At 41.5% G+C, this 72,089-nt stretch overlaps 3 protein-coding genes across 3 annotated transcripts; 1 reads left to right on the forward strand and 2 right to left on the reverse strand.

Moving 5' to 3' along the window:
- Nucleotides 1-6,763: 6,763 nt before the first annotated feature.
- Nucleotides 6,764-8,770, reverse strand: LOC147958327 (AT-hook motif nuclear-localized protein 2-like). The gene is made up of 5 exons (XM_087532089.1): nucleotides 8,231-8,770; nucleotides 7,758-7,810; nucleotides 7,483-7,611; nucleotides 7,118-7,279; nucleotides 6,764-6,793 (listed from the first exon to the last, which is right to left on the reverse strand). The coding sequence occupies exons 1-5, from the start codon at nucleotides 8,739-8,741 to the stop codon at nucleotides 6,764-6,766; spliced, it is 885 nt and encodes a 294-aa protein (XP_087388215.1). The 5' UTR covers nucleotides 8,742-8,770.
- Nucleotides 8,771-32,433: 23,663 nt separating this feature from the next.
- On the forward strand, nucleotides 32,434-34,415 carry LOC125519930 (uncharacterized). The gene is made up of 3 exons (XM_048684707.2): nucleotides 32,434-33,062; nucleotides 33,315-33,580; nucleotides 34,246-34,415. Exons 1-3 carry the CDS (start codon nucleotides 32,542-32,544, stop codon nucleotides 34,284-34,286), a joined length of 828 nt encoding a protein of 275 aa, XP_048540664.2. The 5' UTR covers nucleotides 32,434-32,541; the 3' UTR covers nucleotides 34,287-34,415.
- A 1,397-nt stretch (nucleotides 34,416-35,812) lies between these two features.
- Nucleotides 35,813-37,958, reverse strand: LOC147958328 (AT-hook motif nuclear-localized protein 2-like). The gene is made up of 5 exons (XM_087532090.1): nucleotides 37,362-37,958; nucleotides 36,886-36,938; nucleotides 36,611-36,739; nucleotides 36,166-36,327; nucleotides 35,813-35,842 (listed from the first exon to the last, which is right to left on the reverse strand). The coding sequence occupies exons 1-5, from the start codon at nucleotides 37,879-37,881 to the stop codon at nucleotides 35,813-35,815; spliced, it is 894 nt and encodes a 297-aa protein (XP_087388216.1). The 5' UTR covers nucleotides 37,882-37,958.
- Between the last annotated feature and the right edge of the window lie 34,131 nt (nucleotides 37,959-72,089).

Consider the following 72,089-nt stretch of genomic DNA (forward strand, 5'->3'; position numbering starts at 1 on the left):
TGGAAAGCATAAAGGAGTATTTTAAAGGAATTTTTTCAATAAAGACCTCGGTGAAGCTACTTACATATTGAGCATCAAGATCTATAGAGACAGATCAAGACGCTTGATATTTTTTTTCAATGAGTACATACCTTGACAAGATTTTGAAGTAGTTCAAAATCGAACAGTCAAAGAAAGAGTTCTTACCTGTGTTACAAGGTGTGAAATTGAGTAAGACTCAAAGCCCGACCACAACAGAAGATAGAAAGAGAATGAAAGTCATTCCCTATGCCTCATCCATAGTTTCTATAAAGTATGCCATGCTGTGTACCAGATCTATTATATACCCTACACTGAGTTTAGCAAGGGAGTACAATAGTGATCTAGGAGTAGATCACTGGGCAGCGGTCAAAATTATCCTTAGTGGAATAAGGATATGTTTCTAGATTATGGAGGTGACCAAAGGTTCGCCGTAAAGGGTTACGTCGATGCAAATTTTGACACTGATCTAGATGACTCTAAAGTCTTAATCAGGATACATTTGGAAAGTCGGAGCAATTAGCTAGAGTAGCTCCGTGTAGAGCATCGTTGACATAGAAATTTGCAAAATACATACGGATCTGAATGTGGCAGGCCCGTAGACTAAACTTCTCTCACAAGCAAAACATGATCACACCTTAGTACTCTTTGGGTGTTAATCACATAGCGATGTGAACTAGATTATTGACTCTAGTAAACCCTTTGGGTGTTGGTCACATGACGATGTGAACTATGGGTGTTAATCACATGGTGATGTGAACTATTGGTATTAAATCACATGGCGATGTGAACTAGATTATTGACTCTAGTGCAAGTGGGAGACCAAAGGAAATATGCCCTAGAGGCAATAATAAAGTTATTATTTATTTCCTTATATCATGATAAATGTTTATTATTCATGCTAGAATTGTATTAACCGGAAACATGATACATGTGTGAATACATAGACAAACATAGTGTCACTAGTATGCCTCTACTTGACTAGCTCGTTGATCAAAGATGGTTATGTTTCCTAACCATAGACATGAATTGTCATTTGCTTAACGGTATCACATCATTAGGAGAATGATGTGATTGACTTGACCCATTCCGTTAACTTAGCATTTGATAGTATGTTGCTATTGCTTTCTTCATGACTTATACATGTTCCTATGACTATGAGATTATGCAACTCCCATTTACCGGAGGAACACTTTGTGTGCTACCAAACGTCACAACTTAACTAGGTGATTATAAAGGTGCTCTACAGGTGTCTCCGAAGGTACTTGTTGGGTTGGCGTATTTCGAGATTAGGATTTGTCACTCCGATTGTCGGAGAGGTATCTATGGGCCCACTCGGTAATGCACATCACTATAAGCCTTGCAAGCATTGTAACTAATGAGTTAGTTGCGGGATGATGTATTACAGAACGAGTAAAGAGACTTGCCGGTAACAAGATTAAACTAGGTATTAAGATACCGACGATCGAATCTCAGGCAAGTAACATACCGATGACAAAGGGAACAACATATGTTGTTATGCGGTTCGACCGATAAAGATCTTCGTAGAATATGTAGGAGCCAATATGGGCATCTAGGTTCCGCTATTGGTTATTGACCAGAGAAGTGTCTCGGTCATGTCTACATAGTTCTCGAACCCGTAGGGTCCACACGCTTAACGTTCGTTGACGATATAGTATTTATGAGTTATGTATGTTGGTAACCGAATGTTGTTCGGAGTCCCGGATGAGATCACGGACATGACGAGGAGCTCCGGAATGGTCCAGAGGTAAAGATTCATATATTGGATGATATGGTTAGGCCAAGGGGTCAGGCCCACGGGGCTATAAGTCGGTACAAAAGGAGTTTTGCGGAGGCCAAGGGGCCAAACGCCGGAGACCCTGGCGTCTGGCCCTGGGCCAGACGCCGAGGCCCATGGCGTCTGGGCCAGACGCCAAGGATTGTGGCGTTTGGTCCTGGAGTCCTAGTGGGACTCTTGCCTTTCGGGCAAAATCGACTTTGAGGAGGCTTTTTCTCCAAGTTTCGACCCCAGGGCTCAACATATAAATAGAGGGACAGGGCTAGCACCAAAGACACATCAAGAAACACCAAGCCGTGTGCCGGCTACCCCGTCCCCTCTAGTTTATCCTCCATCATAGTTTTCGTAGTGCTTAGGCAAAGCCCTGCGGAGATTGTTATTCACCAACACCGTCACCACGCCGTCGTGCTGCCAGAACTCATCTACTACTTCGCCCCTCTTGCTGGATCGAGAAGGCGATGACGTCATCGAGCTAAACGTGTGCTGAACGCGGAGGTGCCGTACGTTCTGTACTTGACCGGGACGGATGATGAAGGTGTACGACTACATCAACCGCATTGATAAACGCTTCCGCTTACGGTCTATGAGGGTACGTAGACAACACTCTCCCCTCTCGTTGCTATGCATCACCATGATCCTGCGTGTGCGTAGGAATTTTTTTGAAATTACTATGTTCCCCAACAACACCCTCGTCGCATTATGGATATTTACCCATTCTAGATGAGTCTACATGCCTGACCATCGCTAGCCGCTGCATGCATGGCATCGAGCTCATCTCTCGACGCGGTTTTAATTGCTAGAGTGCTACGCGGGCCATTGGCATTACTACCACACTGCATGCGCGTGTACACACGGGTTGGCTTGGGTGACTCGATGCCACATTGCTCGTTTCCCATGCCATTGCGAGGGAGCGTAAAACAAAATGTTAAAACGGTGCACCTTGGCTATTTAAGCACACCCAAGCCTACATCTTCCTCTACACCCATCTTCCTCTCACTCTCCTTCATCTCCCTTCTTCCCCACAAGCCGTCCCAAGATCCACTCAGCAAGCAAGATGCAGTTCACCGGGGCTACCTACCGTGTGCTGCCCACCTTCCCCGAGAGGCTCTACCCTGCCGGAGTCCGGGTGGAGAACACCCAACATGTGTGGGCGTTCTCGAGGTGGAGGAGGGCAAGGGGGCTGACCGAGTTCTTCCTCTCAGCCGGCTACCGCCACCTAATGAGGGGCTCTCCGGTCATGTTCTGTGTGGAAGAGGTCAGTAACAATGGCCATCCTATCGGGCTCATCGTGAGGTTCACCAACCCCTTCGACACCTACTACCTCCTCAACCGTGTTTTTTGGTCTGGATGCGAGTTCATCGCATTCACTATGTACAACATCTTCACCGACTTCGACAGCGCCTTCCCCGTACCCCACCGACGACGACGGGTGAAGGAGTTGGCCATGGAGGAGAGGAGTTGGCCTTGGAGCATGCAAGCAAGCAAGCCGGTGGTGTTTTATACGTTTTATTATTGTCGTGTTGGGTTGAAGTATGAACTATCTATGTTGTAATGGTACTATATATGTTGTGCTACCCTTATCTATGCAATGCTACTACTTATGCTACTACGTTCTATCTGTTTTTTCTATCTAGTTGATATTGGTTAGTTGATACATATCTTGCTTGATGTTCTATGGGTACCCATGTTCTATCTAGTTGATCGGGCCCCTATTTGATCTATGTCTTACTAATAAAAGGTAGATTCCACTACGGACATGCAAGTGTATGGGTACCCAATTTTTTTTGCAATTTTTTTCATATCTTGGTGTGCTGCATGTGTTCATGCATGTATCTAGGCCCTGGCTAGTAGGTGTACGGTGCAAATTTTTATGGAACTATTGGACATGCAACCCCATGCAAATAGGGTCACCCTAACTAGTAGGTGTACGGTGCAATTTTTTTTGCAACCATGGACATGCAACTAATTTAGTTCATGCAAACAATTATTGGATTAACTCAAATGCACAAAAGAAATATTTATGTGTTCCTAAAAATATTGGTTTGAATTTTACCTCTGGTCAATATTTTGTGCAACCGTGGACAAGCAACAAATATGTAAAGAAGTATATGTTTGTTAAAGGTTTATTTGCCGAAGCAACATTTTATTTTGAGTTTTTAGTCGAACATTTTTTTTCTAAACATGGGTGCCTCTATGCTATAAAACTGGGCTGGTGCCCCTACGTGGGTGGGCTTGTCTCTATTTGGGCCTCGTTATTTTTTCACGGCCCAACATCTATTCGGCGGCAAGATTTTTTTACTAGAAACTGAATTTGGGGGGTGTGCATTCTATTAACTGAAGAACAAGAACAGAGCATGAACACTGAATATTTCTACTTCGATTCAGTTACATGAACTTGGCATGGCGCACAGATCGCATCCTCTGCCCTGACAGACCTAAATGCCCCCTCTAATGACGGATGAACAACAAGTAAAACAAAAACAGAGCAATGACACAACAATATAACACCCTGCCATGATATTTGCTTGCTTCTGCAAATCGATCATATCCATTTGATTTTTCTTGATGTTCTTCGGTTCCTCGATTAGTTCAGACTCCAAGTGCAGTTCAGCATTGTGCGCATACCTCGCCATTGGCACGACTCTGCCCGCCCCTCTGTCCGAGCTCGACCCCAAATTCTCCATCTGCGGCACCCCACCCCCCAAATTGAGCTCCCAGGTTGCGGCCCCGCTCGAATCAATGTAGCCCTCGAACTGAATCCTCTCAACATAATCATCCATCCACTCGAAATGCGTGCATTTCTTCAGGATCTGAAAACAAAAACATGAACCCTAAATTCCAAATTCGAGGGGAAAAAAACAAAATATGGAGAAATCAGAGCAAACGACAGTGAAAGAACGGGCTAAGAACTGAGATATAACCTTGCCATCCCTTCCTACCATTGTTTTGCTCAAGCACTTCACAAATTCCCGCCCAAGATTTCCATTCTCATCAGTCCTACTCACCCACAGTTTCAGAGGCTCTGGGCGTGGGCAGTCAGGGCACCTTGTGAGCGGCACTGGACTATACTGACGCCATTTTGAGTGCATGGAGGAGGAGGTGGACATCTGCACTAGCTCGCCGGAGAAGAGGAAGAATGGGGAAGAATGAGGTTTTGCACCTCTGCTTTCTTTTTTGATCATCTCATTTAGACTTGTTGCAGTACCTGTGACACACGATGCCTAACTGCTTAACTATTTTTCTGCTAATTCAGCCCACGCGGCGCTGCGGTACGCGGATGTCGATGCAGAGTAGAGAGATACTAGAGCCGGGACCCCTAGAAGTCGCCTTCAAAAGTGTCGCCACCCCAGACACGATGACATTAGAATTCAGTTCCTTCCGTTGACATACGGGTTTAGGAAGACCCAGTAGTTGTTGTGTTTCTGCTAGCCAAGCTAAACTTGGTTTGTTCTCCTGACAGTAAGAAACCTATTTGAGTTGGCCTCACGGTTATAAAATTCCAAAACTGTTTGAACAATGATGCAGTGACATTAGTCTGTAATGTGTTGATAATGGCCACTACTTCAATGTTGCTAGCTGCATTTTCTCTTAGATGACAGACATATGTGGCGGTTCTTGCAGTGAGTTGAGCACTTGAGTTTCCTTATTTTGCTGAAAGTTTCATTCCATCAGCAGAAAATGAATTTTTGTTCTTACCGAGACCAGAGTTCTGAGCATGGTGAGGTTAATGCGCCTGGACACGGCTTGCTGCATTTTCGATTTTTCATGCGCGTGTGGTATATTTGATTCCACCTATGGTAAATTTTTTTGAATAAAATTCAGGTTGTATCCCACAATGCTGTAAGAATACCAAAGTATATTACATTGTTCTTTTCCGTGTGCATGACAACTTCAGATAATTTTTGTTTATCTCTCTCTCTATCCCTCATGTTTCGCTTTATTTTCAGGTTGTGTCCCCCGGCGTCTGAAATGTATAGTTTGTTCAGAAGGCGAATTCAACTATTCTCGCAACTAATATATTGATCTGACGTGCATACAATTTTAGCAAGAATGGGAGAAAGACCGACGAATGAGATACCAAAGTAAAGAAGCTTTTGATTCAGGGTGTGTCGAATATTTCGATAGGACATCACTGTCATCGTCCTTGCCAACTTGTCACTGTCGTTTACAGTAGTAGTTATTGCTCTGCTCAACCAGTTGTGTGAGATACAGATTGGTCGACAGCTATATACATAGAGCAGATATTGCTCTGCTCAACCAGTTGTGTGAGATACATATTGATTTCCTTAAATGGAAAACTAATTCTACATGCAAACTGGATGTATCAAACAAGGCATAAGGCATATAAGCGATATGATAGCTGCGCATCGTTTGGAAGAAGAGGAATTAACTCAGTAGGAATTTAGAGTTCTGGCAATTGTTGCAAAATTCCTTTGTTCCAAATAAAGGGTAGCATAGTTTTGGGATACTGGTTACCCTGGAGAATGACATTTTTATGTTTTGACTGATCAGAAGTGTGCAATATGACCATGAAATTTCATAACTATATTATCACAAAGCATCACCCAGTTACAAAATCATCAGAGTAGCTAAGCTGGAGATAGGATAAAAAGCTGAGCATTTGGATCTAGTATTGAAAACCTAACACTTGGAGCAAGCTAAGACCGAAAAGTAAAACGTCCTGGAGCAGAAAGCATTGGGAGCGAGCTAAGAGCGGAAAGCTAAGCATTTGGAGCGAACTAGGAGTGAAAAGCTAAGCATTTGGAAATACTAGAAAAGAGTAACCATTTGAAGCTAGGAGCGAAAAGCTAGGAATTTAAGCTGGCTCTTATTTGGAAACAAGAATCTGGTGTTGAATCTTTGAGTGGCACTCTAGTTTGGTGGCCATCCTGGATCACTTGATGATCCATTCGGACCACCTCTTAGAGCCTATTTGTCCTCCTTTTTCTAGTCGGCTAGAAACGTTCCAATGACCACCTGCGAAAAAAATTCGAAGTATTTAGACAAAGCTCAAGGTTCTCACTAGCAATAGATCTGTATTTCGTAAAACAATGTCATTTTCCAAATAAGCTACTTATAAAGAGAAACACACAATGATTTTACATAGGACTATTAATATGTATAGAATGTAAATTACTATATGGCAGAACATTGGTTTCATAGTTTTCCAAATATAGGAAGCACATATATCCTTTAATTACTTCAAAAAACAGAGCAAGATGCAGTGAGAGCTATTAACATACTATGATATAAAGATCTTTGTCTTTTAGAAACATGTTACTCCCAGTGAAAGATGGTAACCTGAACAGGTGAAGCTGCAATCAGAGGTCCTGCTGACCCACCACCGAAGACACGGCCATCCGGACTGGAAAGCGAAATACCCAATCCACCCTTTTGAGTGCTCAGTCCATTAGTTTTCGATGGCACATACAAGCCAGACAAAGAGAGGATGTGAAAACAACCCTGCACATTGAGTGCACATAATTCGATATTGTTCAGATTTGGAAACATATCTAGAGGTCAAACAACAACATTTCCCTTACAGAAAACCAGAACTACAAAACGGTGTGTTTTGATTGTGATATGCTGGTAATGAAAATAATTGTTAAAAATTCTAGCTACTAGCCCACATTTCATTTTTCCTTATTGTTCTCTAGCTTGGGAACCTGATAAACGACTCTTTCATGAGGAGAATTTGCCTGCCGCAGTGTCACATTGCGCACAACACCATTGGCACAAAAGATATGAACTGCCAACCCATTCCCACAATAGGAGAGGACTTTTGTTGTTACATCCTGAAACCATGGATCCATTATTAGCATCTTTTTTAAAGGAACCATTTCAATTAGATATTTTGATAGCTAGTATCTAGATACTATGATAAATTGTTGTTAGAGCACTGCCATGTCTCTTGGAGCATCATCAGGGTGGGACAAGTTACCTCTCCACCTTGGACTGTGATAACCTTAGGAATTAATCCAGTCGCAGCAGGCCCTACAAAAAAATCCATTTCAGTTTAGAAACGTGAAATGTACTTAATGTTGGCAAACTGAATATAACATTGGTCTGAACTAAACTAACATGTAACGTCCTACAAATATAATTTCAAAGCTCCGGTTATACTTCTGGAGCGGATAAAAACACAATATGAATGATTGCAATGAAATAACACCTATGTGATATTTTAATACATCTACAAGAAAGCTCTGTTTTTATGACAAAGAGGTGGCAACCCTTACTGAATAGTCGACATGGATAATTCCATGCTTATCAGACTCTGGTCAGCCTGCGGTGGTCATTTGTATATACGAGTATTAGGACTAAGATACCACCATATCCATCTATGCACCTTTTGCTACTGATCTAGTTGCGATGATGGCATGAGCTCTAAGTGCAAGCAAGAACACTATATACCTGCTACTGCCATCTGTCGCTGCTTCTTGCTGGCCATGGAGCTCGGCGGCCATACCCTCGTCTGCTTGACTGGATGTGTTCCATGCTCTACAGGTGGTGGTGGTGGTGGTGGTAGCGGTGATGGCAGTGCTGGTAGCGCATGGGGGCTCCCCACGCCCAGGCGCAGTCCCAACGTGGAGCTCGACGGCAGAGCAGGTGCCAGCAAAGCAGCGGCGCCAGTAGGATATGGCGCCGGAAAGATAGTTGGCGGCAGGGTGCCATCCGGGGTGTACTTTCGCGGGCGGCCACGCTTCCTCTTGGGTGGCTTAGAGCTCACACCTATGGCGTGCGCGTGCTCAGTGCCGGCCACGGGCCCGGACGGGCGTGGTGCAGAGTAGTAGGAAGCTCCACCTTGGTGGGCAATAGTCAGGCGGGCGGCAACGATGGGTTGTGGCTGAGGCTGGAGTGGGCTCCTGCTCATGCCTGCGCCATACTTCGTCTCACCCGCTCCAGACGACATGCCTCCTTTCATTTCGCCTCACAAGAACAACACCAACAAATAACACAAATGCAAACAAATACAAAAGCTCCCCTCCAAGTGTCCGGGGAAACTACTCCATCCCTAAAACACGAGAAATACTAGCGATTAGCACAACGAATAGCCTCCAGATTCCGCATGTATTTCCATGAACTACTCAAAAATTGAACAAACCTATTCAAGAAGATTGACTTCAAAGATAATTTTTTTAAAACTGAAGTCTACAACAAAAAGAAGAGCCACAGGAGGATTCAGAATGGACAAAAGAATATGCATAATCCCATTGCTTATATAGGGCAGGGGGCGGGATGAATTTTCAAGGAGGACCCTACAAAGACACAGAATTCACATGAACTACTCACAATAATCTTTCGTCACTTTTGTGGTCTTGACATTAGAGTTTATGATTATCATGTAGTCCAGGGGGCCTAGTGCATTATTTCTAAGAAGATATTTTGTTTTCGATCTATTACGTGGTATTTTATTTTCCGGATGCCTACATATGTATCAACTACGTGTATCCTTAGAAAAATTTGGAAATTTCTTGAGTGTTCATCGTGGATGTGTTCAGATAATGTGCTTTTTTTCTGCCTAATTTTTTCCCATTTAATGTGTGCCATTTTTATCTTTATAACCATTTTATTTTCATTTTTGCCATGTTTGGATTTTATTTATTCTCACGCCATCTTTGGATTTTTTCTTTCTATTTTCGCATTTTGTTGTGTCATATTCGGATTTTTATTTATTCATATTTTATCTTTGGACCTCTCATTTAATGTTATTACATTCATGGAATTTCATGTATTGTTATGCCATTTTGGAATTCACCTAATGATATGCCATTTATAATTTTTCATTTAATGATATGCCATTTATAAATTTTATTTAATGTTATGCCATCTTTGGAATTCATTTAATGATATGCCATTTATAAATTTCATTTCATGCTTGGCTATCTTTGGAATTTCATTTAATATTATGATTTACTTGGATTTTAATTATTGCCGTGCCATCTTTGGAAAAAATTTAAGTTGTTTGCTATTTTAATTTATTGTTGTGCCATATTTGGATTTTATTTATTGATATGCCATATTTTGACTTTTTTCACTTAATGCTATGCCATCTATGGAATTGCATTTAATGTGATGCCATCTATGGAATTTCATTCAATGTTGTGCCATCTATGGATTTCATCTATTGTTATGCCATATTTGGAATTCATTTTATGGTATGCCATTTATAAATCTTAATTCAATGTTCTACCATCTTTGGAATTTCATTACTATTATGCCATGTTTGGTTTTTATCTATTATTATCTCATCTTTGAATTTTAATTTAATTTCAGACTGTCCTTTTTTGCGGGCGAATGTCATATTGTCTTTGGGTTTTCGTTTCTTACGATCCATCTTTGGATTTTCATTCATGATTGTGCCACCTTTGGGTTTCAATGTATCCATGCGTTTGAGTCTCTGGAGCTTTTCAAATGAATCATCTTTGGATATACAATGGGTAAGGATAGGTTGGAGGGGTTTGGTAAATGTGCACTCGCGCCAATGTTAGAGATGAGATGGTTTGGGTTCCAAATGATCATATTTTCTTCATAGTAGTTGCATCTTTGTTGACTAAAATACACGGTATTGGTAAGAACACACTAAAAATTGCAAAATAGGCTGGGAGAAGACAATTGTAGCAAAAAAATTGCAGGAAAAACTCCAAGGAAAAATATAGTTAGGGGCCTAGGGTCCTTTCACACACCAAATCCTACTACTACCACCAACCTTGGTCTTCGTTGAGGTGCTCACTGGAAGAGAAGCGAAGCCTCCACCATTCCCAAAATTAGGGAACTACCATCACCAATGAGGCCTTGAGAGACCAAGAATAGGCGCACCAAAAGAAATGATGCACATGTCACTATGACACACTTGTTGGGGAACAACCCATATTAACCTGGATCGGGATCTACCGTATTTCGTGGATGATATAGTGGAATATTACTAGATCCATCTTCTTTAAACCACCAACCCTATCCAAATCCATGATTGCTTTTCTCGCTAGTCTCTTAGAGGGAAAAATCCATTAACAAATGGATACAAATCTCGTTGCCCAGAGTAGATGACGAGCCAAGGTGGCAACCAGATCTTCAACATTATTATGATGAGAAAGAACCGAGGTAAAATTATCAGACACCCTAACTACTTTCATGCTACAACACAAAACCTAATGATTCCTCCCTATACTTGCAAGAAGAGATACATGGTTCCCCTCCCCCTTCAGTCGCCACAAGGTCGATGCTAGGGATAGAACCAGTATCTTGGTGGAATTCACCAAGGGTTCAACTACTTATCACATTTTCTCTAGGGAGCAAGAGAGTGAACCCGAGTTTTCGTGAATAGAAATGGATGAAGGAAGGAACGACGTGATCTCACCCAATGGATCATTGGTGCAATTGGTTGTATCGTCAACATCAACATTCCAAGTGTTAGAAGATTGAAAACAATTGATGGAAACCCATAAAATGCAAGAATTGGATCTGGTATGTTTTCAAGTGCTCTAGAAAACCCTCTATGACAGACCTATCTCACTTATTCATCATCCTCAAATTTACTCTTCAACACCTCTATGAAAGGCCATCACAATAAAGATTGTATGAACACAAAGATGGAAGAAATAGGAGAGAACTCACTGAGTCTGTGGTTGTCAAAGAGACTAGAGGCAGTGTCCCTTAACTCCATAATATGTTAATCATTGATCTGATCCGTCATGGGATTAGCCATCTTAGACTCAAATACCTAATCATAACCGAATTGATCCTCTCCATGAACTCATTAATCAGATCTCCGTGACTATCTGCCATGTGGTCGTCCACCTTGCGCTCGCAACCATGGTTGTAGGTTGACCTACTTAGCACTGACATAGTAAACTAAGAGAGTGGATCCTCTGAAAATTTGCTGAAGAAGTGAGTTCACTACAACTTTGATAGCAGTGAAGGTGATACTGTGGATTGGCATGAGACAGAGATATTGCATAGAGAAGGGAAAGTTTGTGATGAGGCTTGAGGGGAGAGGCTAGGTTTGAGGAAGTATCGAGGGGTAAGGGGCGAGGCTTTTTATAGTGCTTGGTATGCGGCGGTGTCAATTAATTTTTTTGAGAAACACTAAATATATGACATGGTACTATGGTAGTAAGGCGGAATCCAACACGAGTTTTGTGTCGACTCCCCAATGGGTAGTTGGATCTGACATTGCGTCATGTGCGTGATAAGTTTCACGGCTATTGGTGATATGCCAATTTGGGCCCCTCCTCACAACACTCACGGCCCAAGCAAGCCAACCTAACTCATGATCCAGTTCCTCCAGGAGTCCTTCCCAAAAAGATAAATGTCCAAAAGAACTAACTTTGAAGGTCATCAATAAAGGAGATACCAAGGTGTGCCAAGTTAAGAGATAATAAGAGGAAGGTAAGGACCAGAATGAAGGTGAATCCATATCCTACTAGGATACATAGGGGAGGAAGGTGTCCGAACCGACGCAAGGATGGGTATAAATACCAGAGTGCCAAGACTAGGAGGGACAACTTCTACTTTTAAAACTAAGAGGATGTTGTTGAAGACCTAGTTTAGACCTAGATTAGATCCAATCTTGGACACAACCTGTCGAATCGGCCACCAAAATTTCTAGCGAATTAGTGTACAAGTTGTTGGACCCCCACATTGTACGCGTTGATATCTACAATTCCAAACAAGAAGTAGTAGGGTTATTACTTGATACGTCTCCAACGTATCTATAATATTTGATTGTTTCACGCTATTATATTATCAAACTTGTATACTTCATATTTCATGTTATATCATTTTTGGGAACAAACTTATTAACTCAGTGCCCAGTGCCAATTCCTATTTTTGCCTATTTCTTTGTTTCATAGAAAAACCATAGCAAACGAAGTCCAAACACGATGAAACTTCCGGTGATTTTCAAAGGAAATATGCCCTAGAGGCAATAATAAAGTTGTTATTTTATATTTCCTTATTCATGGTAAATTTTTATTATTCATGCTAGAATAGTATTGATCGGAAACCCAAATACATGTGTGAATACATAGACAAACACTATGTCCCTAGTGAGCCTCTACTTGACTAGCTCATTGATCAAAGATGGTTAAGGTTTCCTAACCATGGACATGAGTTGTCATTTGATGGGATCACATCATTAGGAGGATGATGTGATAGACAAGACCCATCCGTTAGCTTAGCATATTGATCGTTCATTTTTATTGCTATTGCTCTCTTCATATCAAGTACATATTCCTTCGACTATGAGATTATGCAACTCCCGGATACCGAAGGAATACCTTGTGTGCCATCAAACGTCACAACATAACTGGGTGATTATAAAGATGCTCTACAGGTATCTCTGAAGGTATTCATTGGATTGGCATACATCGAGATTAGTATTTGTCACTCGGAGTATCGGAGAGGTATCTCTGGGCCCTCTCAGTAATACACATCATAAGAAGCCTTGCAAGAAAAGTGACTAATGAGTTAGTTGCGGGATGATGTATTATGGAACGAGTAAAGAGACTTGCCGGTAACGAGATTGAACTAGGTATAAAGATACCGACGATCGAATCTCGGGCAAGTAACATACCGATGACAAAGGGAATTACGTATGTTGTCATAACGGTTCGACCAATAAAGAGTTTCATAGAATATGTAGGAGCCAATATGAGCATCCAGGTTCCGCTATTGGTTATTGACCGGAGAGGTGTCTCGGTCATGTCTACATAGTTCTCGAACCCGTAGGGTCCGCACGCTTAAGGTTCGATGACCATTTAGTATTATATGAGTTATGTGATTTGGTGGCCGAATGTTGATCGGAGTCCCGAATGAGATCACGGACATGACGAGGATTCTCGAATTGGTTGAGAGGTACAGATTAATATATAGGATGATAGTATTCGGACACCAGAAGTGTTCCTGAGTGTATCGGGTATTTACTGGAGTACCTGGGGGGTTACCGGAACTTCCGGGGGAAAGATTGAAGGAAATATGCCCTAGAGGCAATAATAAAGTTGTTATTTATATTTCCTTATATCAGATAAATGTTTATTATTCATGCTAGAATTGTATTAATCGGAAACTTAGTACATGTGTGAATACATAGACAAACAAAGTGTCCCTAGTATGCCTCTACTTGACTAGCTAGTTAATAAAAAATGGTTGAGTTTCCTAGCCATAGATATGTGTTGTCATTTGATGAACGGGATCACATGATTAGAGAATGATGTGATGGACAAGAACCATCTGTTAGCTTAACATTACAATCGTTTAGTTTATTGTTATTGCTTTCTTCATGACTCATACAAGTTCCTATGATTATGAGATTATGCAACTCCCGAATACTGGAGGAACACTTAGTGTGCTATCAAACGTCACAACATAACTGGGTGACTATAAAGATGCTCTATAGGTGTCTTCGATGGTGTTTGTTGAGTTGGCATAGATCGAGATTAGGATTTGTCACTCCGATTGTCGGAGAGGTATCTCTGGGCCCTCACGGTAATGCACATCACTATAAGCCTTGAAAGCAATGTGACTGATGAGTTAGTTACGGGATGATGCATTACGAAATGAGTAAAGAGACTTGCCAATAACGAGATTGAACTAGGTATGATGATACCAATGATCGAATCTCGGGCAAGTAACATACCAATGACAAAGGGAACAATGTATGTTGTTGTGCGGTTTGATCGATAAAGATCTTCGTAGAATATGTAGGAGCCAATATGAGCATCCAGGTTTCGCTATTGGTTACTGACCAGAGATATGTCTTGGTCATGTCTATATAGTTCTCGAACCCGTAGGGTCCGCACACTTAACGTTCGATGATGATTTGTATTATGAGTTATTTGATTTGATGACCGAAGTTTGTTCAGAGTCCCGGATGAGTTCACGGACATGATGAGGAGTCTCGAAATGGTCGAGACGTAAAGATCGATATATTGGAAGGCTATATTCGGACATCGGAAAGGTTCTGAGTGGTTCGGGTAGTTTTCAGAGTACCGAAGAGTTACGGGAATTCGTATGGGGGAAGTATTGGGCCTTCATGGGCCTTAGTGGGAAGGATATAAGGGCCACAAGGGGAGGCCGCGCGCCCCCCATGGGCTGGTACAAATTGGACTAGGGAGGGGGCGGCGCCCCCCTCTTTCCTTCTCCCTCTCCTCTCCTTCCTTCTTCTCCTACATGGACTAGCTAGGAAAGGGGGAAACCTACTCCTACTAGGAGTAGGAATCCCCCCTTGGGCGCGCCCCTTGTGGCCAGCCCTCCTCCTCCTCCCCTCCATTATATATGGGGGAGGGGGCACCCCAAATACACACAAGTTGATCTTTAGCCGTGTGCGGTGGCCCCCTTCATAGTTTTCCACCTCGGTCATATTGTCGTAGTGCTTAGGCGAAGCCCTGTGTCAGTAACTTCATCATCACCGTCAACACGCCGTCGTGCTGACGCAACTCACCCTCGGCCTCAGCTGGATCAAGAGTATGAGGGACGTCACCGAGCTGAACGTGTGCATATTGCAGAGGTGCCATGCCTTCGGTACTTGATCGATTGGATCGCGAAGACGTTCGACTACATCGACCGCGTTACTAAACGCTTTCGCTTTTGGTCTACGAGGGTACGTAGACACACACTCCCTTCTCGTTGCTATGCATCTCCAAGATAGATCTTGCGTGATCATAGGAAATTTTTTGAAACACTGCGTTCCCCAACAGTGGCTTCAGAGCCAGGTCTACGCGTAGATGTTATATGCACGAGTAGAACACAAAGAGTTGTGGGCGATAATAGTCATACTGCTTACCAGCATGTCATACTTTGATTCTGCAGTATTGTTGGATGAAGCGGCCCAGACCGACATTACATGACCGCGTTCATGAGACTGATTCTACCGCCGTGCTTCGCACACAGGTGGCTAGTGGGTGTCTGTTTCTCTAGCTTTAGTTGAATCAAGTGTGACTACGGCCGGTCCTTGTTGAAGGTCAAAACATCACACTTGATGAAAAATCGTTGTGGTTTTTATGCGTAGGTAAGAACGGTTCTTGCTAGAAGCCCGTAGCAGCCACGTAAAACTTGCAACAAAAAAGTAGAGGATGTCTAACTTGTTTTTGTAGGGCATGTTGTGATGTGATATGGTCAAAACGTGATGAGATATAAATTATTGTATGAGATGATCATGTTTTGTTAAAGTTATCGGCAACTGGCAGGAGCCTTATGGTTGTCTCTTTATTGCATAAGATGCAAGCGCCATATAATTGCTTTACTTTATCACTATGCTATAGCAATAGTTGGCGAGACGACCATGTGACGACACGTTGATAAAGATCAAGATGATGGAGATCATGGTGTCATGCCGGTGATGATAGAGATCATGACGGTACTTTGGAGATGGAGATCAAAGGCACAAGATGATGATGGCCATATGATGTCACATATTTTGATTGCATGTGATGTTTATCTTTTATGCATCTTATTTTGCTTAGTACGACAGTAGCATTATGAGATGATCCCTTACTAAACTTTCAAGGTATAAGTGTTCTTCCTGCGTATGCACCATTGCGACAGTTCTTCGTGCTGAGACACCACGTGATGATCGGGTGTGATAAGCTCTACGTTCACATACAATGGGTGCAAGCCAGTTTTGCACATGCAGAATACTCGGGTTAAACTTGACGAGCCTAGCATATGCAGATATGGCCTCAGAACACTGAGGCCGAAAGATCGAACGTGAATCATATAGTAGATATGCTCAACATAGTGATGTCCACCATTGAAAGCTACTCCATCTCACGTGATGCTCGGGCAAGGTTTAGTTGATTTGGATCACGTGATCATTTAGATGACTAGAGGGATGTCTATCTAAGTGGGAGTTCTTAAGTAATATGATTAATTGAACTTTAATTTATCATGAACTTCGTCCTGATAGTATTTGCATAACTATGTTGTAGATCAATAGCTCGCGATGTAGCTCCCCATTTATTCTTGATATGTTCCTAGAGAAACTATGTTGAAAGATGATAGTAGCAATGATGCGGACTAGGTCCGTGATCTAAGGATTATCCTCATTGCTGCATAGAAGAATTATGTCCTTGATGCACCGCTAGGTGACGGACCTATTGGAGGAGCAGATGCAGACGTTATGAACGTTTGGCAAGCTCGGTATGATAACTACTTGATAGTTTAGTGCACCATGCTTTATGGCTTAGAACCGGGACTTCAAAAATGTTTTGAACGCCACAGAGAATATAAGATGTTGCAAGAGCTGAAATTGGTATTTCAGACTCATGACCGAGTCGAGAGGTATGAGACCTCTGACAAGTACTTTGCCTACAAGATGGAGGAGAATAGCTCAACCAGTGAGCATGTGCTCAGATTGTCTGAGTACTAAAATCTCTTGAATCAAGTGGGAGTTAATCTTACAGATAAAATAGTGATTGATAGAGTTCTCTAGTCACTATCACCAAGTTACTGGAACTTCGTGATGAACTATAATATACAAAGGATGACGAAAACGATTCCCGAGATCTTCATGACAAGACCACTAGTTTCAAGTAAAATGGCAAGGGAAAGAAAGGGAACTTCAAGAAGAATGACAAGCAAGTTACCACTCCCATGAAGATGCCCAAAGCTAGACCCAAGCCTGAAACTGAGTGCTTCTACTGCAAAGGAAATGGTCAATGGAAACGGAACTGCCCCCAAATACTTGGCGGATAAGAAGGATGGCAAAGTGAACAAAAGTATATATGATATACATGTTATTGATGTGTACTTTACTAGTGTTCATAGTAGCCCCTGGGTATTTGATACTGGTTCAGTTGCTATGATTAGTAACTCGAAACAGGAGTTACAAAATGAACAGAGACTAGTTGAGGGCAAGGTGACGATGTGTGTTGGAAGTGATTCCAAGGTTGATAAGATCACCATCGCACACTCCCTTTACCTTCAAGATTAGTGTTGAACCTAAAATAAATGTTATTTGGTGTTTGCGTTGAGCATAATATGATTAGATCATGTTTATTGCAATACGGTTATTCTTCTAAGTCAAAGAATAATTCTTATTATGTTTACATGAATAATACCTTCTGAGGTCACACACCCAAGGTGAATGGTTTACTAAATCTCGATCGTAGTGATACACATATTCATAATATTGATTCCAAAAGATGCAAAGTTGATAATGATAGTGCAACATATTTGTGGCACTGCCGTTTAGGTCATATTGGTGTAAAGCGCATGAAGAAACTCCATGCTGATCGGATTTTGGAATCACTTGATTATGAATCACTTGAGGCTTGCGAACCATGCCTCATGGGCAAGATGACTAAGACTCCGTTCTCCGGAACAATTGAGCGAGCAACTGACTTATTGGAAATAATACATACTGATGTATGCGATCCGATGAGTGTTGATGCTCGCGGCGGGTATCATTATTTTCTAACCTTCACAGATGATTTGAGCAGATATGGGTATATCTACTTAATGAAACACAAGTCTGAAACACAAGTCTGAGCAGATATGGGTATATCTACTTAATGAAACACAAGTTCAAAGAATTTCAGAGTGAAGTAGGGAATCATCGTAACAATAAAATAAAGTTTCTATGATCTGATCGCGAAGGCAAATATTTGAGTTACGAGTTTGGCCTTCAATTAAAACAATGTGGAATAGTTTCACAAACTCATGCCACCTGGAACACCATAGCATAATGGTGTGTCCGAACATTGTAACCGTACTTTATTAGATATGGTGCGATTTATGATGTCTCTTACTAATTTACCACTATCGTTTTGGAGTTATGCATTAGAGACAGCTGCATTCACGTTAAATAGGGCACCATCTAAATCCGTTGAGACGACACTATATGAACTGTGGTTTAGCAAGAAACCTAAGTTGTCGTTTCTTAAAGTTTGGGTCTATGGCGCTTATGTGAAAAAGCTTCACCCTGATAAGCTCGAACCCAAATTGGAGAAATGTGTCTTCATAGGATACCCAAATGAAACTATTGGGTACACCTTCTATCACAGATCCGAAGGCAAGATTTTCGTTGCTAAGAATGGATCCTTTCTAGAGAACGAGTTTCTCTCGAAATAAGTGAGTGGGAGGAAAGTAGAACTTGATGAGGTAACTGTACCTTCTATCGAATTGGAAAGTAGTTCATCAGAGAAATCTGTTCTTGTGATGCCTACAACAACTAGAGAGGAAGTTAATGATGATGATCATGAAACTTCGGATCAAGTTACTACAGAACTTGGTAGGTCAACTAGAGCACGATCCGCACCAAAGTTGTACGGTAATACTTTACTGGAAGTCATGTTACTAGGCCATGATGAACTTACGAACTATGAGGAAGCGATGATGAGTTCAGATTCCGCAAAATGGCTTGAGGCCATGAAATTTGAGATGGGATCCATGTATGAGAACAAAGTATGGACTTTGGTGGACTTTCCCAATGATCGGAAAGCCATAGAGAATAAATGGATCTTCAAGAGGAAGACAGACGCTGATACTAGTGTTACTATCTACAAAGCTCGAATTGTCGAAAAACAGTTTTTGACAAGTTCAAGGTGTTGACTACGATGAGATTTTCTCATTTGTAGCGATGCTCAAGTCTGTTCGAATCATGTTAGCAAATTGCCACATTTTATGAAATCTGGCAAATGGATATCAAAACTACTTTCCTTAATGGATTTCTTAAAGAAGAGTTGTATATGATCCAATCAAAAGGTTTGGTCAATCCTAAAGGTGCTAACAAAATGTGCAAGCTCCAGCGATCCATCTATGGACTGGTGCAAGCATCTCGGAGTTGGAATATACGCTTTGATAAGTTGATCAAAGCATATAGTTTTATACAGACTTGCGGTGAATTCTGTATTTACAAAAAAAGTGAGTGGGAGCACTACAGCCTTTCTGATAAGTATACATGAATGACATATTATTGATTGAAAATGATGTAGAATTTTCTAGAAAGCATAAAGTGAAGGAAATATGCCCTAGAGGCAATAATAAAGTTGTTATATATATATATATTTCCTTATATCATGATAAATGTTTATTATTCATGCTAGAATTGTATTAACCGGAAACTTAGTACATGTGTGAATACATAAACAAATAGAGTGTCACTAGTATGCCTCTACTTGACTAGCTCGTAAATGAAAGATGGTTAAGTTTCCTAGCCATGGACAAAGAGTTGTCATTTGATAAGCGAGATCACATCATTACAGAATGATGTGATTGACTTGACCCATCCATTAGCTTAGCACGATGATCGTTACAGTTTCATTGCTACTGCTTTCTTCATGACTTATACATGTTCCTCAGACTATGAGATTATGCAACTCCCGAATACCGGAGGAACACCTTCTGTGCTATCAAACGTCACAACGTAACTGGGTGATTATAAAGATGCTCTACAGGTGTCTCCGATGGTGTTTGTTGAGTTGGCATAGATCAAGATTAGGATTTGTCACTCCGAGTATCAGACAGGTATCTCTGGGCCCTTTCGGTAATGCACATCACTATAAGCCTTGCAAGCAATGTGACTAATGAGTTAGTTATGGGATGATGCATTACAGAATGAGTAAAGAGACTTGTCGGTAACGATATTGAACTAGGTATTGAGATATCGACGATCGAATCTTGGGCAAGTAACATACCGATGACAAAGGGAATAACGTATATCGTTATGCGGTTTGACCGATAAAGATCTTCATATAATATGTAGGAACCAATATGAGCATCCAGGTTCCGCTATTGGTTATTTACTGGAGATGAGTCTCGGTCATGTCTACATTGTTCTCGAACCCATAGGGTCCGCATGCTTAACGTTTTGTGACGATTTGTATTATGAGTTAAGTGATTTGATGACCAAAGTTTGTTCGGAGTCCCGAATGAGATCGGGTACATGACGTGGAGTCTCGAAATGGTCGAGACGTAAAGATCAATATATTGTAAGGCTATATTCGGACATCGGAAAGGTTCTGAGTGATTCGGGTATTTTTCGGAGTACCGGAGAGTTACAGGAATTCGTATTGGGCCTTAATGGGCCATACGGAAAAGGAGAGAAAGGCCTCAAGGGTGGCCGCGCCCCTTCCCCATGGACTGGTCCGAATTGGACTAGGGAAAGGGGGCGTCCCCTTCCTTCCTTCTCCTTCTCCCTTCCCCTTTTCCTATTCCATGTGGAAGGTGGAATCCTACTAGGACTAGGGAGTCCTAGCAGGACTCCACACTTTGGGCGCGCCCTATGAGGGCCGGCCTCCTCCTCCCTCCATCCTTTATATACGTGGCCAGGGGGCACCCCATAGACACACAAGTTGATCATTGATCCCTTAGCCGTGTGCGGTTCCCCCCTCCACCATAATCCACCTCGGTCATATCATCGTAGTGCTTAGGCGAAGCCCTGCGGCGGTACCATCATCATCACTGTCATCACACCGTCGTGCTGACAAAGCTCTCCCTCGACACTCAGCTGGATCGAGAGTTCGTGGGACGTCACCGAGCCGAACGTGTGCAGATCACAGAGGTGCCGTACTTTCGGTACTAGGATCGGTCGATCGTGAAGATGTAAGACTACATCAACCGCGTTGTCATAATGCTTCCGCTTACGGTCTACGAGGGTACGTGGATAACACTCTTCCCCTCTCGTTGTTATGCATCACCATGATCTTGTGTGTGCGTAGGATTTCTTTGAAATTACTGCGTTCCCCAATAGTGGCATCCGAGCCAGGTCTATGCGTAGATGTTATATGCACGAGTAAAACACAAAGGAGTTGTAGGCGTGGGTATATACATATTGCTTGCCGTCACTAGTTGATTCTTGATTCTGCGGTATTGTTGGATGAAGCGGCTCAGACCGACATTATGCGTACGCTTACGCGAGACTGGTTCTACCGACGTGCTTCGCACACAGGTGGCTAGTGGGTGTCTGTTTCTCCAACTTTAGTTAAATCGGATTCAATGAACAGGGTTCTTTCTAAAGATCAAAAAGCAATCACTATACCGCGTTGTGGTTTTTGATGCGTAGGTAAGAACGGTTCTTGCTAAGCCCATAGCAGCCACGTAAAACTTGCAACAACAAAGTAGAGGACATCTAACTTGTTTTTGCAGGGCATGTTGTGATGTGATATGGTCAAGACACGATGAGAGATAAATTGTTGTATGAGATGATCATGTTTTGTTGAAGTTATCGGCAACTGGCAGGAGCCTTATGGTTGTCTCATTATTGCATCAGATGCAAGCGCCATGTGATTGCTTTACTTTATCGCTATGCGATAGCAATAGTTGCAAAAGCAATAGTTGGCGAGACGACCATGTGACGACACATTGATAAAGATCAAGATGATGGAGATCATGGTGTCATGCCGGTGATGATAGAGATCATGACGTTACTTTGGAGATGGAGATCAAAGGCGCAAGATGATCATGGCCATATCATGTCACATATTTTGATTGCATGTGATGTTTATCCTTTATGCATCTTATTTTGCTTAGTTCGGCAGTAGCATTATAAGATGATCTCTCTCTAAATTTCAAGGTATAAGTGTTCTCCCTGAGTATGCACCGTTGCAACAGTTCGTCGTGCCAAGACACCACGTGATGATCGGGTGTGATAAGCTCTGCGTTCACATACAACGGGTGCAAGCCAGTTTTGCACACGCAGAATACTCGGGTTAAACTTGACGAGCCTAGTATATGCAGATATGCCTCGGAACACTGAGACCGAAAGGTCGAGCGTGAATCATATAGTAGATACGATCCACATAGTGATGTTCACCATTGAAAACTACTCCATCTCACGCGATGATCAGACATGGTTTAGTTGATATGGATCACGTGATCACTTAGATGATTAGAGGGATGTCTATCTAAGTGGGAGTTCTTAAGTAATATGATTAGTTGAACTCTAATTTATCATGCACTTAGTCCCGATAGTATTTGCATATCTATGTTGTAGATCAATAGCTCGCGTATAGCTCCCTGTTTATTTTTTGATATGTTCCTAGAGAAAAATAAGTTGAAAGATGATAGTAGCAATGATGCAGACTAGGTCCGCGATCTGAGGATTATCCTCATTGCTGCAGAGAAGAATTATGTCCTTAATGCACCGTTGGGTGACGGACCTATTGCAGGAGCAGATGCAGACGTTATGAACGTTTGGCAAAACTCGGTATGATGACTACTTGATAGTTTAGTGCACCATGCTTTACAGCTTAGAACCGGGACTTCAAAAACATTTTGAACGCCACATAACATATAAGATGTTCCAAGAGCTGAAATTTGTATTTCAGACTCATGCCCGAGTCGATAGGTATGAGACCTCTGACAATTACTTTGCCTATAAGATGGAGGAGATAGCTCAACCAGTGAACATGTGCTCAGAATGTCTGAGCACTACAATCGCTTGAATCAAGTGGGAGTTAATCTTCTAGATAAGATAGTGATTGACAGAGTTCTCTAGTCACTATCACCAAGTTACTGGAACTTCGTGATGAACTATAATATGCAAGGGCTGACGAAAACGTTTCCCCGAGCTCTTCGCGATGCTAAAATCGGTGACGGTAGAAATCAAGAAAAGCATCAAGTGTTGATGGTTGACAAGACCACTAGTTTCAAGAAAAAGGGAAAGGAAAAGAAAGGGAACTTCAAGAAGAATGGCAAGCAAGTTGCCACTCCCATGAAGAATCCCAAAGCTAGACCCAAGCCTGAAACTGAGTGCCTCTACTGCAAAGGAAATGGTCACTATAAGCGGAACTACCCCAAATACTTGGCGGATAAGAAGGATGGAAAAGTGAACAAAGGTATTTTTGATATACATTATTGATGTGTACTTTACTAGTGTTTATAGCAAACCCCTCGGTATTTGATACTAGTTCAGTTGCTAAGAGTAGTAACTCAAAACAGGAGTTGCAAAATAAAAAAAGACTAGTTGAGGACGAGGTGACGATGTGTGTTGGAAATGATTCCAAGGTTGATAAGATCACCATCGCACACTCCATTTACCTTCGGGATTAGTGTTGAACCTAAAATAAATGTTATTTGGTGTTTGCGTTGAGCATAATATGATTGGATCATGTTTATTGCAATACAGTTATTCATTTAGGTCAAAGAATAATTATTATTCTGTTTACATGAATAAAACCTTCTGCGGTCATACACCCAAGGTGAATGGTTTATCGAATCTTGATCGTAGTAATACACATATTCATCATATTGAAGCCAAAAGATGCAAAGTTAATAATGATAGTGCAACCTATTTGTGGCACTACCGTTTTGGTCATATTGGTGTAAAGCGCATGAAGAAACTCCATGCTGATGGACTTTTGGAATCACTTGGTTATGAATCACTTGATGCTTGCGAACCATGCCTCATGGGCAAGATGACTAAGACTTCGTTCTCCGGAACAATGGAGCGAGCAACTGACTTATTGGAAATAATGTATGATGATGTATGTGATCCGATAAGTGTTGAGGCTCGTGGCGGGTATCGTTATTTTCGGACCTTCATAGATGATTTGAGCAGATATGGGTATATCTACTTAATAAAACATAAATCTGAAACATTTGAAAAGTTCAAAGAATTTCAGAGTGAAGTGGAAAATCATCGTAACAAGAAAATAAAGTTTCTACAATCTGATCACTCAGACGAATATTTGAGTTACGAGTTTCGTCTTCATTTGAAACAATGTGGAATAGTTTCGCAACTCATGCCACCTGGAACACCACAGCATAATGGTGTGTTCGAACTTTGTAAACGTACTTTATTGGATATGGTGCGATCTATGATGTCTCTTACCGATTTACCACTATCGTTTTGGGGTTATGCATTAGAGACAGCTGCATTCACATTAAATAGGGCACCATCTAAATCTGTTGAGATGACACCGTATGAACTATGGTTTGGCAAGAAACCAAAGCTGTTGTTTCTTAAAGTTTGAGGTTGCGATGCTTATGTGAAAAAGTTTCAGCCTGATAAGCTCAAACCCAAATCGGAGAAATGCGTCTTCATAGGATACCGAAAAGTGACTATTGGGTACACCTTCTATCACAGATCCGAAGGCAAGATCTTTGTTGCTAAGAGTGGATCCTTTCTAGAGAAGGAGTTTTTCTCGAAAGAAGTGAGTGGGAGGAAAGTAGAAGTTGATGAGGTAATTGTACCTGCTCCCTTATTGGAAAGAAGTTCATCACAGAGATCAGTTCCAGTGATTCCTACACCAATTAGTGAGGAAGCTAATGATGATGACCATGAAAACTTCTAATCAAGTTACTACCAAACCTCGTAGGTCAACCAGAGTAAGATCCTCACCAGAGTGGTATGGTAATCCTGTTCTTGAGGTCATGTTACTTGACCATGACGAACCTATGAACTATGAGGAAGCGATGATGAGCCCAGATTCCACAAAATGGCTTGAGGCCATGAAATCTGAGATAGAATCCATGTATGAGAACAAAGTGTCAACTTTGGTGGACTTGCCCGTTGATCGGCAAGCCATTGAGAATAAATGGATCTTTCAGAGGAAGATGGGCGCTGATAATAGTTTTACTATCTACAAAGCTCGAATTGTCGAAAAAAAGTTTTCGACAAGTTCAAGGTGTTGACTATGATGAGATTTTCTCACTCATAGCGATGCTTAAGTCTGTCCGAATTATGTTAGCAATTGCCACATTTTATGAAATCTGGCAAATGGATGTCAAAACTGCATTCCTTAATGGATTTCTTAAAGAAGAGTTGTATATGATACAACAAGAAAGTTTTGTCAATCCTAAAGGTGCTAACAAAGTGTGCAAGCTCCAGCGATCCATCTATGGACTGGTGCAAACATCTCGGAGTTGGAATATACGCTTTGATGAGTTGATCAAAGCATATAGTTTTATACAGACTTGTGGTGAAGCTTGTATTTATAAGAAAGTGAGTGGGAGCACTACAACATTTCTGATAAGTATATGTGAATGACATATTGTTGATCGGAAATAATGTAGAATTTTCTGGAAAGCATAAAGGAGTGTTTGAAAGGAGTTTTCCAAAGAAAGACCTCAGTAAAGCTGCTTACATATTGAGCATCAAGATCTATAGAGATAGAACAAGACGCTTGATAATTTTTTTTCAATGAGTACATACCTTAACAAGTTTTTGAAGTAGTTCAAAATGGAATAGTCAAAGAAGGAGTTCTTGCCTATGTTGCAAGGTGTGAAGTTGAGTAAAGAGTCAAAACCCGACCACGGCAGAAAATAGAAAGAGAATGAAAAGTCATTCCCTATGCCTCAGTCATAGGTTCTATAATATGCTATGCTGTGTACCAGACCTATTGCGTACCTCACCATGAGTTTGGCAAGAGGGTACAATAGTGATCCAGGAGTGGATCACTGGACAATGGTCAAAATTATCCTTAGTGGAATAAGGACATGTTTCTCGGTTAGTGAAGTGACAAAAAGTTCGCCGTAAAGGGTTACGTCAATGCAAGCTTTGACACTGATCCGGATGACTCTAAATCTCAATCTGGATACGTATTAAAAGTGGGAGCGATTAGCTAGAGTAGCTCCGTGCAGAGCATTGTAGACATAGAAAATTTTGCAAAATACATACGGCTCTGAATGTGGCAGACCTGTAGAGTAAACTTCTCTCACAAGCAAAACTTGATCACTCTTTGGGTGTTAATCACATAGCGATATGGACTAGATTATTGACTCTAGTAAACCCTTTGGGTATTAGTCACATGAAGATGTGAACTAATCACATAAAGATGTGAACTATTGGTGTGAAATCACATGATGATGTGAACTAGATTATTGACTCTAGTGCAAGTGGGAGACTAAAGGAAATATACCCTAGAGGCAATAATAAAGTTGTTATTTATATTTCCTTATATCATGATAACTGTTTATTATTCATGCTAGAATTGTATTAATCAGAAACTTAGTACATGTGTGAATACATAGACAAACAAAGTGTCCCTAGTATGACTCTACTTGACTAGCTCGTTAATCAAAGATGGTTAAGTTTCCTAGCCATAGACATGTGTTGTCATTTGATGAACATGATCACATCATTAGATAATGATGTGATGGACAAGACCCATCTGTTAGCTTAGCACTATGATTGTTTAGTTCATTGTTATTGCTTTCTTCATGACTTATACATGTTCCTATGATTGAGATTATGCAACTCCTGAATACCGGAGGAACACTTAGTGTGCTATCAAATGTCACAACGTAACTGAGTGATTATAAAGATGCTCTGCAGGTGTCTCCGATGGTGTTTGTTGAGTTGGCATAGATCGAGATTAGGATTTGTCACTCCGAATGACAGAGAGGTATCTCTGGGCCCTCTCGGTAATGCACATCACTATAAGCCTTGCAAGCAATGTGACTAATGGGTTATTTATGGAATGATGCATTACGGAACGAGTAAAGAGACTTGCCAGTAACGAGATTGAACTAGGTATGATGATACTGACGATCGAATCTCGGGCAAGTAACATACCGATGACAAAGGGAACATCGTATGTTGTTGTGCGGTTTGACCGATAAAGATCTTCGTAGAATATGTAGGAGCCAATATGAGCATCCAGGTTCCGCTATCGATTATTGACCGGAGATATGTCTCGGTCATGTCTACATAGTTCTCGAACCCGTAGGGTCCGCACGCTTAACATTCGATGCCGATTTGTATTATGAGTTATGTGATTTGATGGCCGAAGTTTGTTCGGAGTCCCGAATGAGATCACGGACATGACGAGGAGTCTCGAAATAGTCGAGACGTAAAGATCGATATACTGGAAGACTATATTCGGACATCGGAAAGGCTCTGAGTGGTTCGGGTATTTTTCGGAGTACCGGAGAGTTACAGGAATTCGCCGGGGGAAGTATTGGGCCTTCACGGACCTTAGTGGAAAGGAGAGAAGGGCCACAAGGGGAGGCCATGCATCCCCCCATGGGCTGGTCCGAATTGGACTAGGGAGGGGGCGGCGCCCCCCTCTTTCCTTCTTCCTTCTTCTCCTACATGGACTAGCTAGGAAACACTACTAGGAAAAGGTGTATAGCTAATATGGACATTAATGGCGCACCATGTATGTGGTGCGCCACTGCTATATAGCAGTGGCGCACCAGATATACAGGTGCACCATTATTGACATATTACTAATGGCGCACCTGATGTGTGGTGCGCCATTACTAGTTTAGGAAAAAATAATAATAAAATTTTTAGCAGTGGCACACCAGGGGATGGTGCGCCATTACTAGTTGACATAGTAATGGCGCACCTATGCAAAGTGCGCCAAACTTAGTAATGGTGCACCTACACAAAGTGCGCCATTACTAACTTAGTAATGGTGCACTTTGTGTAGGTGCGCCATTACTATGTCAACTAGTAATGGCGCACTATCCCCTGGTGCGCCATTACTAACTTTCTTTGCACCCCCCCCGGACCGTCTTTTTAGTTAAAAAATGAAAATGTCAAAAAAATAAAAGAAAATATGTTTCCCATGTGATATTTGGTCTAATTGTTGGGAAAATTTACAAATATGAATTTCGACTTTATTTGCAAAATCTCTCTCGAATTTAGTAAAATGGGCATAACTTTTGCATACGAACTCGGATTAAAAACTTCGTTCAAGATTTTCATAATCCCCAAAAACCTAACAGAACGAAAGATACGGGGCTTTTAAGATCTAGAGGGGGAAAATAGAAAAAGTTTCAAACTTACTAGTGGCGCACCATTTGCTAGGTGCGCCACTAGTAACAGAAAAAGAAAATTGGTTTCGATTTTGTTTGGGATTTTTTTTTCAAAATACGATACGTGATATGACCGGGAAGTTTGAAATATTTTTTCAAAATTTCATCACACTCATGAACATGAACAAAGTCCTAGACATCAACACGGTTTAATAGGATTGATATGATAGATATATGAACAAGTGCCTGTGAAGTGAGCTGGTGCTGGATTGGATAGAACTGTGAAGTTAGGTGTGCTCGGGCTGGAGTAGTGTGAGGATGGGTGACCTTCCGGGAAGTTTGACCACGGAGTGCGATTTGATTTGAGATTAAGCATAGTGACCTGAGATTAAGGAAAAAAATGAAAAAAAAAATGAAAAAAATTGTTAGTAATGGCGCACTTCTATGTGGTGCGCCATTACTAAGTCAGATAGTAGTAATGGCGCACCGGGTAGGCATAGTAATGGCGCACCTATGGTGTGCCATTACTATCTGGGATACTAATGGCGCACCAGAGGTGCGCCATTACTATTTGTTACTAATGGCGTGATAATAGTGGCGCACCTATAGTGCATCATTAATGGCCAAAACAGGTGCGCTACTAATTAGCCTTTTCCTAGTATTGAAAGGGGGAAAGCTACTCCTACTAGGAGTAGCTAGGAATCCCCCCCTTGGGCGCGCCCCTTGTGGCCGGTCCTCCTCCTCGTCGCCTCCATTATATACGAGGGAGGGGGGCATCCCAAATACCCCTGTTCAAGAATTCATCCGATTAAGCAGTTAGCTTACCGATTAATCCTTACTCATAGGGTCACCGAGTAGCCGATAAACTGATAAATCGTCCGATTAATTGATTAAATGGTCGATTAACTTGCCGATTAGCTTATTAATCCCCTACTCGTCAGCCAACCGAGCAGTTACCAGTTAACGATTTCCTCAACAATGTCAAATACACACAAGTTGATCTTTAGCCGTGTGCGGTGCCCTCCTCCATAGTTTTCCACCTCGGTCATATTGTCGTAGTGCTTAGGCGAAGCCTTGTGTTGGTAACTTCATCATCACTATCAACACGTCGTCGTGCTGACGCAACTCACCCTCGGCCTCAGCTGGATCAAGAGTACGAGGGACATCATCGAGCTGAACGTGTGCAGATCGCGGAGGTGCCGTGCGTTCGGTACTTAATCGGCTGGATCGCGAAGACGTTCAACTACATCGACCGTGTTACTAAACGCTTCTGCTTTCGGTCTATGAGGGTACATAGACACATTCTCCCTTCTCGTTGCTATGCATCTCCTAGATAGATCTTGCATGATCGTAGGAATTTTTTTGAAATGCTGCGTTCCCCAACAAAGATATGGGCCATATGAGGGGAGCACACCAGCCCACAAGGGGTGCCCCCCCCCCCGCCATGGAAGGAGGTCGAGTGGGAGAAGGGAAAGAGGGGATTCGCCCCCTTTTCCTTCTCTCCTTCCTCTTCCCTTTTCCCCCTCTGGCAATTAAGGAAGGGGGGAGCCCGAATTGGGGAGGACCACAAGTAGGATTCGGCCTATTTGGGCGCCCCTGGCTGCCTCTCCTCCCCTCCAATCTATATATATGTGGGGAGAGGGGCGCCTAGAACACACAACATCAATTGTTAGCTGTGTGCGGCGCCCCCTCCACAGTTTACACCCGCGGTCATAGTTTTGCGGTGCTTAGGTGAAGCCCTGTGAGAATCATTTCACCATCACCGTCACCACGCTATCGTGCTGACGGAACTCATCTACTACCTCGACACCTTGCTGGATCAAGAAGGCAAGGGACGTCACCGAGCTGAACGTGTGCAGAACTCGGAGGTGCCGTACGTTCGGTGCTTGATCGGTCGGAGTTAGAAGAAGTTCGATTACATCAACCGCGTTGTCAAACGCTTCCGCTTACGGTCTATGAGGGTACGTAGACACACTCTCCCCCTTGTTGCTATGCATCTCCTAGATAGATCTTGCGTGAGCGTAGGATTTTTTTTTTGAAATTGCATGCTACGTTTCCCAACATTTTTCTGGACCAGAAGAGACCCTAGAAGCTTCGAGAGTGCAGGAGACCTACAAGTGGACCACAAGCTCACACGCACGCCCCCAGCGCCACCCGAGCTTGTGGGCCCCTCGAAGGTCTCCCTGACCTAATTCTAGCGCTATAAATTTCCTAAAATCAAGAAACCCCAAGAGCGAGACCCGAAACAATTTTATTGCCACCGCAAGCCTCTGTTCTTCCACGATCCCATCTGGAGGCCTCCGACGGTACTCTGCCAAAGGGGGAATCAATCACAGAGGCCATCTTCATCAACCTAGCTGCCTCCATGATGATGTGTGAGTAGTTCCCACGGGACCTACAGGTCCATAGCAGTAGCTAGGTCTCTCTCTCTCTCTCTCTCTGATCTTCAATACAATGATACCTTCAGAGATCCATTCGATGTAATCTTTGCGGTGTGTTTGTTGGGATCCGATGAATTGTGGGTTTATGATCAGATTATTCACTGAAAGTAATTGAGTCTTTTCTCAGATTTATTATGTGTGATTTTATTGCCTTCTCTCTGATCTATCTATATTCTTTGGCCAATTATATTTATTTATCTTTAGTGGGGGAGGCGCTTGGTAGTAGGTTCAATCTTGCGATGTCCTTACTCCATGATAGGAGGAGTTGCAAGGCACATATTTCTATTGTTGCTAATAAGGGTAAAATGACAGGGTTCGAACATATTATTTGGTCTTAGCTTTTTTATATTATGTCATCATGCTCCAAGCATCACTCTGTTTGTTATGACACGGGAGAGACAATTTGACAGGTGCAAGAGAAGTAATTTGCTAGATTCTTTGTCTCCCACCATATTCTATTTCCTACGTCAATCATTCTGGCATTTAAAAATTTTCTTCGGAATTCGAAATGCTTATAAATTTATTAGAATGCAAGGTCTAATTTATGAATAATTTGAGTTTTCAAACTCCACGCAACCGTATCTTTCAAGCAAGACCAATATTGTACTTCTTTGAACGAAATGCCGCCCCTAAACACTACAAATTGATCATTTGCTCGCCTATAGTGCTTGGTATCCTCTTGCAACCCAATCTCGCAGAACCCCAAACAGTGCAAAATATGACTGCTTGCAAGTGTTTTTTTTCGGCACAGTTATGCACTGCTGTCCACCATGTCTCACAACCAGGGTTTTGGTTACCGCTTGAAATTTCAAGATTTACCATGGTTACCACATATTTTGGCTCCCCTCAGTAATGGTCATTTCGAGCCAAAAAAATCAATATTTTTGAATTTGTTGAATATGCTCAATGTACAGTAAAGTATGGCAGCACCTCACAACGCACACGTAGACAAAGTTCCACTAAGCTAGTAGCCTTTTTAAGACAAATATAAGTTCAAGTGCTATCTATATCTATTTTGAAAGAATTTAAATTCAAAAATGAATTATAAATTTCGTTTGACATTCGTTCAAAATTTGCTCACAGTTTTGCGGTAACCGTGGTAACCACGTTTACCTGCCCCGCTCGGTAAAAATGCCCCATTCGATAACCAAAACCTTGCTCACAATCACTAATGCACCAATTAGTTTTGCGCCACCGTAGGCTTCACCTCCTAGAACCTAGCGCACCACTTGCTTGGGTCTGTGTCCGCTACAGCCTTGCGCTGTCACCCCTGGTTAGTTCCCAAACGATGAACCTCGACGGCGGCTGTGCTTTTTTTAGCCTTTTATTTTAGAGAAACGGGCCTTTTTAGCTTTTTCTTGAGACATTGGGCCTTTTTAGCTTAACCGAGAAACAGATATTACATTTCCTAGCTAACGGCCCACAAGCCCACCTAGTGCCGAAAGCTGAGCCCAGCGACGCCGTCAGGCACCTTGAAATATTCAGCCTTGGCGCCCGAACGTAACCGTCGCAACCAACAGCTTTCGCTGCTCCTCTTCCCCCCGTCGCCGGAGCGCCAAGAAACCAAGAACCCATTCTCCGTCTCCACCGCGCAGAGCCCACCTCCTCTGCTCTGCAGAGGTCCATCTCAAGCGACCCATGGAGCAGTTCCACCACGGCCACCACCTGCGGCTGCGGAGCCGCGAGCTCGGCACGTACCTGCACGCCGACGAAGACGGACAAGGCGTCTCCCTCCACCACCGCCGGGCGTCGATGAACGCGGCTTGGGCAGTGCACTTGTACCAGCCCCCCCACGCGCGGGTGCCGTTCCTGCTCCTCCACAGCGCCGCCTACGGCCGGTACCTCGCCGGCACGGGCGCGCCGGCACCGCTAGGCCACCGTGGGCACCGCGTCGAGCAGCGCAGCTACCACCATCCTGAGGCGGAAGCAGTATTTTGGCTGGCCGTCCGGACGGAATTCGAGGACGACGTCCTGCTCCAACACTTCAACGGCGGCAGCCTCCGCGCCAATGGGAAGTACCTCCCCTGGAACAACGGCGCCAGCGTCGGCTACATCAACGGCATCTACGACATGAGCACGATGATGCACTGGGTCGTGGAGCCCATCCCCGTCAGGGAGACCATGCCTCCCCTTCCACGTTCGACTAGGGTGAGTCCGCCATGCCCGCTTCTCGATTCTTCCCGGTCGAATTTGCGCGAGCTGGGTTCTTGGATTGGATGTCGTTAACGTGCATCGGAATATGACCGCGGAGATCGCAAATCGTTTTAATTTCATTCGCCTGGGAGCAATTCTTGGCTCTGTTCTTGTCAAATTTGCGCTTTCTTTGGCTTCCGCGTCTCAAATTCGCATTTGATCTCCTGACAATGTTGGGACTTGGGACTCGAACTGCAGCTTACCCTCCCCACCGCCACCATGTTGCTGTCGCGGGAGATCGTATACATGTGGCGGGACATCCACGGGGACGCCATCACCGGCGGCTGGCACATGTTCAGGGGGAGATCCGTCTTCCGCCTGAGGGAGGAGCTGGCCAGGCTGCTGAACGCTGTCCAAGTCTTGGGCGTCGCCGACCTTGTCATGTGCCTCCCCACACGTGATGGCCGGCTTTTCCCACTCATCGTCGACCTTCCCAGCAACCGCCAGAGCTTCCACATCGTCGTCGTCGTCGCCGGGACGCCTCGTGAGAGCCCCTCCATATCCTCAACTTCCTACTCTTCTCCTTTGGCAAGAAACTCTTATTTGCACCAGTCTTGAACTTGTCCGGATCGGATGTTTTGGGTTTCATGTCAGTTGAGTGCTAATCTGCCCGTGCTTGGAAAACAGTGTTTGAATCGAAACGAGTAGTCTGAAAAACAGTTTGTTTACGGAAACTTTTGCTGCTAATCTGTTTCAGTTAGGAATCTGAACTGCTTTAGGATTATACACATAGTAAAAGTTGCTGAATTAAATCAGTAGATGTTCAACAGGCACCACATTATGCTAGAAGGTTGTCTGAGGCTAGTTTGTTGGGGTGAAAGTCATTTCATAAGTCTAAAATCCACACTGAACTATGATATGGAAACTATTAGTTTTGATGCCACACGGTGCTTAGATTCAGATGATTCAGTTGTTCAATTTAATATCATATATATGCCGCTAGTGGAAAACTTCTGAACTCCAAAACCGGACTGCCTAGCTCAGATTCACAGAGAGGATAACGATTTCTGTTTTTCAGCCTACTGTAACACATTACATTGTTTTGAGGTTTTGCACATATGCTTTCTTTTTTGATCATCTCATTTAGACTTGTTGCAGTACCTATGACACATGATGCCTAATTGCTTAACTATTTTTCTGCTAATTCAGCCCACGCGGCGCTGCGGTACGCGGATGTCGATGCAGAGTAGAGAGATACCAGAGCCGGGACCCCTAGAAGTCGCCTTCAAAAGTGTCGCCGCCCCGGACACGATGACATTAGAACTCAGTTCCTTCCGTTGACATACTGGTTCAGGAAAACCCAGTAGTTGTTGTGTTTCTGCTAGCTAAGCTCAACTTGGTTTGTTCTCCTGACAGTAAGAAACCTATTTGAGTTGGCATCATGGTTCTAAAATTCCAAAACTGTTTGAACAATGATGCAGTGACATTAGTCTGTAATGTGTTGATAATGGCCACTACTTCAATGTTGCTAGCTGCATTTTCTCTTAGATGACAGACAGATGTGGCTGTTCTTGCAGTGAGTTGAGCACTTGAGTTTCGTTATTCTGCTGAAAGTTTCATTCCATCAGCAGAAAATTAGTTTTTGTTTTTACCGAGACCAGAGTTCTGAGCATGGTGAGGTTAATGCGCCTGGACACAGCTTGCTGCATTTTTGTTTTTTCATGCGCGTGTGGTATATTTGATTCCACCTATGGTAAATTTTTTGAATAAAATTCAGGTTGTAGCCCACAATGCTGTAAGAATACCAAAGTATTACATTGTTCTTTTCCGTGTGCATGACAACTTCAGACATTTCGTTTATCTCTCTCTCTATCCCTCATATTTCGATTTATTTTCAGGGTGTGTTGAGTATCGACCGATCCATCGACCTTGTTTGAAACCAATTCGATAGGACATCACTGTCATCGTCCTTGCCAACTTGTCACTGTCGTTTACAGTAGTAGTCATTGCTCTGCTCAACCAGTTGTGTGAGATACAGATTGGTCGACAGCTATATACATAGAGCAGATATTGCTCTGCTCAACCAGTTGTGTGAGATACATATTGATTTCCTTAAATGGGAAACTAATTCTACATGCAAACTGGGTGTATCAAACAAGGCATAAGGCATACAAGCGGTATGATAGCTGCGCATCGTTTGGAAGAAAAGGAATTAACTAAGTAGGAATTTAGAGTTCTGGCAATTGTTGCAAAATTCCTTTGTTCCAAAGAAAGGGTACCATAGTTTTGGGATACTGGTTACCCTTGAGAATGGCATTTTTACGTTTTGACTGATCAGATGTGTGCAATATGACCTTGAAGTTTCATAACTATATTATCACAAAGCATCATCCAGTTACAAAATCATCAGAGCAAGTAAGCTGGAGATAGGATAAAAGCTGAGCATTTGGATCTAGTATTGAAAACCTAACACTTGGAGCAAGCTAAGACCGAAAACTAAAACGGCCTGGAGCAGAAAGCTAAGCATTGGGAGCGAGCTAAGAGCGGAATGCTAAGCATTTGGAGCGAACAAGGAGCGAAAACTAAGCATTTGGAAATACTAGAAAAGAGTATCAATTTGAAGCTAGGAGCGAAAAGCTAGGAATATAAGCTGGCTCTTATTTGGAAACAAGAATCTGGTGTTGAATCTTTGAATGACACTCTAGTTTGGTGGGCATCCTGGATCACTTGATGATCCATTCGGACCACCTCTTGGAGCCTATTTGTCCTCCTTTTTCTAGTCGGATAGAAACGTTCCAATGACCACCTGTGAAAAAAAAAATCAAAGTATTAAGACAAAGCACAAGGTTCTCCCTAGCAATAGATGGGTATTTCGTAAAGCTATGTCATTTTCCAAATAAGCTACATATAAAAAGAAACACATAATGATTTTACATAGGACTATTAATATGTATAGAATGTAAATTATATGGCAGAACATTGGTATCACAGTTTTCCAAATATAGGAAGCACATATATCCTTTAATTACTTCAAAAAACAGAGCAAGATGCAGTGAGAGCTATTAACATACTATGATATAAAGATCTTTGTCTTTTAGAAACATGTTACTCCCAGTGAAAGATGGTAACCTGAACAGGTGAAGCTGCAATCAGAGGTCCTGCTGACCCACCGCCGAAGACGCGGCCATCGGGACTAGAAAACGAAATGCCCAATCCACCCTTTCGAGTGCTCAGTTCATTAGTTTTGGATGGCACATACAAGCCAGACAAAGAGAGGATGCGAAAACAACCCTGCATATTGAGTGCATATAATTAGATATTGTTCAGATTTGGAAATAAATCTAGAGGTCAAACAATAACATTTCCTTTACAGAAAACCAGAACTACAAAACGGTGTGTTTTGATTGCAATATGCTGGTAAAGAAAATAATTATGAAAAAAAAATAACTACTGCCCACATTTCAGTTTTCCTTATTGTTCTCTAGTTTGGCTGGACCTTAAGTATATTTCTAAAGCACACCAGCAAAAAGGGATTTCTAATGTACAGTTTCCAAGCTAAAACAATGGAGCGAACCTCATAAACGACCCTTTCATGAGGAGAATTTGCGTGCTGCAGTGTCACATTGCGCACTGCACCATGGGCAGAGAAGATATGAACTGCCAACCCATTCCCACAATAGGAGAGGATTTTTGTTGTTACATCCTGAAACCATGGATCCATTATTAGCATCTTTTTTAAAGGAACCATTTCAATTACATATTTTAATAGCTAGTATCTAGATACTATGATAAATTGTTGTTAGAGCACTGCTATGTCTCTTGGAGCATCATCAGGGTGGGACAAATTACCTCTCCACCTTGGACTGTGATAACCTTAGGAATTAATCCAGTCGCAGCAGGCCCTACAAAAAATATCCATTTCATTTTAGAAACGCGAAATGTACTTAATGTTGGCAACCTGAATATAACATTGGTCTCTGAACTAAACTAACATGTAACATCCTACAAATATAATTTCAAAGCTCCGGTTATACTTCTGGAGGGAATAAAAACACAATATGAATGATTGCAATGAAATAACACCTATATGATATTTTAATATTTTTAATACATCTACAAAAAAGCTCTGTTTTTATGACAAACAAGTGGCAACCCTTACTGAATAGTCGACATGGATAATTCCATGCTTATCAGGTCAGCCTGCGGTGGTCATTTGTATATACGAGTATTAGGACTAAGATACCACCATATCCATCTATGCACCTTTTGCTACTCTACTTGCGATGATGGCATGAGCTCTAAGTGCAAGCAAGAACAATATATACCTGCTACTGTCATCTGTCGCTGCTTCTTGCTGGCCATGGAGCTCGGCGGCCATACCCTCGCCTGCTTGACTGGATGTGTTCCATGGTCTACAGGTGGTGGTGGTGGTGGTGGTGGTAGTGGTGGTAGCGGTGATGGCAGTGCTGGTAGCGCATGGGGGCTCCCAACGCCCAGGCGCAATCCCAACGTGGAGCTCGAGGGCAGAGCAGGTGCCAGCAAAGCAGCGGCGCCAGTAGGATATGGCGCCGGAAAGATAGTTGTCGGCAGGGTGCCCTCCGGGGTGTTCTTTCGCGGGCGGCCACGCTTCCTCTTGGGTGGCTTAGAGCTCACACCCATGGCGTGCACGTGTGCAGTGCCGGCCGCGGGCCCCGACGAGCGTGGTGCGGAGTTGGAAGCTCCACCTTGGTGGCCAGCGGTCAGGCGGGCGCCAACGATGGGTTGTAGCTGAGGCTGGAGTGGGCTCCTGCTCATGCCTGCGCCATACTTCGTCTCATCCGCTCCAGACGACATGGCTCCCTTCATTTCGCCTCAAAAGAAAAAGACCAACACAAACACACACGCAAACAAACAGAAAACTCCCCTCCAAGTGACCGAGCAAACTACTCCATCCCTAAAACACGAGAAATACTAGCGATTAGCACAACGAATAGCCTCCAGATTCCGCATGTATTTCCGTATAAACTACTCAAAAATTGAACAAACCTATTCAAGAAGATTGACTTCAAAGATTTTTTTTAATGGAAATCTACAACAAAAGAAGAGCCACAAGAGGATTCAGAATGGAGAAAAGAATATGCACAGTCCCATTGCTTATATAGGGGAGGGGGCGGGATGAGTTTTCAAGGAAGACCATACAAAGACATAGAATTCACATGAACTACTCACAATAATCTTTCGTCACTCTTGTGGTCTTGACACTAGGGTTTATGATTATCATGTAGTCCAGGGGGCCTAGTGCATTATTTCTGAGAAGATATTTTCTTTTAGATCTATTACGTGGTACTTTATTTTCAGGATGCTTACATATGTATCAACTACGTGTATCCTTAGAAATTTTTTGAATTTCCTTGAGTGTTCATCGTGGATGTGTCCAAATGATGTGGTTATTTTTTTTGCCTAATTTTGTTTTCCATTCAATGTTTGCCATTTTTATTTTTTTATTTTTTGTTTTTCATGTTTGGATTTTATTTATTGTCACACCATCTTTGTTTTTTTTTCTATTTTCACTTTTTGTTGTGTCATATTCGGATTTTTATTTAGTCATATTCCATTTTGGACCTTTCACTTAATGTTATTACATTCATGGAATTTCATATAATGTTATGCCATTTTGGAATTCATCTAATGATATGCCATTTATAAATTTTCATTCAATGATATGCCATTTATAAATTTCATTTAATCTCATGCTATCTTTGGAATTCATTTAATGATATGCCATCTATATATTTCATTTCATGCTATGCCATCTTTGGAATTTCATTTAATGTTATGATTTATTTGGATTTTAATGATTTTGTGCCATCCTTGGAATTTTTTAATTTTTTTGCTTTTTTAATTTTTTGTTGTGCCATCTTTGGATATTATTTATTGATATGCCATATTTTGATTTTTTTACTTAATGTTATGCCATCTATGTAATTTCATTTAATGTTGGGCCATCTATGGAATTCCATTTAATGTTATGCCATATTTTGATTTCTTTTTTACTTAATGTTTTTATCTAATATTATCTCATCTTTGGATTTTCATTTAATTTCATATTGTCTTTTTTTGCGGGTGAATGCCATATTGTGTTTGGGGTTTTTATTTCTTACGATCCCATCTTTGGATTTGCATTCATGGTTGTGCCATCTTTGGATTTCAATGGATCCATGTGTTTGAGTCTACTGAGCTTTTCAAATGAACCATCTTTGGATATACAATGGCTAAGGATAGGTTGGAGGGGTTTGGTAAGTGTGCACTCGTGCCAATGTTCGAGATGAAATGGTTTGGGTTCCAAATGATCAGATTTTTTCATAGTAATTGCACCTTCATTGACTAAAATACACAGTATAGGTAAGAACACACTAAAAATTGCTAAATAGGCTGGGAGAAGACAAGTGTAGCAGAAATTCTACAGGAAAATCTCCAAGGAAAATATAGTTAGGGGCCTAGGGTCCTTTCACACACCAAATCCTACTACTACCACCAACCTTGGTCTTCATTGAGGTGCTCACTGGAAGAGAAGCAAAGCCTCCACCATTGCCAAAATTATGAAAGTACCATCACCAATGAGGCTTTGAGAGACCAAGAATAGACACACCACAAGAAACGATGCACGTGTCACTATGACACACTTGTCAGGAAACAACCCATATTAACCTGGATCGGGGTCCACCACATCTCGTGGATGAGATAGTAGAATATTACTAGATCCATCGTCTTTAAACCACCACCCCATATCCAAATCCATGATTGATTTTTCTCACTTGCTAGTCTCTTAGAGGGCAAAGAATCCATCAACAAACATGAAAAAAAATCTCGTCGCCCAGAGTAGACAACGAGCCGAGGAGGCAACCAGATCTTCAACATCATTATTGTGAGGAAGAACTGAGGCAAACTTATGATACACCCTAACTGCTTTCATGCTACAAGACAAAACCTAATTATTCCTCCCTATACTTGCAAGAAGAGATACATGATTCTAGTCCCCCGTTGGTCACGAGAAGGTCGAGGTTAGGTATAGAACTAGGATCTTAGTGGAATTCACCAAGGGATCAACTCCTTATCACATTTTGTCTGGGGAGCAAGAGAGTGAATCCGAGATTTCATGACTCGAAATGGATGAAGGAAGGCACGACATGATCTCACCCAATGGATCGCCAATGCAACTGGTTGTATCGCCAACATTGACATTCCAAGTTTTAGAAGATTGAAAACAATGGGTGGAAACCGATAAAATGCAAGAATTGGATTTAATAGGTTTTCTAGTGCTCTAGAAAACCCTCTATGACAGACCTATTTCACTTATTCATCATCATCGAATTTACTATTCGACGCCTTTATGAAAGGCCATCACAATAAAGATTGTATGAATACAAAGATGAAAAAATAGGAGAGAACTCACCGAGTTTGTGGTTGTCGAAGATACTAGAGGCAGTGTCCTTTAACTCCATAACATGTTTATCATTGAACTGATCCGCCATGGGATTAGCCATCTTAAACTCAAAGACCTAATCATCACCGAGTTGATCCCCCATGAACTCATTAATCGAATTTTCGTGACTATCTGCCATGTGGTCGTCCACCCTGCGCTCATGACCATGGTTGTGGGTTCACCTACTTAGCACTGACATAATAAACTAAGAGAGTGGATCCTATGAAAATTCGACGAAGAAGTGAGTTCACTACAACTTCGATAGTAGTGGAGGTGATGTTGTGAATAGGCATGAGATGGAGGTACTACATAGAGAAGGGATAGTTTGCGACGAGGCTTGAGGGGAGAGGCTAGGATTGAGGCAGCATCGAGGGGTAAGGGGCGAGGCCTTTTGTACTGCTTGGTATACGGTGGTGTCAATTAAATTTTTGATAAATACTAAATATATGACAAGGTACTATGGTAGTAAGGTGGAATCCATCACTAGTTTTGTGTTGATTCCCCAATGGGTAGTTGGGTCGGACATTGTGTCATGTGCGTGATAAGTTTCATGGTTTGTTGGTGATATGCCAATTTGGGCTCTTCCTCGCAGGACTCACGGCCCAAGCAAGTCAACCGAACCCATGATCTGGTTCCTCGAGGAGTCCTGGCCCAAAAAGATAAATGCCTAAAAGGACTACCATTGAAGACCATAAATAAAGGAGAAATCAAGGTGTACTAAGCCAAGAGATCATAAGAGGAAGGTAAGGCCTTGTACAATGCTAGATGCTTAGAGAGGTGCTTAGAAAAATAAACCGGGTTTTTTGAAGCACTGGTGCCTATTGCTATAGGAGAGACGCCTAGTTAAGCGTCTATCCTGTACAAATAAGCACCGGTGCTTAAGAAAAGCTTGGTTTATTTCTCCAAGCACCTCTCCTAAGCACCCTACATTGTACAAGGCCTAAGGACCAACTGATTGAAGGTGAAGCCGCATCCGACTAGAATACATAAGGGAGGAAGGTGTCCAAACCGACCCAAGGATGGGTATCAATAGCAGAGTGCCGAGATTAGGAGGGACAACTTCTACTTTTACATCTAAGAGGATGGAGTCAAGAATATAGTTATTAGACCTAGATTAGACCCAATCTTGGACACACCCCATCGAGATCGGCCACCCAAATTTCTAGCGACTTAGTGTACAAGTTATTGCACCCCCACCCCCCACACACAGACGTTGTACTCGTTGATATCTACAATTCCAAACAAGGACTAGTTTTGTTACTTGATACGTCTCCAATGTATCTATAATTTCTTATTGTTTCATGCTACTATATTGTCAATCATGTATACTTTATATGCCATTTTATATCATTTTTGGGAACTAACTTATTAACTCAATGCTCAGTGCCAGTTCCCGTTTTTGCATATTTATTTGATTCACGAAAAAACCATATGATATGTCTCCATCATATCTACTTTTACAAACAGTTTTGCTCTTGTTTTGGATGCTAATTTGCATGATTTGAATGAGACTAACCTGGATTGGCGTTGTTTTCAGCAAAACTACCATGGTGTTGTTTTTGTGCAGAAATAAAATTTCTTAGAATCGGACGAATCTTTCTAGAGATTTGTCATCGAATAAAATAAAAATACTGGAACAAAGAACCACCAGAAGGGGGCCACCTGTTGCCAACAAGGCAATAGGGCGTGCCTTGTTACCTTGTGGGATCCACAGGTGGCTGTCTAACCTAATTCCAGCGATATAAAATCCTTTTTATCAAGAAAAAAAATATGAGAAGAAGTTTCATCACATTTTCCTATAAGGAGCCGCCGCCACGTCATGTTCTTCATCGGGAGGGATGTTCTGGAGTTCGTTTGGGGCTCCGGAGAGGGGGATTCATCGCCATTATCATCACCAACCCTTCTTCATCAACAACTTCATTATGCTCACCATCGGGAGTGACTAATTCCTTCGTAGGCTTGTTGGGTGGTGATCGATTCAATTTGTTAGGGTTTGGTCCCTAGTATCCACTATGTTCTGAGATTGATGTTGCTATGACTTTGCTATGCTTAATGCTTGTCACTAGGGCCCGAGTTCCATGATCTCGGATGTGAATCTATTATGTTTTCACAAATATAAGTTTGTCTTGGAACCTATCTTGCAAGTTGTATGCACCTATTACGTGTTACGATCCGCAGACCCTAAAGTGACAGCAATTGGGATTCACTATGGTGATGACCGAGGAGTTCATATATTCACTATGTGTTAATGCTTTGTTCTGGTTCTCTATAATAAGGAGGCCTTAATATTCCTTAGGTTTCCTTATGGACCCCACTACCACGGGAGGGTAGGACAAAAGATGCCATGCAAGTTCTTATTATAAGCATGGATGCCTATTTACGGAATACATGCCTACATTACATTGATGAATTGGAGCTATTGTGTATCTCCCTAGGTTGTGACTGTTATATGATGAATGTCATCTATCACTGATTCAGTGCCTTCGCTTTTCTCATATTGATCTTTGCCAACTTACTATCATTGTTGTTGATGTTATAATCACTATCAAATTGCTACTATTACTATTCCTATTGAAGGAAATATGCCCTAGAGGCAATAATAAAGTTGTTATTTATATTTTCTTATATCATGATAAATGTTTGTTATTCATGATAGAATTGTATGAAACCGGAAACTTAGTACATGTGTGGATACATAGACAAACAGAGTGACCCTAGTATGCCTCTACATGACTAGCTCGTTAATCAAATATGGTTATGTTTCCTAGCCATAGACATGTGTTGTCATTTGATGAACAGGATCACATCATTAAAGAATGATGTGATGGACAACACCCATCCGTTAGCTTAGCACTATGATCGTTTAGTTTATTGCTATTGCTTTCTTCATGACTTATACATGTTCCTATGACTATGAGATTATGCAACTCCCGAATATCGGAGGAACACTTAGTGTGCTATTAAACATCACAACATAACTGGGTGATTATAAAGATGCTCTACAGGCATCTCCAATGGTGTTTGTTGAGTTGGCATAGATCGAGATTAGGATTTGTCACTCCATATTTCGGAGAGGTATCTCGGGGCCCTCTGGGTAATGCACATCACTATAAGTCTTGCAAGCAATGTGACTAATGATTAGTTATGGAATGATGCATTACGGAATGAGTAAAGAGACTTGCCAATAACGAGATTGAACTAGGTATGATGATATCGACGATCAAATCTCGGGCAAGTAACATATCAATGACAAAGGGAACAACGTATGTTGTTATGCGGTTTGACCGATAAAGATCTTCGTAGAATATGTAGGAGCCAATATGAGCATCCAGGTTCCACTATTAGTTATTAACCGCAGATTTGTCTCGGTCATGTCTACATAGTTCTCGAACCCGTAGGGTCCGCACGCTTAACGCTCGATGACGGTTTGTATTATGAGTTTCGTGTTTTTGATGAACCGAAGTTCGTTCGGAGTCCCGAATGAGATCACGGACATGACGAGGAGTCTCGAAATGGTTGAGACATAAAGATCGATATATTGGAAGGTTATATTCAAACACCGGAATGTTTCCAAAGTGTTTCAGGTATTTTCAGGAGTACCGGGAGGTTACCGGAACCCCCCGGGAGAGTAATGGGCCTTAATGGGCTTTAGGGGAAAGGAGAGAGAGGCCTCAAGGGGTGGCCGCGTGATAACCCACAAGTATAGGGGATCGCAACAATTTTCGAGGGTAGAGTATTCAACCCAAATTTATTGATTCGACACAAGGGGAGCCAAAGAATATTCTCAAGTATTAGCAGCTGAGTTGTCAATTCAACCACACTTGGAAACTTAATATCTACAGCAAAGTATTTAGTAGCAAAGTAATATGATAGTAGTGGTAACGGTAGCAAAAGGTAATGATAACAAAAGTAATGTTTTCGGTATTTTGTAGTGATTGTAACAATAGCAACGGAGAAGTAAATAAGCGAAGAACAATATATGGAAAGCTCGTAGGCAATGGATCGGTGATAGAGAATTATGCCGGATGTGGTTCATCATTTAACAGTCATAACCTAGGGTGACACAGAACTAGCTCCAATTCATCAATGTAATGTAGGCATGTATTCCAAATATAGTCATACGTGCTTATGGAAAAGAACTTGCATGACATCTTTTGTCCTACCGTCCCGTGGCAGCGGGGTCCTAGCGGAAACTAAGGGATATTAAGGCCTTATTTTAATAGAGTACCGGACCAAAGCATTAACACATAGTGAATACATGAACTCCTCAAGATAGTAGGTGACTATAGACTTGCAAGATAGGATCAAGAACTCACATATATTCATGAAAACATAATAGGTTCAGATCTGAAATCATGGCACTCGGGCCCTAGTGACAAGCACTAGGCATAGCAAAGTCATAGCAACATCAATCTCAGAACATAGTGGATACTAGGGATCAAACCCTAACAAAACTAACTTGATTACATGATAAATCTCATCCAACCCATCACCGTCTAGCAAGCCTACGATGGAATTACTCACGCACGGCGGTGAGCATCATGAAATTGGTGATGGAGGATGGTTGATGATGACGATGGCGACGGATTCCCCTCTCCGGAGCCCCGAACGGACTCCAGATGAACCCTCCCGAGAGGTTTTAGGGCTTGGTGGCGGCTCTGTATCGTAAAACGTGATGAATCCTTCTCCCTTATTTTTTTTCTCCCCAAAAGTGAATATATAGAGTTGGAGTTGAGGTCGGAGGAGCTCCAGGTGGCCCACGAGGTAGGGGGGCGCGCCCAGGGGGGCAGGCGCGCCCCCCACCCTCGTGGCTAGCTAGGGTGTGGGCCCCCTAGCCTTGATCTTTTGCCAGTATTTTTTATTATTTCCAAAAAGATGCTCCGTTGAGTTTCAGGTCATTCCGAGAACTTTTGTTTGTGCACAAAAATAACACCATAGCAATTCTGCTGAAAATAGCGTCCGTCCGGGTTAGTTCCATTCAGATCAGGCAAGTTAGAGTCCAAAACAAGGGCAAAAGTGTTTGGAAAAGTAGATATGACTGAGACGTATCAACTCCCCCAAGCTTAAACCTTTGCTTGTCCTCAAGCAATTCAGTTGATAAACTGAAAGTGATAAAGAAAAACTTTCACAAACTCTGTTTGGTCTTGTTGTTGTAAATTTGTAAAGCCAACATTCAAGTTTTCAGCAAATATTATGAACTAACCATACGCTTAGGTCTCATGTTTACTCATATCAATGGCATAATCAAGTAGCGAGCAATAATAAGAAATCTCGGATGTCAACACTTTCTCAAAACAATCATAATATGATATAACATTATGGTATCTCGCTAGCCCTTTCTGAGACCGCAAAACATAAATGCAGAGCACCTTTAAAGATCAAGGACTGACTAGACATTGTAATTCATGGTAAAAGAGATCTAGTCAAGTCATACTCAATGTAAACTAACAGTAATGAATGCAAATGACAGCGGTGCTCTCCAACTGGTGCTTTTTAATAAGAGGATGATGACTCAACATGAAAGTAAATAGATAGTCCCTTCGCAGAGGGAAGCAGGGATTTGTAGAGGTGCCAGAGCTCGGTTTTGAAATAGAGATGAATGATATTTTGAGCGGTATACTTTCATTGTCAACATAACAACCAAGAGATGGCGATATGTTCCATGCTACACACATTACAGGAGGTTCCCAATCAGAATGGTAAAGTTTATACTCCCCCTCCACCAACAAGCATCAATCCATGGCTTGCTCGAAACAACGAGTGCCTCCAACTAACAAGAGTCCCAGGGGGAGCTTTGTTTGCAAATATTTTGATTCGATTTGCATAAAGCATGGGACTGGGCATCCCGGTGACCAGCCATTTTCTCGTGAGTGAGGAGCGGAGTCCACTCCTCTTGAGAATAACCCGCCTAACATGGAAGATATGGACAACCCTAGTTGATACATGAGCTATTCGAGCATACAAAACAGGATATTTATTTGAAGGTTTAGAGTTTGGCACATACAAATTTACTTGGAACGGCAGGTAGATACCGTATATAGGTAGGTATGGTGGACTCATGTGGAACAACTTTGGGGTTTATGGGATTGGATGCACAAGCAGTATTCCCGCTTAGTACAGGTGAAGGCTAGAAGAAGACTGGGAAGAGACCAGCTAGAGAGCGACAACAGTCATGAACATGCATTAAAATTAATTGACACCGAATGCAAGCATGAGTAGGATATAATGCACCATGAACATAAATATCATAGAGGCTATGTTGATTTTGTTTCAACTACATGCGTGAACATGTGCCAAGTCAAGCCACTCGAAATGTTCAAAAGAGCATACCATCCTATTGATACGTCTCCAACGTATCTATAATTTTTGATTGCTCCATGCTATATTATCTACTGTTCTGGACATTATTGGGCTTTATTATCCACTTTTATATTATTTTTGGGACTAACCTATTAACCGGAGGCCCAGCCTAGAATTGTTGTTTTTTGCCTGTTTTAGGGCTTCGAAGAAAAGGAATATCAAACGGAGTCCAAACGGAACGAAACCTTCGGGAACGTGATTTTCTCAATAGATAAGACCCGGGAGACTTGGACCCTACGTCAAGGCACGTAACAGGAGGCCACGAGGTACGGGGCGCGCCCTACCCCACCAGGCGTGCCCCCCACCCTCGTGGGCCCCCTGTTGCTCCACCGACGTACTTCTTCCTCCTATATATATCCACGTATCCCCAAATGATCAGAACAGGAGCCAAAACCCTAATTCCACCGCCGTAAGTTTTTGTATCCATGAGATCCCATCTTGGGGCCTGTTCCGGAGCTCCGTCGGAGGGGGGCATCGTTCATGGAGGGCTTCTACATCAACACCATAGCCCCTCCGATGAAGTGTGAGTAGTTCACCTCAGACCTACGGGTCCATAGTTAGTAGCTAGATGACTTCTTCTCTCTTTTTGGATCTCAATACAATGTTCGCCCCCTCTCTTGTGGAGATCTATTCGATGTAATCTTCTTTTTGCGGTGTGTTTGTTGAGATCGATGAATTATGCGCTTATGATCAAGTATATCTATGAATAATATTGAATCTTCTCTGAATTCTTTTATGTATGATTGGTTATCTTTGCAAGTCTCTTCGAATTATCAGTTTGGTTTGGCCTACTAGATTGATCTTTCTTGCAATGGGAGAAGTGCTTAGCTTTGGGTTCAATCTTGCGGTGTCCTTTCCCGGTGACAGTAAGGGCAGCAAGGCACGTATTGTATTGTTGCCATTGAGGATAACAAGATGGGATTTTCTTCATATTGCATGAGTCTATCCCTCTACATAATGTCATCTTGCATAAGGCGTTACTCTGTTTTTAACTTAATACTCTAGATGCATGCTGGATAGCGGTCGATGAGTGGAGTAATAGTAGTAGATGCAGGCAGGAGTCGGTCTACTTGTCTCGGACGTGATGCCTATATACATGATCATACCTAGATATTCTCATAACTATGCTCAATTCTGTCAATGGCTCAACAGTAATTTGTTCACCCACCATAGAATACTTATGCTCTTGAGAGAAGCCACTAGTGAAACCTATGGCCCCCGGGTCTATCTTTATCATATTGATCTCCTACTACTTAGTTATTTCCTTTGCTATTTACTTTGCCTTTATTTTACTTTGCATCTTTATCATAAAAATACCAAAAATATTATCTTATCATATCTATCAGATCTCACTCTCGTAAGTGGCCCTATAGGGATTGACAACCCCTATTTGTGTTGGTTGCGAGGATTTTTTTTTGTGCAGGTGCGAGGGACTCGCGTGTAGCCTCCTACTGGATTGATACCTTGGTTCTCAAAAACTAAGGGAAATACTTACGCTACTTTACTGCATCATCCCTTCCTCTTCGGGGAAAACCAACGCAGTGCTCAAGAGGTAGCAAGAAGGATTTCTGGCGCCGTTGCCGGGGAGGTCTACGCAAAAGTCAACATACCAAGTACCCATCACATACCCTTATCTCCCGCATTACATTATTTTCCATTTGCCTCTCGTTTTCCTCTCACCCCACTTCACCCTTGCCGCTTTATTCGCCCTCTCTCTCTCTATCCTCCCTCTCTATTTGCCTCTTTTTTTCGCTTGCTTTTTGTTTGCTTGTGTGTTAGTTTGTTTGCTTGTCGTTATGGCTAGTCCCTTATCTTCTCTGTTGACTCCTGAGTTCGAACTCTTTCACTTTAAACAGAGACTAGGAGAAAACTTAAAAGATGCCTGGTTAAGAATAATGGAGTCTTATCATAATTGTACCTCTGAAATAACCTGAGAATCTTGCTTCGCAATTTTTATGTTGGATTAAATATGTCTCATAGACACTCTTGGATTGCATTGCCAAAGGCAATTTTATTGAAATCGATCCCCATATTGCACTTGAAATTATAGAAGGTATTGTGGGAACACTACCTCAACAAAAGGGGCCTCATCCTACTTAGGAAGAGACACAAGTTTTTGAAAAAAATTGTGAAGTTACTAAAATCTTGCAAAAATCTCTTGAACCTCTTAAGAACATTAGTGGAAATATTCACCGCATGAATATGTTGATTACCCTTTGCAATAAGCGGTTGGATTTATTAGATCTAAAAATTCAGAATATGAAGGGAAACGTAAAGAACCTCCCGGATTTGATCTTGGTTCCGCTAAAAAGTTGAAAACCAAAGATGGCAATACCTAGATCTATTCTTGCTTATCATGCCTAGCTAGGGGCGTTAAACGATAGCGCTTGTTGGGAGGCAACCCAATTTTATTTTTATTCCTTGATTTTTGCTACTATTTAGTAATAAATAATTTATCTAGCCTCTGTTTTGGTTCTGTTTTTTTGTTTTTAATTAGTGTTTGTGCCAAGTAGAACCATTGGGAATACTTTGGGAAAGTCTTGTTGAACTTGCTGTAAAAACAGAAACTTTAGCGCTCACGAGAACTGCTGCCATTTTTATTTGGAGAGTGCTATTTAGTTAATTATTTTTGAAGATGATTAATAGATAAATCCCTCACGTCCAGAAATTTATTTTAGAACTTTTGGGGTTAGGATCTTGTGCCAGTTACAGATTACTACAGACTGTTCTGTTTTTGACAGATTCTGTTTTTCATGTTTTGTTTGCTTATTTTGATGAATCTATGGCTAGTAAAATAGTTCATAAACCATAGAGAAGTTGGAATAAAGTAGGTATAACACCAATATAAATAAAGAATGAGTTCATTACAGTACCTTGAAGTGATCTTTTATTTTCTTTCGCTAACGGAACTCACGAGATTTTCTACTTTAAATTTTGTGTTGTGAAGTTTTCAAGTTTTGTGTAAAGATTTGATGGATTATGGAACAAGGAGTGGCAAGAGTCTAAGCTTGGGGATGCCCATGCAACCCCCAAAATAATCTAAGGACACCTAAAAGCCAAAGCTTGGGGATGCCCCGGAAGGCATCCCCTCTTTCGTCTACTTCTATCGGTAACTTTACTTGGAGCTATATTTTTATTCGCCACATGATATGTGTTTTGCTTGGAGCGTCTTGTATGATTTGAGTCTTTGCTTGTTAGTTTACCACAATCATCCTTGCTGTACACACCTTTTGAGAGAGCCATACATGATTTGGAATTTGTTAGAATACTCTATGTGCTTCGCTTATATCTTTTGAGTTATATAATTTTGCTCTAGTACTTCACTTATATCTTTTAGAGCACGATGGTGGATTTGTTTTATAGAAACTATTGATCTCTCATGCTTCACTTAGATTATTTTAAGAGTCTTAATAGCATGGTAATTTTCTTAAAATCCTAATATGCTAGGTATTCAAGATTAGTAAAATTTTCTTAAGAGTGTTTTGAATACTAAGAGAAGTTTGATGCTTGATTATTGTTTTGAGATATGGAGGTAATAATATCAAAGTCATGCTAGTTGAGTAGTTGTGAAATTGAGAAATTCTTGTGTTGAAGTTTGCAAGTCCTGTAGCATGCATGTATGGCAAACGTTATGCAACAAATTTGAAACATGAGCTGTTATTTGATTGTCTTCCTTATGAGTGGCGGTCGGGGACGAGCGATGGTCTTTTCCTACCAATCTAGCCCCCTAGGAGCATGCGCATAGTACCGAGGTTTTTGATGACTTGTAGATTTTTGCAATAAGTATGTGAGTTCTTTATGACTAATGTTGAGTCCATGGATTATACACACTCTCACCCTTCCATCCTTGCTAGCCTCTTTGGTACCGTGCATTGCCCTTTCGCACATTGAGAGTTGGCGCAAACTTCGCCGGTGCATCCAAACCCCGTGATATGATACGCTATTTCACACATAAACCTCCTTATATCTTCCTCAAAATAGCCACCATACCTACCTATTATGGCATTTCCATAGCCATTCCGAGATATATTACCATGCAACTTTCCACCATTCCGTTCATCATGGCACATTCATCATTGTCATATTGCTTAGCATGATCATGTAGTTGACATAGTATTTGTGGCAAAGCCACCGTTCATTATCATTTCATACATGTCACTCTTGGTCCATTGCATATCCCGGTACACCGCCGGAGGCATTCATATAGAGTCATACTTTGTTCGAGTATCGAGTTGTAATCATTGAGTTGTAAATAAATAGAAGTGTGATGATCATCATTTTCTAGAGCATTGTCCCAAGTGAGTAATATATATATATAAGGAGAAAGACATAAAAAGAAAGGAGAAGGCCCCAAAAAAAGAAAGGCCATAAAAAAGAAAAAGGCCCAAAATAAAAAAATGAGAGAAAAAGAGAGAAGGGACAATGTTACTATCCTTTGACACACTTGTGCTTCAAACTAGCACCCTAATCTTCATGTTAGAAAGTCTCTTGTTTTGTCACTTTCATATACTAGTTGGAATTTTCATTATAGAACTTGGCTTGTATATTCCAGCAATGGGCCTCCTCAAGTGCCCTAGGTCTTCGTGAGCAAGCAAGTTGGATGCACACCCACTAGTTTCTTTTGTTGAGCTTTCATACATTTATAGCTCTAGTGCATCCGTTGCATGGCAATCCCTACTCCTTACATTAACATCAATCGATGGGCATCTCCATAGCCCATTGATTAGCCTCGTTGATGTGAGACTTTCTCCTCTTTTGTCTTCTCCACATAACCCCCCTCATTATATTCTATTCCACCTATAGTGCTATGTCCATGGCTCGCGCTCATATATTGCGTGAAAGTTTATAGGTTTGAGATTTCTAAAGTATGAAACAATTGCTTGGCTTGTCATCGGGGTTGTGCATGATGAGAGCATTCTTGTGTGACAAAAATGAAACATGACTAAACCATATGATTTTGTAGGGATGAACTTTCTTTGGCCATGTTATTTTGAGAAGACATAATTGCTTTGTTAGTATGCTTGAAGTATTATTATTTTTATGTCAATATGAACTTTTTTCTTGAATCTTTTGGATCTGAATATTCATACCACAATTAAGACGAATTACATTAAAATTATGCCAAGTAGCACTCCGCATCAAAAATTCTGTTTTTATCATTTACCTACTCAAGGATGAGCAGGAATTAAGCTTGGGGATGCTTGATACGCCTCCAACGTATCTATAATTTTTGATTGCTCCATGCTATATTATCTACTGTTTTGGACATTATTGGGCTTTATTATCCACTTTTATATTATTTTTGGGACTAACCTATTAACCGGAGGCCCAGCCCAGAATTGCTGTTTTTGCCAGTTTTAGGGCTTCGAAGAAAAGGAATATCAAACGGAGTCCAAAAGAAACGAAACCTTCGGGAACGTGATTTTCTCAATAGATAAGACCCAGGAGACTTGGACCCTACGTCAAGGCACGTAACAGGAGGCCACGAGGTAGGGGGGCACGCCCTACCCCACCAGGCGCGCCCCCACCCTTGTGGGCCCCTGTTGCTCCACCGACGTACTTCTTCCTCCTATATATATCCACGTACCACCAAATGATCAGAACAGGAGCCAAAACCCTAATTCCACCGCCGTAACTTTTTGTATCCACAAGACCCCATCGTGGGGCCTGTTCTGGACCTCCGCCGGAGGGGGGCATCGATCACGGAGGGCTTCTACATCAACACCATAGCCCCTCCGATGAAGTGTGAGTAGTTCACCTCAGACCTACGGGTCCATAGTTAGTAGCTAGATGGCTTCTTCTCTCCTTTTGGATTTCAATACAATGTTCTCCCCCTCTCTTGTGGAGATCTATTCGATGTAATCTTCTTTTTGCGGTGTGTTTGTTGAGATCGATGAATTGTGGGTTTATGATCAAGTCTATCTATGAATAATATTTGAATCTTCTCTGAATTCTTTCATGTATGATTGGTTATCTTTGCAATTCTCTTCAAATTATCAGTTTGGTTTGGCCTACTAGATTGATCTTTCTCGCAATGGGAGAAGTTCTTAGCTTTGGGTTCAATCTTGCGGTGTCCTTTCCCGGTGATAGTAAGGGCAGCAAGGCACGTATTGTATTGTTGCCATCGAGGATAACAAGATGGGGTTTTCTTCATATTGCATGAGTCTATCCCTCTACATCATGTCATCTTTCTTAAGGCGTTACTCTGTTTTTAACTTAATACTCTAGATGCATGCTAGATAGCGGTCGATGAGTGGAGTAATAGTAGTAGATGCAGGCAAGAGTCGGTCTACTTGTCTCGGACGTGATGCCTATATACATGATCATACCTAGATATTCTCATAACTATGCTCAATTATGTCAATTGCTCAACAGTAATTTGTTCACCCACCGTAGAATACTTATGCTCTCGAGAGAAGCCACTAGTGAAACCTATGGCCCCCGGGTCTATCTTTATCATATTGATCTCCTACTACTTAGTTATTTCCTTTGCTATTTACTTTGCCTTTATTTTACTTTGCATCTTTATCATAAAAATACCAAAAATATTATCTTATCATATCTATCAGATCTCACTCTCGTAAGTGGCCCTATAGGGATTGACAACCCCTATTTGCGTTGGTTGCGAGTATTTATTTGTTTTGTGCAGGTGAAAGGGACTCGCGCGTAACCTCCTACTAGATTGATACCTTGGTTCTCAAAAATTGAGGGAAATACTTACGCTACTTTGCTGCATCATCCCTTCCTCTTTGGGGAAAACCAACGCAGTGCTCAAGAGGTAGCACCTATCATACCACATCACAACCATTTTAATAGCATGTTGGCATGCAAGGTAAACCATTATAAGCTCCTATATAATTAAGCATGGCACAATAAACTATGATCTCTAGTTGTCATTGCAAACATGTTTATTCATAATAGGCTGAACCAGGAACGATGAACTAATCATATTTACAAAAACAAGAGAGGTCGAGTTCATACCAGCTTTTCTCATCTCAGTCAGTCCATCATATATCGTCATAATTGCCTTTCACTTGCCTGACCGAACGATGTGGATAATAATAATAGTGCACGTGCAAGGACTAAGCTGGTATCTGCAAGCATTCAATAAATAGGAGAAGACAAAGCAATATGGGCTCTTTTGTCAGATCAACAATAATGCATATAAGAGCCACATCAACAATTTTAATTATGGTCTTCTCCTATCGACCCCAAAGAAAAGAAAAGAAATAAAACTATTTACACGGGAAAGCTCCCAACAAGCAAAAGAAGAAAATGTAATCTTTTTGGGTTTTCTTTTTAATTACTACTACAAGCATAGAAATTAAAACTAGCTAAAAGCTACAAGTGATTTTTTTGGTTTTTCTTAAGGTTTATTAAACACACAAGAAGAAAGCATAAAAAGGAAATAAACTAGCATGGATGATACAATGAAAAAGTATGAGTACCGACATCTAGCAATGAGTGTGTGAACATAAATGTAATGTCGGTAAGAAATACGTACTCCCCCAAGCTTAGGCTTTGGGCCTAAGTTGGTCTATGATCACGGTTGGCCTGGCGGATATCCATAGTAATAGTTGGGGTCGTACTGCGAATAAGAAGACTCTGATTGCCACTGGTTGGCAATCATCTCCGGATCCCACTAGTAATTAGACTGTCGTGGAGGATCCACTTGTGGTTCCTACTCTGCCTCTGTGGCTAATGTAGGATTCCGGTAGGCGTGAATAGCCTCCAACGGAACAAAGTACTTGCTTGCAGATAAATCAAACAACGAGCAGGTAGGGTAATAGTCTCAGGATGATGTTTATCAAAGAACAATTTGTATTTGAGCTCATTTCCCCTATTCTTGATAATAAAATCATGCTCTACCATGCTCTTATAATCTAAATAAATAGGAGGAATCAATTTTTCTTCCTTCTCATAATGCCTGATAGGTATGTTAAAATGTGCAGCTAGTCGCGAGGCGAAGATGCCTCCAAAGAATGGGCCCTTAGTATAGTTAAGATTTAACCGCTTTGTAATAATAGCACACATGTTGAATGTATTATCACGAAATAAGGCGTGGCACAAAATAACAATATCAGGGGCACTCAGGTTTCCACAGTTTCCGCGCCCAATTAAGCATCTACTAGCAAATATAGCAAAGTAACGTAGAACAGGAAAGTGTATGCTAGTAGTTCGTGCATCGGAAACCTTCCTCGTTTCCCCTACAGTGATGATATCAATAAACCCATCCGCATCGCCACGATGTGGTTCTTCTATGATGCCCTCGAAAGGGATCAAACAAACCCGACAAAAATAACAAAGTGACATTTCCTTATGCTCATCATATAAATAAAACTCCACCGTAGGTGGTGAGCTCCTAGCATGGAAATGAAAGTTTTGCACAAAGATATTGGTGAGTAAGAGATACTGTTCGCGCTGGTCGTGGAGGAAGGCGGTGAGGCCTGCATTCTCAGCCAATTCATAGAAATCATCATAAATCCCGACAGCTCTCAAGAAACCATCACAAGGCCATTCACACGGCCAAACCTCCGCGATGCGAGGCAGATTATATTTGGGCCTCTTTGCTTCTTCATTTTGCTTTTCCTTCGAGCTTCGGCTCGATGAGCCCCTCAAAAATCTCTTCATTATTTTCTGAAAAATTCTGAAATTTTTAGTAACTTCAAATAAAAGTGAACCAAACTCAACAAAATTGATAGCGACTACTCCTACAAGTGCCTAGAGACTATATCATGCATCAAAACTACTTGGAACCACATAAATTTGACATGCAAGCTCAAGAACAGGGTCACCTAAGCAGCAAAAATATGCAATGAATAAAGCACTAGAACAAAAACTAATTGGACCATTGGAGGAGTCACATACCAAGGTACAATCCCCCAAAGCAGTTTTGTGAGAGGTGCTTTGAGCAAGGAGATCAAAAATGGCAGCAAAATGAGCTTGGACTCGGGTTTGAGCTGGATAATGGTGTTTGTGGGAGGAAGAAGGTGTGTGTGGGTGCAAGAATAAGTGGAAGAGGGCCACCGTGGGCCCACGAGGCAGGGGGCGCACCCAGGGGGGTAGGGCGCGCCCTCCAACCTCGTGGCTAGGTGGATGCCCCCCTGCTGTGTTCTCAGTGCCAAATATTCTCAAATATTACAGAAAAAACATATTTAAATTTCAGGGCATTTGGAGAACTTTTATTTCAGGGTATTTTTATATTGCACGGATAATTCAGATAACAGACAAAAAAATATTGTTTTTATTTTATTTAATATAAATAATAGAAAGTAAAGAGAGGGTACAAAGAGTTGTGTTTTCTAAATTCATCCATCTCATGATCATCAAAAGGAATCCATTAACAAGGTTGATCAAGTCTTGTTAACAAACTTATTCCGAATAACATGGAACCTGAGAATTTTCGAATAACACTAGGTTACCTCAACGGGGATATGCACATCTCCAACAATAAGAATATCATATTTCTTCTTAACAGTAGGAAGAGGAAATTCAAAACCTCCAAAAATAATCGATGGAATTTTTTCAATAGAATTGATACTATGGACTTGAGGTTGTTTCCTCGGAAAGTGTACCATATGCTCATTACCATTAACATGAAAAGTGACATTGCCTTTGTTGCAATCAATAACAGCCCCTGCAGTATTCAAAAAGGGTCTTCCAAGAATAATAGACATACTATCGTCCTCGGGAATATCAAGAATAACAAAGTTCGTTAAAACAGTAACGTTTGCAACCACAACAGGCACATCCTCACAAATACCGACAGGTATAGCAGTTGATTCATCAGCCATTTGCAAAGATATTTCAGTAGGTGTCAACTTATTCAAATCAATTCTACAATATAAAGAGAGAGGCATAACACTAACACTGGCTCCAAGATCACATAAAGCAGTTTTAACATAGTTTCTTTTAATGGAGCATGGTATAGTGGGTACTCCTGGATCTCCAAGTTTCTTTGGTATTCCAGCCTTAAAAGTATAATTATCAAGCATGGTGGAAATTTCAGCTTCCGGTATCTTTCTTTTATTAGTAACAATTTCTTTCATGTACTTATCATAAGGATTCATTTTGAGCATATCAGTTAATGGCATACGCAAAAAGGTAGGTCTAATCATTCTTTTTCTTGGATGGTTTGGGAGGAAAAGGCATGGATTTCTGAGCCCATGGTTCTCTTTCTTTACTGTGTTTCCTAGCAACAAAGTCTTTCTTATCATAACATTGATTCTTTAATTGTGGGTTATCAAGATCAACAGCAGGTTCAATTTCTATAGCATTATCATTGCTAGGTTGGGCATCAACATGAACATTATCATTAACATTATCACTAGTTTCAGGTTCATTACCAGATTGTGTGTCAGCATCAAAAATAGAAATATCATTTGGATTCTCAGGTGTTTCAGTAATAGGTTCACTAGAAGCATGCAAAGTCCTATCATTCTTCTTTTTCTTCCTTTTAGAAGGACTATGTGCATCTATATTATTTCTCTGAGAATCTTGCTCAATTCTACAAAGGTTCCTGAGTCATTTTACCAGTTCTAGTAGCCACTCTAACAGCAAAATCATTATTCTTACTATTCAATTCATTGAGCAAATCATTTCGAGCTTTAAGTACTTGTTCTACTTGAGTGGTAACCATAGAAGCATGTTTACTAATAAGTTTAAGTTCACTTTGACATTAGCCATATAATCACCCAAGTGTTCAAGCATATCAGCACTGCGTTTTAATTCTCTACCAAAATAAGCATTGAAGTCTTCTTACTTAACCATAAATTTATCAAACTCATCTAAGCAAGGGCTAGCAAACTTAGTAAATGGGATTTCAGCTTTATCATATCTATAGAGAGAATTTACCTTTACTACCTGTGTCGGGTTATCAAGACCATGTATTTCTTCAATAGGACATGGATTAAAATTATGCACTTCTTCGACACGCGGTAAATTATGACCATGTATTTCTTCAATAGGAGGTAAATTCATAACATCTTCAACTTTAATACCCTTTTCTTTCATAGATTTGTTTACCTCTTGCATATCTTCAGGACTGAGAAATAGAACACCTCTCTTCTTCAGAGTTAGTTTAAGAATAGGCTCAGGAAGTGTCCAATTATTTTCATTAGTCAACATATTATTTAATAGAATTTCAGCTTAATACGGTGTTCTTTCCCTAAAAACAGAACCAGCACAACTATCCAGGTAATCTTTGGAAGCATCGGTTAGTCCATTATAAAAGATATCAAATATTTCATTTTTCTTAAGAGGATGATCAGGCAAAGCATTTAGTAATTGGAGAAGCCTCCTCCAAGCTTGTGGGAGACTCTCTTCTTCAATTTGGACAAATTTATATATATCCCTTAAGGCAACTTGTTTCTTATGAGCAGGGAAATATTTAGAAGAGAAGTAATAAATCATATCCTTGGGACTACGCACACAACCAGCATCAAGAGAATTAAACCATATCTTAGCATCACCCTTTAATGAGAACAGAAATATTTTAAGGATATAAGAGTAGAGAGTTCTCTCATCATTAGTGAACAGGGTAGCTATATCATTTAATTTAGTAAGATGTGCCACAATAGTTTCATATTCATAGCCATAAAAAGGATCAGATTCAACCAAAGTAATTATATCAGGATCAACAGAGAATTCATAATCCTTATCAGTAACACAGATAGGTGAAGTAGCAAAAGCAGGGTCAGGTTTCATTCTAGCATTAAGGGATTGCTGCTTCCATTTAGCTAATAACCTCTTTAGATCATATCTATCATTTCAAGCTAAAATAGCTCTAGTAGCTTCTTCATCCATAACATAACCCTCAAGAACAACAGGCAATTCATATTTATTAGGGGGAGAGTCTTCATCATCAATTTCATCAATATTATTAGTTTCAATAATTTCATTCTCTCTAACCCTAGCAAGTTGTTCATCAAGAAATTTACCAAGTGGCATAGTAGTATAAAGCATAGAAGTAGTTTCATCATAAGTATCATGCATAGCAGAAGTGGCATCATCGATAACATGCGACATATTAGAATCAATAGCAAAAGCGGGTTTAGGTGTCGCAAGCTTACTCAAAACAGAATGTGAATCAAGTGCGGAGCTAGATGGCAGTTCCTTACCTCCCCTCGTAGTTGAGGGATAAATCTTGGTTCTTGGATCTTTCAAGTTCTTCATAATGATAAGAAGATATAAATCCCAAGTGACTCAAAGAATAGATCTATGCTCCCCAGCAACGGCACCAAAAAATAGTCTTGATAACCCACAAGTATAGGGGATCGCAACAGTTTTCGAGGGTAGAGTATTCAACCCAAATTTATTGATTCGACACAAGGGGAGCCAAAGAATATTCTCAAGTATTAGCAACTAAGTTGTCAATTCGACCACACCTGGAAACTTAATATTTAGTAGCAAAGTAATATGATAGTAGTGGTAACTGTAGAAAAAGGTAATGATAACAAAAGTAATGTTTTCGGTATTTTGTAGTGATTGTAACAATAGCAACGGAGAAGTAAATAAGCGAAGAACAATATATGGAAAGCTCGTAGGCAATGGATCGGTGATAGAGAATTATGCCGGATGTGGTTCATCATGTAACTATCATAACCTAGGGTGAAACAGAACTAGCTCCAATTCATCAATGTAATGTAGGCATGTATTCCGAATATAGTCATACGTGCTTATGGAAAAGAACTTGCATGACATCTTTTGTCCTACCCTCTCGTGGCAGCGGGGTCCTAGCGGAAACTAAGGGATATTAAGGCCTCCTTTTAATAGAGTACCGGACCAAAGCATTAACACATAGTGAATACACGAACTCCTCAAACTACGGTCATCACCGGGAGTGGTCCTGATTATTGTCACTTCGGGGTTGCCGGATCATAACACATAGTAGGTGACTATAGACTTGCAAGATAGGATCAAGAACTCACATATATTCATGAAAACATAATAGGTTCAGATCTGAAATCATGGCACTCAGGCCCTAGTGACAAGCATTAAGCATAGCAAAGTCATAGCAACATCAATCTCAAAACATAGTGGATACTAGGGATCAAACCCTAACAAAACTAACTCGATTACATGATAAATCTCATCCAACCCATCACCGTCCAGCAAGCCTATAATGGAATTACTCATGCACGACGGTGAGCATCATGAAATTGGTGATGGAGGATGGTTGATGATGACGATGGCGACGGAATCCCCTCTCCGGAGCCCCGAATGGACTCCAGATCAGCCCTCTCGAGAGGTTTTAGGGCTTGGCGGCGGCTCCGTGTCGTAAAACGCCATGAATCCTTCTCCCTTATTTTTTTTCTCCCCAAAAGTGAATATATAGAGTTGGAGTTGAGGTCGGAGGAGCTCCAGGGGGCCACGAGGTAGGGGGCGCACCCCCACCCTCGTGGCTAGGGTGTGGGCCCCCTGGCCTTGATCTTTTGCCAGTATTTTTTGTTATTTCCAAAAAAAATGCTTCGTGGAGTTTCAGGTCATTCCGAGAACTTTTGTTTCTACACATAAATAACACCATGGCAATTCTGCTGAAAACAGCGTCAGTCCGGGTTAGTTCCATTCAAATCATGCAAGTTAGAGTCCAAAACAAGGGAAAAAGTGTTTGGAAAAGTAGATACGACAGAGACGTATCACCGCGCCCCCCCATGGGCTGGTCAGAATTGGAATAGGAGGGGCGGAGCCCCCTCCTTCCTTCTTCCCTCCGTCCCCTTCCCTCCAACTACTACTTGGAATAGGAAAGGGGGCGAATCCTACTTGGAAAGGGAGTCCAAGGAGGAGTCCTCCCTATGGCGCGCCCCCCTATGGCCGGCCTCCTCTCCCCCCCCCCCTTTACATACGTGGGAGGGGGGAACCCCAAAGGCACACCAAAGTTTCTCTTAGCCGTGTGCGGTGCCCCCCTCCACAGTTACACACCTCGGTCATATCGTTGTAGTGCTTAGGCGAAGCCCTCCGCTGGTAAACTTCATCATCACTGTCACCACGCCATCGTGCTGACGAAACTCTCCCTCGGCCTCAACTGGATCAAGAGTTTGAGGGACGTCACCGAGCTGAACGTGTGCTGGTCGCGGAGGTGCCGTATGTTCGGTACTTGGATCGGCTGTATCGCAAAGATGTTCGACTACATCAACCGCATTAGTAAACGCCTCCGCTTTCGGTCTACGAGGATACGTAGACACACTCTCCCCTATCGTTGCTATGCATCTCTTAGATAGATCTTGCGTGATCATAGGAAAAAAATTGAAATACTGCGTTCCCCAACAGTAGCATCCGAGCCAGGTCTATGCGTAAATGTTATATGCACGACTAGAACACAACTAGCCAAACCCGTGTGGCGGCACGCCGCGCCTCGTTTGTACGCAACGGTATATGTTGTTGCATACCATATAAAAATTATTTCTTTTATCCAAGGGAAAGTGGTTTATACTTTCAGAGTAGTATCTATTATTTGATGAGATGAAAATTGAAGGCGATAAAATTTTGAATGACTCAATGGAATAATTAGAAGTAACATTGATGTTAGAAGTAACATTGGTGAGCTCCCCTACCCTTCTAGACAGAGGGACACATAAAAGAGTCGATCCATATATGTATCGTATATACATGTCAAGCTAGGCTATATCCTTTTACTGTTTTTAGGTACAACTCATTTTTTCATGTGTTAATAAGCTAGGCAACGTGGTACTAAAAGGGAGTTTTTTGTGTCATTAAGTAAGGGGTAAATGAACCAACAATGATCATATGAATGCAGGCAAATCACATCATGATTCATTTACATTCATGGATGAACTAATGGTCTTGGATAAGCAAATCAGCTGCATGTTTTAGTCAGAGCTTACCCAGTAGAAATATTAGTTCAGGAGAATACAAAACAGAGTAAAGACCCTAGCCGGTTTCTAATCAAAACATAGCCTAGCCAAGTCGAAGTACTTTGACCCCATAGTAATGATTGTAAATAGAAAAAACTAATATACCAATGGTATTTTTATAAATAGCGATAAACCAATGGCAAAGGCAAAGTTCCACAGGAGTCTAGTGGCATTGTCATAAACTACTCATTTGCTCTTAAAAAATAGACATATAGCACATGACTACACATACTAACTGTATTCAGCTACACACACACACACACACACACACATATATATATATATATACACAAAGAATACACATATAGCACATGACCATGACTGTTGCAGGTCCTGAACATACACTTGCTCTAACAAAAACATACTGAATGAGATACACAAAGGTTAGGTAGAAGAGACATCTAGATATCTGAGTTACAGGCTACTTAAGCTAGTGGGCTCCAAATAACAGGTGGATCATGGGCAATTCGATGCATGCCTTAGCAATATCATTTTAAAAATACAATGGACAGTGGATACAAACACAAACATTTAACTGGCCAAATGATGAGATGAAGAAACAAAACAGAATATTCTCTACAAGATAAGATGTACAACACGCAAGTTCATCAGCCAAACTATACACTACTAGGAAAAGGCCTACTAATGGCGCACCGGTTTTGCCTACTAATGGCGCATCACCGGTGCGCCATTAGTAGCACGCCACTAGTAATTTTTACTAATGGCGCACCACTGGTGCGCCATTAGTATCTGGTATACTAATGGCGCACCATCCAGTGCGCCATTAGTATATAACACCATGCGCCATTAGTGTCTCCCAGGGGCCATATTTAACCATGTGCTTTGGCATACTAATGGCGCACTGCGGATGGATGCGCCATTAGTATACTTGGCATACTAATGGCGCACTCTGTACTGATGCGCCATTAGTATGAATATTAGGTTTTATTTTTTTTACTTTTCTGATTTTTGCACATGTTACAAAATATATTATTTGACAGAATATAGACAGTAGCACACAGCAACAGCAGATTCATCGAATACAATAGAAGATTACTCTCCGAATACAATTCATCATATTAGTCTCCGAATTCAAAAGACCGAACAACGATAAAACATTACAAGTCTCGAGACCGTGAGTATCGAGTTTGTCGGAAGTAATACTAATCCTAACAAGTCCTACTAATCATCATCATACAACTTCTACTCGTTATTCATAACAAGTCATACGATCATCATCTTGATAGTCTTCGAACCAACCCTACTTAATTGTTCTTAGCACATGATCATCAGTATTAGGCAGGACCTAAATACCCTATTTAAGCTAAAATAGCATAAAACAATATAGACCCTGACTCTCCATTATGGAGAATGGAAATCATCCTGTCTCCAATTCTTGCGCTTCGCTTCCTTTTGCTTCCAAGAAGCTCCTTACGACTGTCCATACATTTTTTCCATCCTTTGATTTTCATGTCTCCACTTCTTTTAGAAATCTCGTATGGATAGTTGAGATTCGTAGGACGACCTGGCTATATGTTCAAAACATTAACACTACCTTTCAGATACATCATATGAGGCACACAATTCTCTGGGATTATCTATTGAAAAACATAGTAATAACTTTATAGTTAGCAATGATGTACTAGTTTTAGAAGTATGCAGAAGATGCACGGATGTCGTAATAGTAAAAATCTTACCAGGGTATCTCCATGGTAGTTACCGTAGTTGAACACATGCACTAGTGGCACGTATTTACCATAATGTTGAGGAGTTTGATTGTAGATATTGTAATTCTCAATGTCAGTACAAAATCCGACCAAATGATTTTTCTCCTTGTAAGTTGTTAATTCGGAGCCATCGGTGTAGTGGGTTTTGTCTACCATCTCCCGCACATTCTTTGAACAATAAAAATAAGATGTCAACTATTTTGAAATAAACAATATAAATTAGCTAATAACTATGTTTGAGAAACTCACATAGCGGTAGAACTGGAGGCGTATCAACAAGGACCCAAATGTCCATATTGTCTTGGTTGATGTCAGGACTACCGAGATCCATGGTGATAAGCATACCCTCATAAAAACCATACATCTTGCAAAATGCTTCCCAATTTTTGCAACCAAAATGGGTTACGCTCTCAGAATTATATAGATTTACTTCAAAGTCCACATCGTGATGAGTCCTTAGGTGAATTTTCTTTGTTTCGGAAATTTCATGGTCTTCAAAATCCATCCTCTCCAAGACATAGTGTCTTGCATGGCATGGGATAAGCTATTCTCGAATTGTAAAAGATGAAAATTACACGTTGAAATAGTTGAAGTCATGCTTAATTATGAAAATAACACTTGTCATCGTTGTGTACCGTTTCAACTTCGAAGGTCTCCTCGAGCTTAATGCTGAAGCGCCGATCATCGTCCAGGTGAGGCATGTCGCACAGACCTCGATCGTCGTGGCACCAGTCGCACTCCGCCGGGAGACTTTCGTCGTCCCTTTCGTCGTCCGATGATGATGATGACATATCCTACGTTCATAATTCAAAACTACATCATTTAGGGTTTGTCGACACCGAGGCATCCTAAAAGCTAAGCTTTTATCATTTAGGGTTTGTCGACGCTGAGGCACCCTAAAAGCCTAAGCTTTCATCATTTAGGTTCTTATCGACACCGAGGCACCCTAAAAGCCAAGGTTTTATCATTTAGGGTTTGTCGACATCGAGGCACCCTAAAAGCCTAAGCTTTCATCATTTAGGTTTTGTCGACGTCGAGGCACCCTAAAAGTCTAAGCGTACATCATTTAGGTTCTCATCAACACCGAGGCACCCTATAGAAGAGAAGTTAAGTTTTCATCATTTAGGGTTTATCGATGCCGAGGCACCCTAGGTTGGGCCTAATCACTTGGCACTAATCACTTGGCTCTATTGCCACCTATGTTGGGTTTATCATCTAGGGTTTATCGATGCTAACGAGAATTCTAAGTTGGGCCTAATCACTTGGCTCTATTGCCACCTATGGTTTAATGCAGCAAGAATGGCGGGGCAGTTGATCCTACTTAATTAAGTACTAAGATACCCCGGCCCATGCATTAGTAGCAAGTACCCCATATGTCCGATTTTTAGCAAAGTCATGCTAAAATTCACGGAAAATTTCAGCATGACCTTTGCTGAAAATAAGACATATCGAGTACCCGGATTTTCCGGAATGGAAGTTAATTGACATTCCGACAAACTCAAGGGCCTCTCGGGGTACCTGAAAAATCATCACGACACGATGGTTGGAGACAAAACCCAGCAAACTAGCACCACAATGTGCCTCTACTTTCATATGGATGAAAAGGCCACAGACCATATGGTCCTCTGCTTTCATATGGACAAAAATCAGCTCAACTTATGTGAGCTTCCATTCCAGATCTAATAGGTCACCCAACAAAAAATCATGAATAGTTTTAGCTGAAAAAAATCATGGATTGCTGTTAAATGAAAATTAGTGAAAGAAACTGTTGTTGATCATGGATTATTGTTAATTAAAAATAGAGCATCTGGCTTGTCTTATCATGTTCACTAAGTCCACAAAAATGAATAGGTTCAGTAAACTTGAAGTACTCAACACTAAACATGGTTCAGAGCTCACTACACTACACTACATCGTGCAATGGTTCAGACCTCACTACAGTAGAACAAGCTCACTACACTACACTACACTACACATGCTTAAACTCTGAACATAAACAAACACCAGCAATGCAATATGTAAACTACCTCTGTTTCTAGGCAACAAGAGTTATCATCAATGCTTTTGAGTTTATTAAGTACCTTCAGTTCTGAGTTTTAAATGTCAAAAGAGCTTCACAGAATCTTGAATCCTCCAAATCACTCTTAACAGTTCTGCATTGCACAAAGGCAGCAATGAGCCAATGATATCAGTAGCAATAATAGGTGCTTACATTCTCATAACGTCAGTATTAGTTAATCAAAATTCAACCTACAGAGTTCTAGTACAGTGAGTAACTCCCAATTCTTTTAATAGAAGCACAATTAACAACAAAACTAGGGAGTCTAGGACAATGCCACCAGATAGAATTTGAAGGAAAAACGTTCTTCCAGAACCATCAAGCCACAATCATACATAGAGTGGCTGATCATATAAGCTATATTTAAATAAACATCAACTAAACTTGATGACAAGAAAAACTACAATCACATTGATACAAACTAGAGCATATAGCAATAGTAAATTGCTGCTCCATATAGCAATAGTAATGCATCTAATCAACATTGTAGAGCATCCTGTTACAAACTTGTTCTGATCCTGCAAATTAATGGGGAGGAAGAACTAGGGAGGGAGGCAATGGTAATGGTTCAGAGAAGAACAATAGTAATGCTCCATATGTTCTGATCCATATAGCAAGAAGAACTAGGGAGGGAGGGAATGGGGAGGAAGGGTGGAGAGGGAGGAAGGAGGAGAGGTACCTGGGCGGGCGTGGCCAGTCGTCGGAGGGGTTGGGGTCGGCGGCGGCGTCGAAGGGGTGGCTCGAGGGCGTCCGAGCTCGTCCGGGTCCTCGTAGTCGAAGAGCAAGACGACGGCGGTCCTCCTGGGCGCCTCGGTTGGTCGTGGGGAGGCCGGCGGCCACATGCTTCGCGGGTCGGGGGGCGCGGGGGCGGCGGCGCGGGGGAGCGGGGCAGCGGCGCGGGGGAGCCGGAGCGGGTGTGGCGAGGGATGGAAGGGGATCTCACGAGGGAGAGGGAAGGAGGTATCGGGCGAAGGGCCGGGTATCCAGCTATAGAGGGGGGAATGTTAGTAATGGCGCACCGTCGAGGGGTGCGCCACAAAAACACTCATAGGAATGGCGCACCATTCTCTGGTGCGCCATTAGTAACTTTTTTTTTGATAGCAATGGTCCACCCTCCTCTGGTGCGCCATTAGTAACTTCTTTTTTTCATTATTTCTTGTTGCATCTAATAATTTGTTTTTTATCAAATTTGTTATTTTCATGAGGACTAGAACAAAATATATCATCAAATATCATCAAATTTGTTTTTTTAATATCATCAAATTTGTTTTTTATTTTTAATTGAAAATATCATCAAATTTGTTATTTGAAAATATTATCAAAAAGCGGGGGAGGGTGCGGAGTGTCGGCGGCCGCGGTGGAGCAGGCCGGGGGAGGGTGTGCAGGGGGTCGTCGGCGGCGGTGGAGCGGGGGAGGGTGCGGGGGGTCGGCGGCGGCGGCGTGGGTCGGGGCAGCGGGGGGAATTAGCTAGGGGGGCGAGGGAGAGGGATGAAGGGGATCTGGCGAGAGGGAGGGAATTAGCTAGGGGGAAATCTTACTAATGGCGCACCAGCGGTCAGTGCGCCATTAGTAATCTTTTTTTACATAGCAATGGCGCACCGGGCAGAGGTGCGCCATTAGTAATCTTTTTTTATATATATATAGCAATGGCGCACCAGCCAGAGGTGCGCCATAAGTAATTTTTTTTGTTGCATGTAATAATTTTTTAGAAAATGAATATGAATATGAAACAGTAATATTTTTTTATAAAAACAGTAATAATTGTTGTTTAACAACAATTGTAGTCTACACTCTTTTATTATTATTTTTTAAAAAATGAAGAGGGGAGAGGAGGCGCGGGTGGGATCGAGATCGAGATGGAGGGGGAATCAAGATCGAGATGGAGGGGGATCGAGATCGAGTGTCCTCATGAATATTCAATATTTTATCATATTGAATATGAAAAAATATCATCAAATTTGAAAAAATATTCATGAATTCAAAAAGTGCCATGAAATTTAAAAATATTCATAATATCAAAAAGTGCCCATGATATTTAAAAATATTCATGATATCAAAATATATACTAATGGCGCACTTCTACAGGGTGCGCCATTAGTAGTTTAAACTAGTAATGGCGCACTGTGAGGCGGTGCGCCATTAGTAGTTTTGCAAAAAAAAGAAGAAAAACAAATTCAATACGGGCGCACTCCATGTTTGGTGCGCCATTACTAGTTAGAACTAGTAATGGCGCACCAGAGGTAGGATGCGCCATTACTATGTACGTAAAAATGAAAAAAAATTATCACTAGTGGCGCAACAGTTTTCTGGTGCGCCATTAGTGTCTTCCACACTAATGGCGCATCACCAACTGGTGCGCCATTAGTATATAGTAGTGGCGCACTACTTCCCTGGTGCGTCATTAGTGTCAATCCTATCTATAGCCCTTTTCCTAGTAGTGATAATTAGAAATGTGCCCACCAAGGGAAATTACCTGGCAACAAACTATAAGCATTAATCCTAGAACTGTCGTTTTGATCACACAACTAAAATCTCAGTAAGTGAAGTGAAAACTACAGGGAAACATCAACATATAAGCTAATAACACTAGTAGAAAAAGGGCTTTCGTTCGGGCCTGGCCAGCCCATTAGTCTCGGTTTTTCCATGAACCGGGTCCAATGGATGCATTTGTCCCGGTTTGTGGGCCTAGGGGGGCGGCCGGGGCCTCGTGGGCATTGGTCCCGGTTTGTATGGACCCATTTGTCCCGGTTCTAGGCACGAACCAAGACCAATGGGCCTCGCTCCTGGCCCACAAACATTGGTCCCAGTTCTTGGCTCGAACCGGGACAGAAGGCTGGGCTTTAGTCCCAGTTCCAGCCTCGAACTGGGACAAATGAGTTGCCTATATATACCCCGTCATCGCAGCAGAGCACTTCACAGTGCTCTATTTTTCTGGCCCGCGAGGAGAGGGAATGTGGGTGCTCTAACTCACCTCCTATGCACACAAGGTTTTCGATGAAATGCCCGAGCCACGCTAGTTAAGCTTTCTCCTCTCGAAGCTCGACCTCCAAGCTCCATTTTCCCCAAGATTTGTCTAGGTCTAGCGGTCGGTCACGTCACGTCCTCGTCTCACCGCCGTCTATCGCCCGCGCCGATCTCCTCGCCTGCACACCCGTGGTGAGCCTCTTATCTTCTTCTGAAAGAAAAAAAATTCTTACTTTAGATAGATACTTGTCTAATTTTCTTACTTGTATTATTGCTTTTTATTATATAGTGCGATGGTTTTGGCATCCGCCCCCGTCGGCCCTCGTCCTGGCTATGGTTCGGATGTGGTATATATTATCTTTTATAACTATTTGGTTCATTTATTGTTTATGACAATTATGCCCATCAAGTTGATACAGATTTTATTTATGTAGGAGGTAGTTGAACCGGAAATTCCAACCGACCCTATTGTCGAGAGGTTAAATTTAGTTGAAGAAGAAAACAATTACTTGAAGGAAAAAATAAAAAAATTGAGGAGGAGAAGATGATATTGGAGTTGCATGTTGCGGATGTCGTCGATGATCACAAGATCAAGATGGATGCAATGCGGTTGAAGATTAGAAAGATTATAAAATATGCCATTCATAGCGAGGCTTGGTATCATTATGCCGTTGGATCAATTTTTACCTTGGTTGTGATTATGATCGCATTTGTTGTTGCATTGAAAGGTTTTACATAGTTTCAATATATGGTTTAACTAGATGCTCTGGAGAGCTATATGTTGTTCAATGAGAACTATGTATGTACTTTGTTTTTAATGTGATGATGGACTTCTATTAATTTGGTCACTTATCTATTCATGAGAGCTATATGTACTAAATTGATGATGTGGCTTTGAATGGTGCATTTTGAACACACAAAAAGTACGGAGTTCAAATAAGTTTAAAAAAATGAAATCCCTTTATAACAGACGAGTTTCCGTATGAAACCCTGATACTTCGAAAGAGATTGTCCGTTTTGTACACGAAGTGTATTCAGTTTCTGTCGTAAGCCTCTCTACTTTCTTGCACATGCTATGTGAGTGAAATGATGATACCATGCCAACTTTCAACCTTTTCAGAGTTCATTTGTAGTGCTTTTCAATTTCAGGGTCTTATAGCTCAAAATAATCAGTAAATGCATGAAAAATAACAAATGAAGTCAGAAAGGGTTGAAAATTAATGATGTGGCTTTGAATGGTGCATTTTGAACACAGAAAAAGTATGGAGTACAAATAAGTTCAAAAAAGTGAAATCCCTTTGTAACAGACGAGTTCCCGTATGAAACCCTGATACTTCGAAAGAGATTGTCCGTTTTGTACACAAAGTGCATCCAGTTTTTGCCGTAAGCCTCTCTACTTTCTTGCACATGCTATGTGGGTGAAATGACCATACCATGCCAACCTTCAACCTTTTCAGAGTTCATTTGTAGTGCTTTTCAATTTCAGGGTCTTACAGCTCAAAATAATCAGTAAATGCATGAAAAATAACAAATGAAGTCAGAAAAGGGGTGAAAATTGATGATGTGCCTTTGAATGGTGCATTTTGAACACAAAAAAAGTATGGAGTTCAAATAAGTTTTAAAAAATGAAATCCCTTTGTAACAGACGAGTTTCCGTATGAAACCGTGATACTTCGAAAGAGATTGTTCGTTTTGTATACGAAGTGCATCCAGTTTTTGCCGTAAGCCTCTCTACTTTCTTGCACATGCTATGTGGGTGAAATGATGATACCATGCCAACTTTCAACCTTTTGAGAGTTCATTTGTAATGCTTTTCAATTTCAAGATCTTATAGCTCAAAATAATCAGTAAATGCATGAAAAATAACAAATGAAGTCAGAAAGGGTTGAAAATTGATGATGTGACTTTGAATGGTGCATTTTGAACACAGAAAAAGTATGGAGTTCAAATAAGTTCAAAAAATGAAATCCCTTTGTAACAGACGAGTTTCCATATGAAACCATGATACTTCGATAGAGATTGTCCGTTTTGTACACGAAGTGCATCCAGTTGTTGCCGTCAGCCTCTCTACTTTCTTGCACATGCTATGTGGTTGAAATGATGATACCATTCCAACTTTCAACCTTTTCAGAGTTCATTTGTAGTGCTTTTCAATTTCAGGGTCTTATAGCTCAAAATAATCAGTAAATGCATAATATATATGAATTTTAGGGTCTTTTAGCAAAAAGAATTATCATAAAATAAAATAAGTAATTTGAAACAAAATAATATAAACTTTAATAAAAATATATAAGTAGAAACAAAACAAAATAAAATTTAATAACATAAATAAAATTTATGAAACTAAAATTATCAAAGTATTTTCTGTTCAAAAAATTATAAGCAACCTCTGAAATTTATGAAACTAAAATTAAATAAAATTGATGCAACTAAAATTATCAAAGAACTTTCTGTTCAAAATCATTAAAAGCAAAAAGAATTTTCATAAAGAATTTTTTTGTTAAAACTTTAATAGCAAAAAGAATTATCATAAAATAAAATAAATAAGTAATTAGAAACAAAACAAAATAAAATAAATAAGTATTTTGTAGTAAGTAGAAACAAAATAAAAAATAAAGCAAAAAACAAAAAACAAAAAACTGGAAAAAAATAAAAAAAAATGCCACCTACTAGGCCACAACGGCCTGAATACGACCAGAAACCGTTTCATGTGCCAGGATTCAGGCCCGCAGAAGGCCCAGTAGGCCCATCAGGCATAGCAGTCACAATTAGGCCCGTAAGCCTGCAATGGAGAGGAGCTCGAGAGGGGTGTGGCAGTGGGGCTTATAAACCACTACGCGCCCCTCTCGACTAGCGAGGTGGGACTAAAGGGTGCATTGGTTCCGGTTCGTGGCACCAACCGGAACCAATGCCTCCCTTTAGTCCCGGTTGGTGCCACCAACCGGGACTAAAGGGTGCATTAGTCCCGGTTTGTGCTATGAACCGGAACCAATGCTCTGGGTATATAAGCAGTTCTTGTGAAAATTTCAGTTTCATCGACCATTTGCCTCCCGACGACGTTGAACTCATCGACGCCGCGAGGCTGCCCATGCTCGCCGTAGCCGCCCCGCGCCCTTCCTGCTCGTGCTCGCCGACGTCGCCAGGCTGCCCGTGCTCGCCATCGCCGCCCCGCCGCCCGCTCCTCATCGCCGTCGCCCCGCGCCGTTGCCTTGCCCCGACGCGCCACCCAGGCCCGTGTCCCTGCCCCGACGCGCCACCCCGGCCCGCGCGCCCCTGCCCCGATGCGCCGCCCCGACCCGAGCCCCTGCCCCGACGCCGCCCCATGCCCCCGGCCTGCCCCGATCGACCACACGCCGCCGCCACGTTCGATCCGGCCGCCGGCCTTCCTCTCTGTTTTTTCATATATATATGATATTTTTTTCAGATTATGTGCATATGTGTGATTATATGTAGTGTGTATATATGATTATATGTCCTATTTTTTTCTCAGATTTTTTGTTCATATATACGATGATTTGTTTTTTGCATTTTATAAAAATGTATATATGTATGTATGTTCTCTGTGTATATATGTTCATATATGCAAAAGTTAGATTTTTAGAAAAGTT

Source organism: Triticum urartu, chromosome 7A (assembly GCF_056163025.1).
Source record: "Triticum urartu cultivar PI428250 chromosome 7A, HENAU_Tu73, whole genome shotgun sequence".
In the NCBI taxonomy this organism is placed as follows: domain Eukaryota; kingdom Viridiplantae; phylum Streptophyta; class Magnoliopsida; order Poales; family Poaceae; genus Triticum; species Triticum urartu.

Bases quoted from the DNA above. Each gene is read 5' to 3' on its own strand.
- LOC147958327 (XM_087532089.1), bottom strand. From the start codon at position 8,741: ATGAAAGGAGGCATGTCGTCTGGAGCGGGTGAGACGAAGTATGGCGCA. The intron at 7,811-8,230 runs GTATATAGTGTT...ATTTTTTTGTAG, and splicing joins GCGACAGATGGCAGTAGCAG to GGCCTGCTGCGACTGGATTA. The intron at 7,612-7,757 runs GTAACTTGTCCC...CCATGGTTTCAG, and splicing joins TCACAGTCCAAGGTGGAGAG to GATGTAACAACAAAAGTCCT.
- LOC125519930 (XM_048684707.2), top strand. From the start codon at position 32,542: ATGGAGCAGTTCCACCACGGCCACCACCTGCGGCTGCGGAGCCGCGAG. The intron at 33,063-33,314 runs ATGCCCGCTTCT...CCCCACCGCCAC, and splicing joins TCGACTAGGGTGAGTCCGCC to CATGTTGCTGTCGCGGGAGA. The intron at 33,581-34,245 runs GTGAGAGCCCCT...CTGCTAATTCAG, and splicing joins CGTCGTCGCCGGGACGCCTC to CCCACGCGGCGCTGCGGTAC.
- LOC147958328 (XM_087532090.1), bottom strand. From the start codon at position 37,881: ATGAAGGGAGCCATGTCGTCTGGAGCGGATGAGACGAAGTATGGCGCA. The intron at 36,740-36,885 runs GTAATTTGTCCC...CCATGGTTTCAG, and splicing joins TCACAGTCCAAGGTGGAGAG to GATGTAACAACAAAAATCCT. The intron at 36,328-36,610 runs GTTCGCTCCATT...CTCAATATGCAG, and splicing joins ATGAAAGGGTCGTTTATGAG to GGTTGTTTTCGCATCCTCTC.